Here is a 72,089-nt window from a genome sequence, read left to right as displayed (position 1 = left end):
AGTAGTGATCCCACTATTTTGGAGGATGTTGAATCTTATTGTGATGAACATGAAAGTGGATTTGGAAGAGTGTCAACTTTATTTAGTGATGATTCCACTATTTCGGAAGAGGTTCCAATTGATTATGAGAACAAAGTTGCTATCTATGATGATTATTGTGATGACTTGTATGCTATTAGGAATAATGATAACCATGAAACTTGTCATCATGATTTTAGTTTTTCAATTGGATTATGCCTCACATGATAATTATTTTGTTGAGTTTGCTCCCAGTATTATTCATGAGAAAATTTTAAATTTTCTGTGCTTGTAGATCATGAAAAGAATGTTTTAGGTGCTGGTTATATTGTTGAATTCATTCATGATGCTACTGAAAATTATTATGCGAGAGGAACATATGCTTGTAGGAGTTGCAATAATGTCAAGTTTCCTCTCTATGTGTTGAAAATTTTGAAGCTTTGCTTGTTTTACCTTCCTATGCTAGTTGATTATCGTTCCCATAAGTTGTTTGCTCACAAAATCCCTATGCATAGGAAGTGGGTTAGACTTAAATGTGCTAGTCATATGCTTCATGATGCTCCCGTTATGTATCAATTCTTATCTTTTATGTGAGCATCATTGCCAGCATCATGCCTAGCTAAGAAGGCATTAAAGAAAAGCGCTTGTTGGGAGACAACCCAATATTTATCATTACTGTTTTAGTGTGTCCACATTATTATGCTACTGTAGTAATCATGTTTTATAGCTTTTGTTTTAATAAAGTGCCAAGTAGAATCTTTGGGAAGACTTGGGTGAAGCTTATATGATCTTGCTGTAAAACAACAGAAATTTTTGTGCTCACGAGAATAGCTGCCATTTTTTACTGGAGAGTTCTTTTAGGTTGATTCTTTTTGAAGATGATTAATAGACAAATTAATCGGGTCCAGCAATTTATTTCATAATTTTTGGGGTTCCAGAGGTATATGTTTGATACAGATTACTTCAGACAATTCTGTTTTTGACAGATTCTGTTTTCATTGTGTTGTTTGCTTATTTTAATGCATCTATGGCTAGTATTAAGTGGTATGAACCATAGAGAAGTTAGAATACAGTATATATTACACCAATATGAATTTAGAATGAGTTCATTACAGTACCTAAGTGGTGTTTCTATTTTCTTATACTAACGGAGCTTATGAGTTTTGTGTGGTTGAAGTATTCAAGTTTTGGGTAAAGATTCGATGGACTATGGAATAAGGAGTGGCAAGAGACTAAGCTTGGGGATGACCAAGGCACCCCAAGGTAATATTCAAGGACAACCAAAAGCCTAAGCTTGGGGATGCCCCGGATGGCATCCCCTCTTTCGTCTTCGTTCATCGGTAACTTTACTTGGAGCTATATTTTTATTCGCCACATGATATGTGTTTTGCTTGGAGCATCATTTTCTTTTGTTAGTTTTTGCTTACTGTTAGTTAGAATAATGTTTTTCATCTCTAGTTTCAATAAAAAAGTCAAGGATAGCCTTTGCCTTGCTTATTTTGCTTGTATACATGTTGCTGTTTGAGAACAGAAAGTTTACCTATGTTGCAAAAATTCCCTAGAAAAGTCAGAGAATGTTATAACGTTGAATCTTTTTGCATATTAAGCTCTGATAAATTTATTACAGTGGGAGTTTTAGTTCATAATTTTTGGAGTCCGGGAAGTATTGATACTCTTGCATTCTTTACAGACTGTACTGTTTTGGCAGATTGCTGTTATGTTTGCATTGTTTGCGTATGTTTGCTTGTTTAATGATTCTATTTAAGGATAGGAGTATTAAATATGCAGAGACATTTGGTATTCAATGTTGAATAATAATGTTAGTGATTTGTTACAGTAGAAAATGATAAGGTTTTGCATTGGTTTATACTAACCTATCTCATGAGTTCTTGTTGAGTTTGTTGTGAATGAAGCTTTTGATAAAAAGAGAAACCATGATATGAGAGGAATTAAGGAGACATAAAAGTTCAAGCTTGGGGATGCCCAAGGCACCCCAAGATAATATTCCAAGAGGTCTCAAGCATCTAAGCTTGGGGATGCCCTGGTAGGCATCCCACCTTTCTTCTTCAACCACTATCGGTTAGTATCGGTTGAGCCTAAGTTTTTGCTTCTTCACATGAGTTGTGATATCCTTGCAATGTCATTTTGTTTTGCTTTGCTTGATGTTTGAATAAGATACCAAGATCTGAAATTATTTAATGAGAGAGAGTCTTTGCATAGTTGCATAATTATTTGACTACTCATTGAACTTCACTTATATCTTTCGGAGTAGTTTGTCATTTGCTCTAGTGCTTCACTTATATCTTTTAGAGCACGGCGGTGGTTATATTTTGAAGAAATTGCTAGTCTCTCATGCTTCACTTATATTATTTTGAGAGTCTTAAACAGCATGGTAATTTGAACGAAAACTATCATAGGAAGTGAATTGGATGCTATGATCAATTTGTTGCTTGATAATTGTTTTGAGATATAAAGGTAGTAATGTTAGGGTCATGCTAGTGGATAATTATGAAACTGAGAAATACTTTTGTTAAAGTTGGCAAGTCCCCTAGCATGCACGTATGGTAAAAGTTGTGTGACAAGTTTGTTGCATGAGGTGCTCTTTTGATTGTCTTCCTTATGAGTGGCAGTCGGGGACGAGCGATGGAATTTTTTCCTACCAATCTATCCCTCTTGGGGCATGTGTAGTAGTACTTTGCGTCGAGGGCTAAATATACTTTTGCAATAAGTATATGAGTTCTTTATGACTAATGTGAGTCCATGGATATACGCACACTCATCCTTCCACTTTGCTAGCCTCTTTTATACGACGCAACTTTCGCTAGTATCATGAACCCATTATTTACCTTCCTCAAAACAGCCACCATACCTACCTATTATGGCATTTCCATAGCCATTCTGAGATATATTGCCATGCAACTTTCCACCGTTCTGTTTATTATGACACGTTTCATCATTGTCATATTGCTCTTTGCATGATCATGTAGTTGACATCGTATTTGTGGCAAGGCCACCTTCATAATTTTCATACATGTCGCTCTTGATTCATTGCATATCCCGGCACACCGCCGGAGGCATTCATTTAGAGTCATATCTTGTTCTAGCTTTGAGTTGTAATTCTTGAGTTGTAAATCCATAAAAGTGTGATGATCTCCATTATTAGAGCATTGTCCCAGTGAGGAAAGAATGATGAAGACTATGATTCCCCCACAAGTCGGGATGAGACGTCGGACTTTATGAAAATAAAAGAGGCCAAAGAAGCCCACCAAAAAGAAAGAAAAAGGAGAAAAGAAAAAAAGGAGAGGAAAAGAAAAAAAAGAAAGAAAAAGAAAAAAAATAAAAAAGAAAATGAGAGAAAAAGAGAGAAGGGAGAATTGCTACTATCTCTTTTTCCACACTTGTGCTTCAAAATAGCACCATGATCTTCATGATAGAGAGTCTCATATGTTGTCACTTTCATATAGTAGTTGGAATTTTTCATTATAGAACTTGGCTTGTATATTCCAATGATGGGCTTCCTCAAAGTGCCCTAGGTCTTCGTGAGCAAGCAAGTTGGATGCACACCCACTTAGTCTCTTTTGTTGAGCTTTCATATATTTATAGCTCTAGTGCATCCATTGCATGGCAATCCCTACTCACTCACATTGATATCTATTGATGGGCATCTCCATAGCCCGTTGATACGCCTAGTTGATGTGAGACTATATTCCCACTTTTTGTCCTTACAACCACCACCATATACCACCATAGTGCTATGTCGATGGCTTGCGCTCATGTATTGCGTAAGAGTTGAAAAAGCTGAAGCGCGTTAAAAAGTATGAAACAATTGCTTGGCTCGTCATCGGGGTTGTGCATGATGGGAGTATTTTGTGTAATGAAAATGAAGCATGACCTAACTATATGATTTTTTAGGGATAAGCTTTCTTTGGCTATGCTATTTTGATAGGACATGATTATTTGTTAATATGCTTTGAAGCATTATTATTTTTATGTTTTATAAGCTTTTATCTTGAATCATTTGGATCTAAACATTCATGCCACAATAAAGAGAAATTACATTGAGAATCATGCTAGGTAGCATTCCACATCAAAAATTCTGTTTTTATCATTTACCTACTCGAGGATGAGCAGGAATTAAGCTTGGGGATGCTTGATACGTCTCCAACGTATCTATAATTTTTGATTGTTCCATGCTATTATATTATCTGCTTTGAATGATTATGGGCTTCATTATACACTTTTACATTACTTTTGGGACTAACCTATTAACCGGAGGCCCAACCCATATTGCTGTTTTATTGCCTGTTTCAGTATTTCGAAGAAAAGGAATATCAGACGGAGTCCAAACAGAATAAAACCTTCGGCATCGTGATTTTTTGGAAGAATATCATCTTGGAGGCTTGGAGATCAAGTCAGAAGACCCTCGAGGAGCCAACGAGATAGGAGGGCGTGCCCCCCCTACTGGGCGCGCCCCTGTCTCGTGGACCCCTCGAGCACCCCCCGACCGACTTCTTTCGCCTATATAGTCCCATGTACCCTAAAAACATCTAGGGAGAAGATAGATCGGGAGTTCCGCCGCCGCAAGCCTCTGTAGCCACCAAAAACCTCTCGGGAGCCCTTCCCGGCACCCTGCCGGAGGGGGAATCCATCACCGGTGGCCATCTTCATCATCCCAGCGCTCTCCATGACGAGGAGGGAGTAGTTCACCCTCGGGGCTGAGGGTATGTACCAGTAGCTATGTGTTTGATCTCTCTCTCTCTCTCTCTCTCTCGTGTTTTCTCTCGTGTTCCCTCTATGGCACGATCTTGATGTATCCCGAGCTCTGCTATTGTAGTTGGATCTTATGATGTTTCTCCCCCTCTACTCTCTTGTGATGAATTGAGTTTCCCCTTTGAAGTTATCTTATCGGATTGAGTCTTTTATGAGAACACTCTATGTATGTCTCACTGTGCTTATCTGTAGTGACAATGGGATATCATGTGCCTCTTGATGTATGTTTTGTTGACCAACTTGCGGGCTCCGCCCATGAACCTATGCATAGGGGTTGGCACACGTTCTTGACTCTCTGGTAGAAACTTTGGGGCACTCTTTGAAGTACTTTGTGTTGGTTGAATAGATGAATCTGAGATTGTATGATGCATATCGTATAATCATGCCCACGGATACTTGAGGTGACAATGGAGTATCTAGGTGACATTAGGGTTTTGGTTGATTTGTGTCTTAAGGTGTTATTCTAGTACGAACTCTTTTATAGATCGATCCGAAAGAATAACTTTGAGGTGGTTTCGTACCCTACCATAATCTCTTTGTTTGTTCTCCACTATTAGTGGCTTTCGAGCAAGGTTGTCGGAATCGCGATTCTATCATCCGATTCTACGACTTCACGATCCAAACTAACCCTTCGATTCTACGATTTTAGTTCTTAGAATCTACGTTTCTAAGATCCTGATAGTGAAGATTCTACGATTTGCGATCCTACCATTGAAGCTCCGATCCGATTCAAAATCGCGATTCTGACAACCTTGCTTTGGAGTGACTCTTTGTTGCATGTTGAGGGCATGTTATATGATCTATCTATGTTATTATTGTTGAGAGAACTTGCACTACTGAAAGTATGAACCCTAGGCCTTGTTTCCTATCATTGCAATACCGTTTACGCTCACTTTTATCTCTTGCTACCTTGCTGTTTTTGTAATTTCAGATTACAAACACCTTTATCTACTATCTATTTCGCACTTGTATCACCATCTCTTCGCCGAACTAGTGCACCTATACAATTTGCCATTGTATTGGGTGTGTTGGGGACACAAGAGGCTCTTTGTTATTTGGTTGCAGGGTTGCTTGAGAGAGACCATCTTCATCCTACGCCTCCTACGGATTGATAAACCTTAGGTCATCCACCTGAGGGAAATTGGTACTGTCCTACAAACCTGTGCACTTGCAGGACCAACAACGTCTACAAGAAGAAGGTTGTGTAGTAGACATAAAAAATTTACTGACAAGAGCAATGGGCTACACTTCTGCACTGGCATTGTCTGTGTATTCTACTTGTTGGTAAGATTAAATATAGATATGATCTTTTTTAGTAAATGGTGGGCGAGGGAGATAAGATGCAGAATGCTACAAAAGGAACCAATCCCTCTTCCCATAATACAAGAGTGTTTTGAACACTGGTGTACTATACAAAACGTTCTTATATTGTGGGACGGAGGGAATAGCTGTTAATGTAAGTACAATGATAGACCACGTTCAGTCCTTACAAGAGGATTGCAGAGCTAAACCTCTTCAAAAGCATTGGGTTGATTCTAAATTTGTGTAAGAGTCCATACGGATCTTATAATGTCCACCAAATGGACGATTACGAGGCTAACATGTGCAGTGATGGTACATAATCAAATAGCTATGAAAGTAAGTATGGTCATACAGGGCAAGAGGTACTCACAAGAGCAATGCAGTGTGCAATATAGTTGCGAGATTCTGTGGTCCCTTGAGAACGAATGTTCTTCTGCTAACAATTTTCGTACAAGTGAGACATTAAGGCAAATGCAGAAATATAGTTCAAATTGTGATGTGATATCATACACAGTACCTTACGCTGCAGCCGAGACCAATGTGTATCAAGATTATTCCAGTCACCGTCGGATAAATGTAGCACCGGAGACTTTACAGAATTTCGTTCAGAGGCTTGCCATCGAAGTGCGCTTGCCTCAGGTAGGAATGATACTTCATCAACGAGTGCTTGAAAAGTGCAACCAATTCTTGCTCGTCATCACAATCCAGTTTGCTCCTCGCCTATTTAAAAGAATGAAATCTTGTGTCTTCTGTCAGCAGAAACATATGCAGTAATGACCATGAATAACATTAGTACATTACTTACGCGTAAGTTGCGGAGGAAGACTGGAAATTGTTCCGTGTCTGCGGTATAATCTTTCCATGAAGGAAAGATGCGCACAAAGTTCCTGACAACAACATAAGCTCCGTCTTCTAAACTGGGAAGAAATGGAATAGGGGTCCTATTTGCTGCAATTGGGGCTCTCTCTGGTTCGAAAAGGGATTTGGCAACTGGATTCGGTGTACTCTTTGCTATAATGGGGGTTTTGCGTTGTATAGCTGGTGCTATGTCAACTGGCATAATCATACTGTTTGCTGCAGTTGGGGTCTGCTGAGTTGGGGCATCAGAAATGACCAGTGTAGTAGGGCTAGAGTCTGCTAGAGTTGGGGTATTTTGTGGGTCAGGTGATATTACAACTACACCTAATGGGCTATTTGATTTATCAGGTGCCACTACCTTTTCCAAATACTTTGCTTGTGCTCCTCCATGATCAGCAATCGCCCTCTTCCTTTTGAATGTCTGATACACAAGAACAACATTTGAATGGATAAATATGGTATGATGACAGATGGAATATGTACTGAAAATGGATAGGCAGGGCGTATTCACATACACGATGTGTAAACTAAGCTAATGGCAGTTCAACAAAGTAGAAGCAATGCAAAGCATCAGTTGCAAGATATGTGCGAGCAATGTAACCTTGGAAAGTTAGAGCAAGTACCTTGATGGGTGAATAAGATAGGGCATCTTCCTCTGACTCCTCCACTAGGGAGCTATATTGACTTAGGTCTCCCTCTAGCTCAGAATCATTGTTAGGATCATATTCTGAGCATGAATCTATAGGTGGAGAGTGTTTGCATTGCATTGCATCCAGACTTGATTTCAGTCCCTTAATGCCAAGTTTGACAGCCATGGCATTGTTCTGCTTTATTCTTTTCATGCGCGCAAGCTCATAATCATTATGATGCTGTTCAGAATCTGAGATTCATGAAAACATAAAAAGTAGTCAGATTATCTATGGAATGCATTGCAGATTCAACTCGGAGAGTGTCTCCCTATAAACCCCTGCATATGCAAAGTTCACCTCCCCAACCGTGCTGACCAGACCACACATAGAAATACAAACCCCTTATGTCTCTATAACAGGCAAGCACACATTTCAAAACTGAAGTAGGAACATTAGAATCATATGAAATTTGTATTTGAACAAATAAACTAAGCAATTATGAGTGGCGTAATGTTTAGCTTCAAGGGTGGAGTGTTGGTAGTGCGACACAAAGCAAGTAGGCAGATTGTATTCCATGTAAAAGATTGAAACCTATGTAAAAGCTGCAAATGACACTTTCTTTCTATATAATGCAGTGTTCGTTACCCACACATGATGGAAGAGATCACATAGAGAAATACTATTCACTCATGTCTACGGTTCCAGTATTTAGAAATAGGGTGGTCCACCCTAAAAGAATATTGAAAACAAATATGACAGGGCAAGCATAGATGTAGTGAATCAATCGTTTACTTGTGAGCTTATTAGGACAAGTATGCAGAATTGTAACTGAAGTAAGAGACCGTCCATAATCTGAATGAAGAAGTTTGTCTAGCACTTATTGTTTGCAACTAATCAATGTGAATAATTGGATATTATATCGAATGAGTAAGAAAGACAAGTAAAATTGTCAACAAGTAATCTGGGTCAATGTCACTACGACCAACAATCGAAAATGACTAGTTTCTGTTCCGAGGGCCGGAATTTTGAAAACCCTGTGAACTTTAGAGGTACTAAAGATTACCAGAATACATCTGAACCATTAAGTGTAGGTAGCACTGAGCACACAACAAACCCTAATGACAGTCCTGCCTAATGAGTAATGAATCAATTAGAAAATGGGTGATGAGGAGTGGCTGCTGAGTGTTGAGGACGTATCTCAGGATAAATCGGGTTGGCTTTGTGGGTGTTGCACGCCTGAGCCCTGAACGGACTGGGAAGGTAGGCACGATGGCATGCCCGGGCAGCGGTGACGTTGTTGGGCAAGCGGCTCCTGGCCTCCTGTTAGTCCGGCGTCTCCTCCTAGAGTCATGCCGTCCAGGGACGGCAAGTCGCCGGCGAGGCAGGTGGCTGGGGGCGAGTAGAGATTGGAAGCGCGCATCAGAACAGAGGGGAATCGGGGCCTGGGACGACCCAAAATCCCAGGGTGGGCCGGCCCACCGTGGGCACCCTGTAGAGATACACACCCGAGTGGCGAACATGCATTTTCGAAACTAATTTAGGAACATTTAGCCGACCAATTAAACAACTCTGTTTTAATAATATCAGATTCGTATTTAAACATCTAAGCTTGTTTAGCTTGATGGGTGGAGCAGTGTTATTATGACACGAAGCACGTATTCTGATCATATAGTGATCATAAAAGGGGGAATCTCTAAGCATATTTTTTTAGCAAAAGAGGGTTTCCCCTCCGATTTCTATTAAAGAAACCACCACGGAACCAACATGATCAATTAAACCCTAAGCATGATCAATTAAACCGTATTATGGCTGTGCCATGGCAGATTTGAAGCTGCAAACCAGAGAAATGATATTTAGCATCCATTGTTTGCTTCGAACTAAGAACTAAATTCTAAGAGCTAAAAAGAAAGTAGAGTAACCAAGTTAAGATCTATTTTCTGGTTTAGATCAAAAAGTTGAGGAGATATGAAGTACCACCTCTCTTGCGGCGCCGTGTAGGCATCAGGGGTGCGATGGCTGTCGGTGGTGTTGAAGCAGATCTGCGACGGTAGACGGGTGCATCGGGGGATAAGTCCCGTTGCGGTGGAAGAGAAGGTCGTGTGAGCGGCCCCGGCAAAGAGGACAACAACGCCGATGAAGCGAGAGGACGCGATGCAAGGCTATTGGTCCGTCGCTGTGGATGAGAAACGTCCATCTCTAGCAGTGGACGACGCGGTCTTGGTAGGCGCTCCGGCATGGTGGATGATGGTGGCGATGGATGTGGTGGAGGACGGTGGCGATGGATGGGGTGGCGGACGGAGGCTGGTGTGGGGATGGGGTGTTCTAGCGTGGACGGTATATGAATGGGAAAATGGAGGGAGAGGTACGGGAAACCACGTTTTTGGGACGCGCCTATATGAAATATGGGAAAGTTACGAACTTAGCCCCCGTTTAAAATTTGGACGTCTCGTCGGTTGGGGATAGGACGGTAATATCGCATCTCGCCAATATTTGCCCAGAGTGATTTCGGGCGAGGAGAGGGTGGTTGGCGCCCATGGTGTATGAACGGGGCTAACAGGTAGGGTGGTTGTGTCACGTCTGAGTGAAGTTACAAACCTGCCCCTATTGAAAATATTTGCCTACATCGATTTCGGCCGAGTCGAGTTTGTTTTGCCGCCCACCGTGTATGAATGGGGAATGGAGGGAAAAACAGAGGTCTTTCGGACGAGCTTGAATCAAATGTGTTTTGCCGCCCATGTTTGACGCCCACCGTGTCGGAATGGGCTCAGAGGTGGTCGTGTCACGTCTAATTGAAGTTACTAACCTACCCCTATTTAGAGCAGTGGAAATCGGGCCGATGGATTGTCCGTGTAATCGGTAGACAGTAATTTCCATCTCCCAAACACTTGGCTTCGGGCAGCCGACGTGGGAGTGGACATTTTGCTGCTTCTTTCGAATTTTGGGACAATAAGCATCCACGTTTACCCTGGCAACTAAATTCAAATCCACTTTGTATTCCTATATGAATCTTTATAAATCATTCTATGTGTTGTTATATATCTTCAAAAGGACGACAAAGATGTATTCCACTGTCATATATGAATATGGTTTACAAATGCTGATACTCAAATTCAGAAACTAGAATCCAGTTTAAGGTGAATTCGAATATTTGGAACACTTCATGTCCAACTCAAATGTCACACGCAGCATAATGTGTACTCCCATTTAGATATGTACACAAGCGATGTATCAAGATTCAAATACCGAGTCAATCAACCAAGAATGTACAGAACTAACAAACATATAAACACTTATAGAGTATATGGATCAATAATATCAACTAACATACATAAGTCAGGCCGCTGTACTTTTTTTTGGCTACAACAACATCCTTTTTTAGCCAGCATCTTGGCCCTTTCCGATGCGTGCCACTTATGGTCCATCTATACTACTACTATTGCTGAATGCACAGCAATCCAAATGAAATGTCTCCGAGTCTTATCAATTAATACAGACTTGTGCTCAAATAAAATTACAAACCAAAAAACAAACAAAAAACAATTATTATATGATCTCTAAAACAAATGGTTTGATTGATTACATGAACATACAACACAAAGGTTATTCAACTATGGAAAGAATATTTCACCTATGATTACCAAGTAGGAATTTAATTTCCTTTTTTACTTCAGGACCTTAAGAATCTGGCCAGTCTCAGCTTGCTTCATTTTGAAATCCACCAAATATTTAATGGTTGTCTTGAGTACTGCTTGTGATTGTGCTGTTTGCTTCCTCAACATGTCAACTTCATCTCTAAGTGCAGAAGCAGAATCTTTTCTACCACTAGTTTAGCCTCTAGAGCATCAGCAGTTGGCAATTCATAATGCACGATTGGGGCCGGTGCCACTGCTGTGGATGATGCAACGTCCATGGGGACCTCGCTCTTTGATCTTGGGCTAACCTGTTTTGCCATTAAAGTTCCGATTGGATTCAGAAAAGTTGAAGTTAGCAAAACATCTCAACTGGGAGTTATAACAGCAAACCAGTTAAACAAACAAGGAATTAAAGAGTTTCAATTGGATGCTGAAAAGTACAGTAGTTATTAACATCATTGTAACCCGCTGTTGCAGCAGCAAAGCAGTTAAACAAACAAGTAGATATTTAAGTTAAGGCAAACAGGTAATTCTTAACAGTAAGTATCAAACACATAGATAGGCGCAGTCTACAATATGATTAACAGGCTGTGCCATTATGTAATCAGTAGCAAACTAAATTAAGCCAAGCAACGTAATTGAACAATTTTGCAATAAGTGGCTAACTAAAATTCCGAGAAGCAGGTAACTGAACTTACGCTAGTTCTTTGTACAGGCACACTGCAACTTCTTTTTCGCTTACAAGGTTGTACAAAGGAGTCCATGGCATCAATTGCTTGGATACGCAGTCCCAATACTTCTTTCTTCCCACACTGCATGGGTAAGTCGAATGGTTAATCTGGTAAGATGGTGCGTCCTTGATATGTTATATGAGGACGTGTAGTCAGACTAGTTGTAGCCAAACACATCACACTGGCTTTTACTGTATATTTCATGCGATTACTTTTGGCATATCGAGATCTAAGCAATCTACAATAGGATGAAAAGACTGGCATCCTTCACATTATTGGCGAACTCAGTTCATAGAAACAAGCAATTCAACCATTCTGTGGGTAAATCAAAAGCGCCACTGGAATATTTTTCACTATCCAATCATACACGCAAAAAGGGGCGACGCCACCATAGGGGCTGGTATGGGCGGCCGCCTCAGGTGGCTGGAAAGTGTGCACCTAGTTTGAGTCGTCCAGGTTGGCCCACGCTAGTTTTGTTCGTCCCAACGCACGAGCAGGCAATGTAAAAAATGAAGAAAAATGTTTCAATTTGGATGGGCCAATAACATAAGTGCAAGGCAGGCCCTATAGCAGGCTCGCGGCCCATACGAGCGCCTCCCATATCGATCGACAGCAGGAAAAATCCCAATTCATTCGCTCCAGCCTCCAGTCTGGTTCGCTCCTAACCTAGCCGCCGCTGGACAGACCGACACAGCACTTCCTCGCGCCCTCGTTGGAGGGCGGTCGCCGGGCTTCAAGCGAACGGAAGGACAAGAAGATGAAGATCCAACCCTGGGTGTAGCCTGCGTGGGAGGCAGCGGCGGCAGCACGGGCATGGCATCGAGCTTGCGCAAACGGACAGTCGCAGCTTGCAAGAGTAGCATGCGCAACGAGCAGGTACATCACATCCCTGATTATATCTAATTCAACTCTTCAATTTCTGGCCAATAGTTAAACCTGACGGTGTTGTAAAACTGCTTGTATGTAGGGAATCTATGAGAAAATGAAACCAATTTCTACTTATTTTATAACTCCCCCAATCAATACTGAACTGACTGAATCTGATGTATCTAATCAAGTTTCCGGTGCAAACATACAAGCTCATGTTGTTCTTGAGCCTGAAGTGTCTAATGAACAGACTGCTAATGAAGGATTTGATGCAAACATTTTACATGCTCCTGGTGATGAACATATAGTGTCTAATGAGGGATCTAATGCAAGCATTTTGCAAGCTCATTGAAGGATTTAGTGTCTAATGATGATCTACTATGTTGAGAGAGACAGAGATTTGCAGGCATTGATGACAAGCAAATTATAGTGCATTTTCATAGCTTGAGGAAACGTCGAGGCCATCTACCAGAAAGTCCCCGTATCATGACAACATAGCATAAATACTTTTCTAATCTGTTGTTTGAAACTATTGGCATACTTGTGCAGGATAGATATATTGATATGCAGTTTGCGCACTGGTTATACGTGCAATTACACTTCGATATTTTCAGCCAGAGAACGAATAATTCAAGCAGGTACAGACCATGTTTGTAGTCCTTGTACACCATGTTGCATTTTGTGTTTTTTGGTGCTTGCATCATTTAGTGTTTATAATCTGAACTACTTTGGATCATTAGCTGGTTTTCAAAGTGCATGTAGCTTCACATTTCTCAAGTTATGTTGATTTCCGGAGTGCAAGTGCCTTCGTATTTTTTAAGTTAAATGTTCGCCCCTGGTAACTTGAATTCGTGGATCAGCCACTGCACACAAATCATACACGAATGCCAGTACGAATTAAATGAAATGCAGGGACTTACGCTAGCTCGTTGTACAGGCTCACTGCAGCTCTGCTTGCGCTTGGGATGTTCCATGTACAAGTCCATGTTACCACTTGCTTGGATGTGCAGGCCTTGTGCTCCTTGCATCCCCCTCTGCATTTTTGACACGACGAATGGTTGATCAAATAAGAGGAATCGACCTTGATGTTGTACCGGAGGACAAATACTTGCAAGGTTATACGGGTGTGCAGGATGTGTACCAGATCCCGTAGCGCCGTCATGCTTCGCTAAGAAATGGATTTGCTTGTTTCAGATGATATCTCCAGAAGAAATAAGAGTTAAAGTCAGAGTTGCATAGGTGTGTAAGCTAAGAGAGCTGCGAAAGGATATCCAAACATCGTTGGAACAGTGCACAAGGGAGTGATGTGTGGATACCTAGTTCGAGCCGACGTTTGGGCATGCTCGCCTAGCTAGAGTGCGAGTCACTTCAGAGCCGTTGAGGGTGATGCGCTGGCGTTGGCTGGCCGTGCACGGATGCAGATCTTGAGTGCCAACGAAGCGCTAAGATGCGGTGGACGAGACTGTTGGTGAAGCCCCAACGGCCTCGGGGGGCGGAGGTGCGACGATGTGCTCTGTGAAGTAGCCCCGGTGAGCTGGGAGACAACGTCGGTGAAGCGCACCTGATGCGGTGGAACTCGGTGTCTGTGAGGCACGTCTGTTGCGACGGCGGACATTGTCGGTGGACCACCCGGTGCGGTGGACGAGGGCGTATATGAGGTAGCTCCGGTGCGGTGGTGAAGCGCGACCGTCGTCTTCATCGTCGTCGTCTGACACAGAGGTGGGGAATGGTGGGGAAAGAGACTAGACGAGGGGCGATTCGAGGGATGGCGGCGAATTAGGGATTTGAGCAATCTGGGCGTGGAAGGGGACGGTGGAGAAGAGAGATTTTGCAGGGCTGGAATTGGGGCCGCCGGATATTTCAATCCGAAATGTGGAAGCAGGAACTTATATTGTCGTCGTCCTTGTGGGTGGGTGGCTGGGTGTTACGCGTCCGTCCGACACACGCGACCACCCCGACAGGACTATGCTTTGGTGCCTTAAGTCACCTGCCTTTTGTGTCCATGACATGTGGGCCCAACAGGTGGCTGGCCCACATGTCAGTCACCCAAGGGCAGTTGCCTTTAAGGCACCGAAGCAGCGTCCACCCCGACATGACCCTGGTCTGCCTAGTGCGCCTACATTTGAGAATGCAAACGAAACAAATCTTCTTTCATTTGCAAACAAATCTGTATGTATTACCATGCCCGTGTTTTCCTTGCAATAATTAGTCATTCGAAACGAGATACTCCATCCGTTCACTTTTGTAAGTCGTTTCAGACAACTTAAAATGAACTGTTTTACACATTGTCTGAAATGTCTTCAAGGTCTTATAAAAGTGAACAGAGGGAGTACTATAAATAAATTAATGAGGAGTTATTTGAAAAAAATTGAAACGGTACCCACGCTAACGTGGATTAGAGTGTGTCACATAATTCGTTATTTGAATTAGAGTGTGTGTCACGTAGTTAGTTATTTGAATTAGTGTGTGTCTCACGTAGCGATCTCCAATTCTAACGTGGATTTCGCATTTCACTGTATCCATGCTACTTTTTTAATACAAATTCATATGTATATGATGAACACCATGGTAGTGAGAAAACTTTTGGATGGATTCAAACATATGACCTACAAAATAGCACAACAAATTGAGTCAATGTCAACTTTTCGAAACTTAGTATGGCACGAATTCGAAATAATTACCCGTATGCCTGGTCCTCGGTTCAAATCTTACAATGTACACCGAATTGAAACATCGATATTAAGTCTCGTACTATGTACATTCAAATGTTGTTTTTAGCCCCCCCCCCCCCCGCGCACAAACGCTACATACTTCCTGTATCGGTCAATCTTCCTCTCCTAACCACCTTAGCAAGCTATCGGTTTCCAACACATGTTCATTCTTTCTCTCCATGTTTCGATCTCTAAGTCTCTCAACTACACAACCCCTTTTCCCACTCCTGTTACCAAATGTATTTACCTCACACACCCGCCATTGCACCCCATGCCGAGCTCTCTCTCTCCCCCCTCTCCCTCTCACCCTCTCGCGCTAAATACATGCATTGCCTATCTAGCCCCCCCAACCTCTCGTGCGCACGCACGCACGTTGTATATCTAGGTCACTCCCTCGAGACTGTCTCACTCTTTCTTCCGCACGGCGGGCCACACTCGCTCAATCTCGCTCTCTTTATCTGAGTCTCGTTTAACCTTGTTTTCTTTCACACACAAATGATATATCTCCCTGTTCGGGCCTCGATCGACACACTCTATACTCTCTCATGCAGATTGTCTATCTAGGTCAGTCCATCCAAGCCGCCGCCACTCTTTCGACCTCATGGTGGGCCACGCTCACTCAATCTCTCTCTCTCTCTCTCTCTCTCTATATATATATATATATATATATATATATATATCGTATGTCTCGATTGACCTCGCTCTTTCTCGGACAAAAACGATATATCACCATGTTTGAGCCCAATTCGACCTATTCACATTGTATACTCTCTCACGCACATCGTCTATCTAGGTCACTCTCTCCAACCCGTCTCACTCTTTCGATCGCACGGCCCCTATGTGATCGGTTGACCTTGCTTCCTCCCACGCACAAAATATATCTACACGTCTGTGACTGGATCATCTCTCAAGCTCTATCTTACAGCCCTCACCCTTACCAAAAGCTCAATCGGACAATATCTCTCCGGAGCATATATATTTGTTCAATGAATGTCGGACCACACTCACTTTGTCTCTCTATCTATATGTCTCTCGATTGACCTCGCTTTCTCACACCGTATCTTCCACGCGTTGAAGCTACTACCTCTCCATCCCTCGCAAAGCCGGAGCTATTTACATTGCGAGGGGCACTCCAACCTTGGATTAATTTGTGTAGGCATTTATTCCGGTCGGTTTAGATTATATTTTCGTAGCATTCGGCCCACAACTACTCCAAACACCGTTGCAACCCACGCAACTCCCCTAGTTGATTTCCCTCTGGCTCGGTCATCGCTCTCTCGCACGTCCTTTCTCGCCTTCAACGTCGCACCATGGTATTATTGAAAAAACTATGTTGTTCTCTTTAATTATTATAAATAAGCTACAAAACTACACACCGATAGTCCACTTGGAATGGAACAAATTTCGACCCACAAATTAAAGTGCTACAAACTACACACCGAGGGGCCCACATGTCATGAAACAAATTTGGACCCATATACAAATTAAAAAATAAAGGACGAGGATCGAACATGCGACCGGGCCTTCAAGCCGCACGTCAATAGGCAACATACGTAGAATAGCAATGTTTGTTGTACCCCCTTTGTTCACATAATGTTTTTATATTACCACAGCCTAATTAATGGATAACATGTAATATTATTTTTAGTACTATTCGCCTTCACTTACTGGTGGGTTCCATGTGTGCTCTCTCTCTCTCTCCTCCCCTTCTGCGTTTAGACGCACGGGCAAACAGGAAGAACTCGCGGGCGATGTTGCCGTTGACCATATCTGGACGCGTTCACAAGTCACGGCACCAGTTTCACGTACTAGCAGCACTAGTCAGTGTGTACGTGCAATGCACGTTAATTTGGAAGTATATTAAGTGCATGCGGATATTAACTACTAGGATATTATTTGCGTGTTGTCATGTGATTAGCACTATTTTTGGCATGAAATTAACTACACGTTAAACGTGTTGAGCGCTCGACATTGAAGTTGTCTAGGTCGTTGGATGACAAGGAATACATGTGGCTTGATGACATTTTATATTTAATTTGATACGGCTCTAGCAGAACATTCAATCGATCAAACCATACATTTTGTTCAGTCTGACTCCGACTTTAAATTATACGACGATCGATATAAAACAAACGGAAATGATAAACATTCGGATTTTAAGCATGGAAATCCGAATGTTTTTCATGGCAAATTTAGATTAAGCGGCGGCGGCGTCTCGTGGTGGGAAGCGGCTCCTCTGCCGTGCTCTGTGTGTCGTCGGGCCACTGACCGACGGCGACGGCGGCGTCTTGCGCCATTGTTGGCATACTCCTAGACGTTGGCCTAGCTTCAAGGAAGGCCAAAATGTTCTGGTCTTCGGAGCGAGTCAACTGGCGGGAGGAGGCGACTGGCGTTGGTGCAAGGAAGCGGTCGACGACGGCCATCCATGTCGCTGAGGGAGGCACTGGCACCCGCGCGGGGACAGGCGCTGTCAACAGCGCAGCGGAGACATTCGTGTGCACGTGCACCGGCACGGGCGCGCACGTGAGTGCACGCACAGGCGCATGCGCTGGCAGGTGCACAGGCACCGGCACGGGCATGCGCGTCAGTGCACGCGCAGGCTCATGCGCTGGCAGGTTCACGGGCGCGTGAAAGTCGGCGGGGACCTCGTGGAACCCCGTGGCATCAAGCTCGGCGACAATGTGCGGCTCCGAGCCGATCAATGCCACGGGGATGGGCGCTGGCGCAGTCGGGGCGACGGGAGCCGGAACGGGAGTGGGGACAGGCACGTCGTCTTCCCGCAAGGCCAGTTCAAGCTCGTCCCAAAGCGCCTTATGTTCTTGAGACTCCGGCTGGGTGTCTTCCTCATGAAACTGGAACACTAAGGGCAGACCATCGTGATGCGGCATGGCGTACGTTTAGGTCAGGCTAGTTGGAGGTAGACGACAGGAGAATCGGAGAGGAAGAGAGAGGATTGTAGCGATACCGGTAGTGTGGGGTTGATTTTAAACTACGGCGCTGGCGACATTAAAAGTGGGAGCAGTTGGGATGACGGTGGGCGGCGGAGCCTAGTCAAAGGTCGCCTCCCGCTGAGTCTGCACAGCGGTCTTCTCGCACGCCTCTCTGACAGCAGGCGCAACGGTCTGCTCGCACGCCTCCCGTCGACTCACACGCTTGCTGGGACGGCACCTACCGATGAGAAGCGGGGACTCGTGGCGGCACGTAAAAGCCCATGGTTTCAATAGTGAAAGTGTTCGCCTTAACATGACATGTCTTTGTTCCAAAATACCTTGGCTCTTCATTTCTGCAAATTGTCATAAGCAGCTTGTCTCGAATTGAAGAAAAAACTTACGAAGTAATATTTGTGCCATATCACGTGACCATGCTCAGTTTCAAGAATTTATTCTCACTTTTGGATTTTCTAAAATTTAAGATCTAGGATTCCAAACAATATCATAACCTGCATCATGCAATAAATTTTCAAGCCGTACATCTGTCCTATTGTATTTCTTAAGAATGGATTTGGTCAAACATTTTGCTTAGTTAAACCTCCTTTTCGGTTTATAGGGCTCAATTCAAAAATCTCACCAACCAAGGTAGATGGTGAGTGGTGGAACAATTGTTGTAGTTTGCAAAACCACTCAATTAATGCGCTTGTTTTCCTCAAAAATTGTGTTTACGAATGCATTAATTGCAATGCATGCATGCATAAAGTACATGCATTGGTCAATTTTCTCTTAACTCTTGCATGTAATGATTTATTGCACCTTGGAATCTGAACATGTGACGGGGAACAACCAAATTGAGACTTATAAAATGGGAAAACTAAAATTTTGAGATAAGCCCTATAAACCGTAAAAGGATAATCCCTGCGTACCAGTGCATTGCCTGATATATTAACTCAAGTACTAGTCACGAACAAATGGGCTCAATTCTGTGCTCATCCTGGTGTAGTAGTAGTAGTACTAGGCAATGCAGTTGACGGGTGACCATGACGAGCGGCGACCGAGGGAATTGAACTGTGCTCGGCACGGTAGGTAACGTTGTCTAGTTACTAAAGCATCCCTCCGTTGTTCATCGGTAGTCATTATGGACCGGGGACATGAGGGGAATTTCCTAGGGCTGGAATTCTGGCCGCCAGATATTTCGACTTGAAACGCTGAGGCTCGACTGGTTGGGGTTGCCTAATGTGCGTACCACGCACGCCACCGAAGGACACGAGCCCGTTTTTTTAGGATCAACACGAGCCAAGGTCTGGCTGGTACGCCGTTGGGTCCTACCATTCGAGAATACGAAAGGAACCTTTTAAATTGCCGAACGAATCTATGTGTATTACAATACCCATATTTTCCTTGCAAATACTAATCTCAACGTGGTAATTGATTTATGACAAGTTGTTGAATTAGAGTGAGTTTGTGATATAGTGATCTCAACGTGGATTTCACATTTCATGGTATCCCTAGTAAGTTTTCCAATGCAAATTCAAATTTAAAAGATGAACAATATGGAGGTGAGAAAACTTTGTATGTATCAAGCATATGACCACACACACACACACACACACACACACACACACACACACACACAGAGACACACACGCACGAACACAACAACAATCCAATAAGTATAGTGCATCTATTTTTCCAACCCATGCATGTATGACACGAATTCAAAAATACTCCTTCTATTCCTAAATATTAGTATTTTAGAGAGTTCAACAAGTGACTACATAAAATGAGTGAATCTAGACTCTAAAATATGTCTATATACATCCGTATGTGCCAGTCCATTTGAAGCCTCTAAAAAGAATAATATTTAGGAACGAAGGGAGTAAAATGTAAGACATCCATGGTCCTCAGTTCAATATTTAAAATGAACATGAAACTGAAACATGAATATTAAGTCTAGTACTATAGTGCATGCAAATGTTGTGTTTAGGCGGAGCTATGATTGTCGGGGGTCAACCCCTCGACCTTAGATAAAATTGTGGAGCTCTGTTTAGGGTTGTTTAGATTATATTTGTCCCCACCCTCCCAACCACCGATTGGTTGTGCACGCCCCACCCCTCCTCCCTGGGAGAATATCATGTGCCCCCATACCTTAGATGCTATATGCCGATACGAGTTGCTTGGAGCTTCTAGATCTGAGATATAGCAGCTCACATGATGTGTCTTAATTTTTTTGCAGGAAACCTTGATGAGTTTGAGAATTGCACACAATTTGTACAAAAACTACTTAGATGCCTTTCCATCCCATATCCAACAACCTCGAAGCTCGTATCACCTTAGCATCAAAGATGAAGGAGGACATCATATTCTCCTGTATGTAAGAATTTCATGTGCTACCACACCTTAGATGCTTTGGTGATACAAGCTCTTCGGAGGCGTTGGATTTGTGACCCAACACCTCCTCGGTGGTTCGAATGGTTTTTTGTAGAAAAGCCCCAAAAGAGTTCGGCCACTGCTTACAAGCACAAAGACTGCTCAGATGCCATTGGATCTCAGATCAAACGACCTCCAAGCTCGTATCACCATAGCATCCAAGCCGTGATAGCACCTTATGTTTTCTCGTACGGGAGAGTATGAGGTGCTCCCGCACCATAGATTCTATGGTGATACGAGTTCACTGAGATCTAACGTCCCACAGTAGGAGGTTTGAATGTTTTTGCAATATACGGCTGATAGAGTTTGGGAAATGCGCAGAAAGTACATGTACTATGCATGTGCCATCTGATCACTGATCATACGACCTAGATGCTCATATCACCGTAGCGGGTAATTAAGCTACAGGGAGCACCTAATATGAGCACCGGGGAGCCGTTGGATCAAAGATGCAGCGGCACACATGAGGCCTGAATGTTTTATTTGCAAAAAAAACCTTTGGAGAGTTTGGAAATTGCGCATAATCACAAAGACTACTCCCAAGCCATTGGATCTCACTTACAACGGTGTAAAAACTCGTATCACCATAATATCTAAGCTGCGGGGTGGATGTGATATTCTATGCCGCTATCATTCTTGTTCGTAAACTTGCAAAATACATGTAACTCGTGCCGTTACTTGTCTAACCACGCAAAGTGTTTGTTCAAAAAAACCATCCTACACTGAAATATCGGAACAACACACGGGGGTCCCACTTGTCATTAATCAAATTAGGACCTAAAACTAACAAATCTAAAAGGCAAGATTCGAACTGGCAACCTGGACTACAAAGCGTAAGTCGATAGCCTGAAAAAACGAACGGTTGTTGGCTTTGTCCCATAACTTGATTTTATACAGTACTTGCGTTGAGTAGAGTAGAGGGAGTGCCTCGTCAACACGTGCATGACCGTTGTCTCACTTACTGGTGGGTCCCAGGTCTGCAATCTCAATCTCTCTTCTCTCCATGTCTAACCTTTGCACGGGCTCACACGAAGAGCGGCGCTAGCTTGCCGTGGTGTTATTACAACTAAAAAAGCTTGGAAAATAGAAGAATCGCCTAGAACAAGAGACGTTGTGGCTGGTCGAGATAGAGCTAACCATGCCACGTTTGCATGATGAAGCTGTGTGGCTAGTGGGGTGTTTTCGACCGACTGGCTGGGTCCCGAGGTCGAACCGTAGGTACTACGTCTGATATAGTATATTTTTACACGCACATTTTTCCTCCGTGCCGAGACGTGGCACACCCTACCGCACGGTTTCCGGGTCCTCCCGGGTGGTGCACGCATATATTCTTCCTGACGTGGGACGCCCTACCGCGTGTTTTCTGGGTCCTCCTCGGTCGTAGCGCCGAAGCAAGTAAATGAGTCGTCAAATCACGAAAGACCACCTTTCCCGCCGAGTACATCAGTGAAGCACGGTGGCTAGCTAGTTGGGCTAGTTCGACCGATTAGCTAGGCTGCCACCACATTTGTTTTTTCACCCCTTTTTTTATCTACTTGCCGGCAGGTAAATTTAAATATCCACCACGGCGTTGCTCTGGTGTTTGGGTGCGGCAGGATTTTTAATTTTTTGATTGACGGGAGCAGGCGCGGCAGGATTTTTAATTTTTTGATTGACGGGAGCAGGCGCGACAACAATTAGTCACGATGACTCCGCCTGTAAAAACCCACTGCTCCCTGATGTGAGAAGTCGTTGACTGGTGTTTTACCGTGGTGAAAACCAAAAGATTCCCCGCTCCTCGGCTGGCTCTCTCCGCCTTCCCATAGATTGCATTGCCTTTCAGCCGTTTCGCCCCCTTTGCTTCCTCTCCCCATTGCTTCTACCTAGTGCCATGGCGGCGTAGTAGATCACGGAGTCCGAGGTGAGGCGCCTGACACAGGAGCTCCATGCCAAGGATGCGGAGCTCAGGGCCAAGGACGTGGAGCTCCGTGAGCTCAAGGAGGATAGGAGTGCCATGCTCCTCCGTTATGTGCGGGAGTTCACGGAGCTTCAAAAGCGGCAGGCGTCCACCACAAAGATGCTCTGGGCATCGGCGGTGTTGCTGCAGAAAGCGGGAGATACGATAGGCCGTCAGGGGAGCCGGCTAGAGCGTGAGCAGGCCGATCGTGACGAGGTCCAGGATCGCCTCAGGCACTTGGTGAACTAGGTTGCCATGCACGTGTTGCGGCTGCGCGATGCCTACCGTCGTGCTAGCGCGACGATGCCGGCCGGCGGGCTAAACCCGTTCGACCACCCGGTCGACTTCAACAAGCTGCGGCTTCCTGACCTGGTCTCCTTCTTCACCTATATCTTCGAGGAGCTAAGACGTCTCCGCGCGATGGTGGGGGATGAGCTGGACAAGGAGGGGTTGCGGGCTGCCGTCACCATTGTCGGTCGAATCCTTTCAGGGCTCCGTCATCGAAATCCATTCGTGCCATTGGACGCCGTCTTTGACGAGCTGGCTCCCGTCGACCGGGAGCGGGCTCTGTGGGCCGTTGCACCCTGCATCACCAACGTCGTGCGCCTCGAGAAGCAGAGTGACTTCGGTGGTGTTTAGGCACCCTCTGCATGGGCATGTCTGTGACGCCCCCGATTCAATCGTACACTAATCATGCACGCAAACGTGTACGATCAAGATCAGGGACTCACGAGAAGATATCACAACACAACTCTAAAAACATAAATAAGTCATACAAGCAACATATTACAAGCCAGGGGCCTCGAGGGCTCGAATACAAGTGCTCGATCATAGACGAGTTAGCGGAAGCAACAATATCTGAGTACAGACATAAGTTAAACAAGTTTGCCTTAAGAAGGCTTGCACAAACTGGGATACAGATCGAAAGAGGCGTAGGCCTCCTGCCTGGGATCCTCCTAACTACTCCTGGTCATCGTCAGCGGGCTGCACATAGTAGTAGGCACCTCCGGTGTAGTAGGAGTCGTCATCGATGGTGGCGTCTGGCTCCTGGACTCCAGCATCTGGTTGCGACAACCAGAAAGAAAGGAAAGGGGGAAAAAGGGAGGGAGAAAGCAACCGTGAGTACTCATCCAAAGTACTCGCAAGCAAGGAACTACACTACATATGCATGGGTATATGTGTAAGGAGGCCATATCAGTGGACTGAACTGCAGAATGCCAGAATAAGAGGGGGACTTCTGGCAGCCTCCGTCTTGCAGCATGTAGAAGAGAGTAGATTGAAGTCCTCCAAGTAGCATCTCCAAGTAGCATCTCCAAGTAGCATCTCCAGTAGCATCGCATAGCATAATCCTACCCGGCGATCCTCTCCTCGTCGCCCTGTTAGAGAGCGATCACCGGGTTGTATCTGGCACTTGGAAGGGTGTGTTTTATTAAGTATCCGGTTCTAGTTGTCATAAGGTCAAGGTACAACTCCAAGTCATCCTGTTACCGAAGATCACGGCTATTCGAATAGATTAACTTCCCTGCAGGGGTGCACCACATAACCCAACACGCTCGATCCCATTTGGCCGGAAACACTTTCCTGGGTCATGCCCGGCCTCGGAAGATCAACACGTCGCAGCTCCACCTAGGCACAACAGAGAGGTCAGCCCGCCGATCTAAATCCTATGCGTGCAGGGGTCTGGGCCCATCGCCCATTGCACACCTGCACGTTGCGAGGGCGGCCGGAAGCAGACCTAGCAACCTCCATTACAAAGGAAGTCACGTTACGCGGTCCAATCCGGCGCGTGCCGCTCCGTCGCTGACGTCAAAAAGGCTTCGGCTGATACCACGACGCCGGAATACCCATAACTACTCCCGCATAGATGGTTAGTGCGTATAGACCAAATGGCCAGACTCAGATCAAATACCAAGATCTCGTTAAGCGTGTTAAGTATCCGCGAACGCCGAACAGGGCCAGGCCCACCTCTCTCCTAGGCGGTCTCAACCTGCCATGTCGCTCCGCCACAAAGTAACAGTCGGGGGCCGTCGGGAACCCAGGCCCACCTCTACCGGGATGGAGCCACCTGTCCTTTCAGCCCCCTCATCAGAATCACTTGCGGGTACTCATCGAGCTGACCCGACTTTAGTCACCATCTGTATAGTATGTATGTATGTATAGTATATACCCGTGATCACCTCCCGAGTGATCACGGCCCAATAGTATAGTGAGGCAGACTGACAAGAATGTAGGGCCAATGATGATAAACTAGCATCCTATACTAAGCATTTAGGATTGCGGGTAAGGTATCAATGACTGTAGCAACAATGACAGGCTATGCAACAGAATAGGAGTAACCGAACAGTAACATGCTACACTACTCTAATGCAAGCAGTATAGAGAAGAATAGGCGATATCTAGTGATCAAAGGGGGGGCTTGCCTGGTTGCTCTGGCAAGAGAGAGTGGTCGTCAACTCCGTAGTCGAACTGGGCAGCAGCAGCGTCGGTCTCGTAGTCTACTAGAGAGAAGAGGGGGAAGAAACAATGAATACCATGCAAACAGATGCATATCAGGACAACAAGCAGAGCTAGACGTGTTCTAACGCGGTCTGAGGTGATACCGGTGAAGGGGGGAAACATCCGGGAAAGTATCCCCGGTGTTCCGTGTTTTCGGACAGATGAACCTGAGGTGAAATGTTGCAGGTTCACTATGCTAGGGACGCATGGCGGACGAACGGGCTGCGTATCCAGATTCGTCTCGTTGTTTAGAGAAACTTTCATATATAAAACTTTTTCATCCGAGATACGGTTTATTTTATATTAATTTTTGAAGTTTTATTAATATTCTGCAATTCCTGGAATTCTTTTTAATTTAAAAATATTAAATACATAACTGCTATGGGTACACATAAGTGTACCCAGCAGTGTGTGGGTGTCTATGATCGGTGGGACCTGTTGACTGCCGAGTCAACAGTCAACAGTCCCAGTTGACTGGCCAAAGCGGGCCAGTGGGGCCCAGGTGTCGTACTTACAGTTTTAACACATTCTTAAAAAAAGATATTTAGAGGTGGTGGCTACCTGTCATTGGGTCACATTATTTTAACAGATGGATTTAATTAGTTTTTTATTAGTGGTGGGTCTCGGTAGTTAGCAACAGATTAGTGGGGAAGGGGGATTAAGCCCTAAACTAATCAGGGGCTGGCCCGACTCGGTGGTGGCTCTTGCCAGCCGCGGCTGGACTTGGCCAGCGCCGCCACCGGCGAGCAGGGCAGGCGGCATGGAGGCCTGAGGCGGGCGCGTCAGACGGAGCTGGGGCGGGCGCGCCGGACGGAGCCGGGGCGGACGACGTGCGGCAGCGGGGCCATAGCAGAGACGGCAGCACGCAGAGCAGAAGTAGCGCGCGGAAGCAGAGGTGAAGGTAGCAGGCGGCTAGAGGGCTTGCCGGCGCGCGGGGAATCGATGGTCAGCGAGAATTGCGACCAGAGGCGAGGCATGGCCTGGCGACAGCAGCAGCAACATCGCGCGGGCGCACACAGGAGCTTCGCTCCCGTCCATGGCGGCCTCGGGCGGGGACGGTTCGACGGCGAGGAATGTGATAGCGGAAAAGGGAGGGGAAGGACGGTGGGGCTCACATCGGACTCGGAGAGAAGCCAGGTGTGCTCGGGGAGGGCTCGGTGACGACGAATCCGACGGAGGTCGCCGGCGGGTGCAAGGTTGAAGACGACGGCGAACAGCTCGATACAGGGGCGAGGAGCTCGAGCTAGTCCTTGTAGACGATGCGGTAGACGACGGCGCTTCTCGGGGTCAACCCCTCATGGCACGGGGGCGAGGGTGGCCACATGATCTCGGGGTGCATGGCGACTGCAGCGTTCGGGGAGGAGCGAGCGCGCGAGCGAGAGGGGAACGAGCGAGGGGGAGGGAAAATATCTGAGATGCTGACGAGGCTGAGAGACGGGGGGGTTGGCCTTATCCCCTCAATTGCGTGGGTTGGCTCGGGTGGGCCGAGGCCCACGGGAACAGGGAAAGGGGGGTTTTCTTTTATTTATTTACTTTATTTTTTGGCATTTCCTTTTTCTTCTTTTAACTTTTTCTAGTGTATGTTTTGCACTTAATCCAATGAGCAAATTTGTTTTGTAAAATGTGGAGATGGACACCTAATTAGTATTGCAATAATAGGTGCTGTCACAAAAAGGTTGACACTCCAAATATTAGTTTATATTTTTATAACTTTATAAAAGGCATTTAATTAATTGTTTTTGCTGTTGTTTTATTTATTTTAGAGCATTTAGGCATTTTATAAAAATGTGGTTTCTCCACCATTATTACCTATGAATTACTTGTCATATCCAGAACATTTTAGTTTTGATATTGGCAAATTTTTATTGTTTGAACTGATTATTGATTTGAATTTGCTTTGGTTTTGAATCAACGCGAGTTTATCAACGGTAACCGAGGTGACGTGGCATCGTTAGTAGAGGTTCACTGTAGCTTAAGTACCCGGGCGTCACAATGTCCATGTCTCGGTGCAACATGACCGTTGGATCAAACTCAGACGGTGCAGATCAGACACTGTAGCACAAAGCGTGTGGGTGTGTTTGGTTGCATTCTCATCTCAATATAGTTGTTTCCTCTTCGTGTATTTTTGTCAACCTACTAGTGTGGACTCATGCACCCTTCATGGTTCATGCACTCTGCCAAACACCCAAAAGTGGGTCGAGAAGGGAACTTTTGCTCCCATCCCATGCACCCTTCATACACCCTGTCTAACACTATAGGATGTGCTTCATATGGTTCATGTTTCATGGAGTACTGTAGCACCGTACTCTCCGTGCGCTGTGGACCTAGTTCTGTTAAAATTGATCTCACCATTCATTCTCGATTGGACGGTCGAAAAAGCGGTACTATGTTACATATAGGAGTAGTTGACATGCGCACAACATCATTTGTTATCGTCATATCTTACTACACTAGCAACAAGATTGTGTAGTACTGACGTATGAACCACTGCACATGCCTAGTAGTAGGAGCATTGTGTATGTTCAAGCGGCTACCGTGTTTCGCACTCCTCCGTCGTAAGAGTGGAAACGCTTGCTGTAATCATTTTTTCTTCAGAATGAAAAACAGTGGACACGCTCTACCGTGCGGATCCTCCTCCAGCCATGCACTAAATTACTCACTTTCGCCGATGTGTGGAACAGCCAGCACCTGGGCCCACCAGCCATGCACTAAATTACTCCGTAGTAGAGTGATGGTAGACTACCCCGATCGAACCACCGCAGTAATGCCCAATGAGCCGTCAAATCACAAAACCCCCTCCTTTCCAGCAGTAAGTTGGACGGACGAAGCAACCATCATTTCACTCTTCTCTCTCAGCTTCCTCTCTTGAAGAAAACCCCCACTCGCTTCGCTTCTCCCTCATCTCGTTCCTCCTTTCACTCTTCTCTCTCAGCTTCCTCTCTTGGATGGACGCCAGAGCAACGGCCGACGTGATGTCTATGGCTCTGGCCAAAACCGTCGAGGCTCATGGTACGAAGAAGCGCAAGCACCCCGCCGAGAATACCGCAGACAAGCTCAAAGCCATCGCCCTGTCCAAGCCCCCCTCTCCGGGATCCCTCATTAAGCAAGTCCAGGTAATGTCTCTTTTTGACGATCTTTTTCTCGATCTTGATCGTGTTTTTTCATCTAACACGCAGTACTAGTACTGGTAGTACAACTTTCTGGGTGATCTTGCATCTGATTTTAGTGTGCCAAATGACAGTTCTAAATTCCTCTTTTGACCAAAACATGCGAGAGGTTGACACTGATGTCTTATAGATTACTTTCAACTACTCCCTCTGTCCCAAATTTCTTGTCTTAGATTTGTCTAGATACGGATGTATCTAATACTAAAATGTGACTTGATACATCCGTATCTAGACAAATCTAAGACAAGAATTTTGGGACGGAGGGAGTAATTTATGAACATCAATGCTACCTTTTAAGAGGGTACATTTGCCTCAGTAACTTGTGTTATGGATATTGCATGTAATCCCTCTGCTCTCATGCCTTTGAAGACATGTTCTAGTGTCTTTGTTCAGTCATTTCTGTGCGTATATGTAGTCATATATGGAGTATAATATCGAAAATCATCTTATATTTCTGAATGGAGGTAGTAATAAAATATGGTTTCTATTTGAATTAGAACCAGGTCCGCAGTGGAGATGAAGTTCTCAAAGTCATGTCGTGTGAACTGGAAGACCTGATGACGAGTTCTACTACTGAACTATCCAGCTGCTGTGTCCTTGTCGCCACGTGTCCTGAACTAGGGTTTTCCTGTAGCATTGTTGTCAGGCGTGTTCTCGAGGTTGTACTTGACCACAACAATTTCCTGGTTGTGCCTTCGATTACGAAGGGTGTGGTTCTTGTAAAGCTTCCCAACAAATTTGATGCGGCCTATCTTCATCATCATGTTTATGAGTGGAAAGACCACTCTGTTAGGTTCTCCAAGGTTGACAAGATGGTGATGGTGCATGTAGACATCTCACACGAAGTCCATGGCCTAGTCAGTTATGCGGGGTTCATCCCGTAGGTCGGTGGCAAGAAATAGTCTGCAGAGTTTAGTTAGTGCAACTTTGCTTGTCTATAGTAAGTACTATTGTTCAGTACTTGATTTGTGTTGGTGAACCCTGTATTGTTTATTAGTACTGCTGCTTTTGGTGTATGGTCAGTCCTGAGAACGGTCTATGTTAATGTATGTCCACTCAATTCAGTCTGTACATTTTGAAGTATCCAGATCATATTTTTTGTGAGGACGGTTTATCAATTATGGTTACACTCCAATATCTGTATGCATTGCAGGGTCTATCGCACCCACCAGGATTTCCAGTCCCATGGATGTTCGGTCCATACGATTTGTCACGACCTTTGGACTATCCTACTTGTGGGAGTAGGCAGGGCCCCTACATGCCACGCGTAGTTGGACGATCAATCTTCTGTTTAGTACTTCAACATAGTGATTTCCTGGTAAGGATTCACTCGTGTCACATCAAGTAAATCTTATTGATTTACTGTCTAAATCTTATTGATTTAATGTCATGTTTTCTTTCTTTTCCTATAATTTTATGATACATATTTTGCCATGTGACATTCATCACAGAATAAACTATTTGGTTTGCTCTACGATGGCTATTTTTGCAGGTTTCACTTCTTATGCCGTGTCAGTAATGAAGGCACTGTCCATCACTTATATTACTGGAAAAAATTGGATCAGTCTGTTGTCTGAGCACAAGCTGAATCCCTATGATGAACTGCAGTTTGGTTTAACAAAAACGCCACAATTAGTCCTTCTAGCGTTTAAATGAAATGAAGAAAAAACTAGATCACGGCCACGGATCCTAGTCAAGTTAGAAAGCTGATCATAGCAGACCAGACACGATCACCGCTATCTCGCACAGATCGAGCACCGGCAGTTGCTCTAGCACTGACAGTGGCAACAGCTTAGTCTGGTCCAGCTGAGGATTGGGCATCGACCGCGTCAGCGGATTATTCTGATCTACTGGAGGATCGGGCATCGACACCGGCACCAGCACTACAAAGAGCACCATCTCCGGCAGCAGCAGCGGCTTCGGCACCTGCACCAACACTTGCACTTGCATTTGGTCCGGCCCGTGCAGTTGCACCGACAATAGAATGGGCTGCAGTTCGCACTTCATATACGAAAGTCCTTACAAAAACCGACATGTCCACCTTCTTGGTAAGCATTGGCCGCCCAAGTGCTCCGTTCATTTTTCTTTCCATGTTGTTTCACATGATTCACTGTGTTGATCTAACTGTTTGGGTATGTCTTCTTGTTTGCAAACAGAGAATTCCTAGAGCAACGAGGGAGTCGTTCAACAATCTGGGCGACCACGGCCAAGTTTCTCTTACCATGCGCAGCCTTGGTGTGAATGAACCTGCTCAATATACCGTAAGTACAAAGGATGGTCGCATGATGATTGATGCTAAAGGATGGTCAAGGTTCAAATATAAATCATATCTTGCGGTAGCGGATGATGTCAAAATCAAACTTTCTCGGCAAAGAGAGCTGGTCCAAATCAACTTTGAAATTCTTCAGTAGCAGCACGCAATTGCGGAACTGATCTATCCTCCGAGAGATTTTGATGTAATAATCTGGCATCGTGAAACAAGTGTCCTGTGTGTACAAGTAGTACGACAGTATTATTTATCACATGGTATATCGTTGATAGAATTGCAACTCTGATTGCTGGTTAGGAACTATCGTTCGATTTCATTCCAACAGCTGTCGTGCTTTATTCAATTTTGTGTATTCGCCTTGCGACAGCATCTAAAACCAGCGCAGTACTGATCGCTTGCAATATTGATCATTTGAAAGTATAGCGGGATATTTCACCCGAACTACGAGTGTCGTGTTCTCCACAGGGACTAGGCAACGGTAACTATATTCGGCTAAAGCTAGGTAACAAAATTCATATAATGGTTGCAAGAAAATAAACCTAAACTAAACAAGGTTGTTCCCGAAGGTCTATCACAAAGAAAATGCAAATAGCACAGAGAGATTAAGATTCGAACTCACGTTCTTTTTGGTATTTTCATATTATTTTAGAAACTAAATGCTGACATAGGACATCATCATCGACGAAAAGAAAGGAACAACAGATGATCACAAATATATCTAGCAGACATATATAAGAGAAGAAAGAGGCATTTATATCACAGGTACCTAGCTAATATATTAACTAGAGATCAAACACAATCTCATATCTGACTTCACAAAGATCAATCTCAACAGAAAATAAAATCACAAGTAGTAACATGAATTTGTTACAGTGAACTAGCTGACATGGTTTACATCACAAAACACACATGTATTTATATAGTACATGTACTGGAGCTAAACCATGGAAAACTGAATCAATTTCTGCAGTAAGGAACAAACACATAAGGGATCTCACACATATAGTAGCAGAATACTAATTAACAGATGACAAGTACGAACAGAACATATAGCAGGTTACAGGCACTTAGATAATCTGAATATTACAAAGCTTCTTACTACTCCTATTACAGAAAATTCAGAGAATATAGAGAGGGGGGAAGAGATATAGCAGCAGAGGGGGTAAGGAAGAAGAGTAGCAGTGAGGGAAAGGGAGTAGTAGTGGCAGCTGAAAGCAGAAGCCGCAGGGCGCAGCAAGGAAGGAGCAGCAGCTGGACTTGGAGAAGAGGAGGCAGAAGCAGGAGGTCGAGGAGAAGAAGGAATATGCAGGAGGTTCGTGGGGAAGAAGAAGAAACAAGAGTAGCAGCAGAGGTAAGGGAAGAGAAGAAGAGAAGCAGCAGCGTGGGGATCAGCAACAGGTTCAGAGAAGCAGTGGGTGAAGAGAGAAGAAGAGCAGCAGCAGCGAGATTCAGAGAAGAAGAAGGGGAGCAGAGGAAGTGGAGTAGCAGCAGTAGGGACGAGGAGGAAAGCAGCAGCAGTTGGAGGCGCGCGGGGGATCAGACGCCGGCGACCCCAATGGCTGGTCTAGGGCGTGAGTAGCAAGGGGAAGCAGTAGGAGAGGTGGATGGGAGGGGTGAAGGGGAGAGATGAAGATTTGGCCAGGCCCGATGGGGAATGGAGCCGATCTAGGGATTTTGATCCCCTCCCTGATCTGCAAACTTTACACATTAGCCCTCCTCCTTCTCTTCTTTCTTCACAAGAAGGTCCTCTCACTTCTTTAGCAAGCCCCCTGGTTACTTATTTTCATCTCACTCAAGTATCTTCTCCCTTCTCTTCTTTTCTTCACTCTTCTCGATAACCACCTAGACAGAATCTTGACGATTATTGGTGCCTTTGTGCACATTTCTGCAAGATAGACCAAAGACTAGTAAATGATCTTTTTTATGATTATCAAGCAATATTCAATCAATCATGGCAAGAATGGACGAATATATCATGATAGATGCTACATTTGAGTACCAAAATTATATACGTGAAATATACTTATCAAGTTCCCCCACACTTAAATCTTTGCTTGTCCTCAAGCAAAGGCATATGACAAGAGTAAGAACATGAACAGTGAACTGACTAGAGAATACCAAGTGAAGTAGATGTCTAAACAGTGCATGCTTTGGACTTAGCTAGTGAAAATTAATGGTTAGGAGTGCTTCAAAGCGGTAAGATACTAGTAAGCATGACCATTTTAAACTTTTACAATGATAAAAGAGGATCAACAAGTTTAAATGATGACTGCGCCAAATGGTTCCCAAAGAGAGCATGATCCCGAGAGCAAAAAGAACTGGAATTAAATCTCTTATTTGCAGAAATATGACTTTGTGGTTGAACCACTTATTGAATTTGAAAGAAACACACATATTATTTCGTTAGTCTCACCGAAGGAACATACCACCGATCCCGAGAACATGGTATACACCTGGCTAAACCAATTTTTATTAAAAAAATTGTTTGTCTCCCCAAAGGAACATACCACCGATCCCGAGAACATGGTATACACCTGGTTCAACAATTACATTTTTTTATTAATAATTACTGCCCAAGCTAACCCGATTTCACATGCCACCGATCCCGGGAACATGACATGCTACTGTAGGTAGTCAGACTTATTTATTCATTATTACTTATCTTAAATGAACAACGCTTAAGCACAAAAATAGGAATCATCACTTCTCCATGTCTGGTTCACATGCTACCGATCCAGGGAACATAGCATGCTAATCCATAGTGGTTAGGTGATTGCTCTCAATGGGAACACATTAGGCACAAATTCAGCATCTAGACGTGGTCATCTAGGTGTATCGAGGTAAAAGCAGAAAATGATTAAGTTTTCTAGTGTACTAGGTATTTGAGCACTCAAAACTAATAACTTTCACTAATTTCAGCAAAGCAAGCAACATGTAGATCACTAGTTTACATGGCATTCAACAATCAGTTCGCATATTCTCATCAAGCACCATATGTCAAATAAAATTCAGTGGGACGGTATTTAAGAAATGACTCAAGCAACCCAAATATCAAATGATTTCAGCTTGTATCAATGGATGATATACTCGGAATGGGTCATGAAACAGCTCACCGGGCTTTGATGATGTAGCACTCGCTCGATCACCTCACCAACTGCAGCTCCTCTCCTTTTGCTTCTCTATCCTCATGCCTGCTCCAGCTTCTCTCTTCATGTGTGCTCCTTGCTTCTCCTCATCCCCATGCCATGGGTCCACCGGGGTCCCAGGGAATGTCATCTCGAACTTAGTCAACATGATCATGCACAAGCAACAACCTGAAAGAGCACTCAACCAAGGAAACAATACAAGTGACAAGGGTAATGCCCTCTAAATCATCTATAGAGTACCCAATTACATAAGCATAGCTATAAAGCACATGTTTAGGATGGTACAAATCAGTAAGCTCAATGCTAACATGAGGATGATATTTATCATTAAGCTCAAGACTAACATGGGAATGATATGTTTCATTAAGCATAGAACTAGCACGAGGAAAGTAACTGTGATCATCACAAATGAGAGTAATGCCACTAATAGGGTATATATGATCATATCCAAGAAAATAGTTTTTCAAATCTACCTTAAGTAATGGCATCATGCAATGCAAGTTAGAAGCAAAGAAATCACAAGGGAGCATGTCATCAAGAGGATTGGGTAAACCTGACACATCACGCTCATGTATGACAATAGGCCAATGAATCTCAGGTTCTTCATCTTCATCTACAACACCTTCTTGTACTTCTTCAGGAGTAGTAGATGACGAGTCTTCAAATTGATCACTTGGGAATTGCAGCTCTTGATCATATTGTTCCTTGTCTTCTAGTTCATCTTCTTCAATCTGAGGTATCTCATGCTCAAGGCACTTGCTATCTTGCTCAGCTGGATGTGACGGTATTGGAACCTCACATGTATCAAGGGGAATCCCAGAATTACTCAGCTCAAGCTGCGAAGAAATAGTACTGCCAGCGTTGATGTTCTTCTCAATCTTCTTTACTTCTTCCACTAGCTCCTTTCCACTCTTAATCTTCTTCATTTCCTCTAGTATCACCGGCCTAATTGGATCATCTTCGGCACTCCAAGTGAACTCTAGACCAAGCAATGTGAGCTTGTCTATATCATCAAAGTCATCTTGTGTGGGCACTTGTGTTGAAGATGTTGGTTGACCAAATGGAGGACCATTTAACTCCATTGGCAACATGTCCTGGTGTTGAGGTATATGAGTAGGAGCTGAATAAATCTGTTGTGGAGCATAGTTGTGGCTCTCCTCTTCATACCTAAATCCCTGCATTGGATAACTAGAGGCAAACGATGAGATCTCGGGGTTATTGCTCCTATATGACATATTCTGGTTTTCAGGCCACCCATGTGTGTAATTGTTTTGGTATGATCTAGGCTGTGGGGTGAAGCTCGCGCCATAACAATCGGGAGGGTGAGAGTAACCACGCTGACATTCAGCGGGTGAATGGCCCTAAGATCCACAAATATGGCATGTAGGAGCAACATAAGGATGACCTCTAGAATAAGGATCATAAGAGCTAGGCCTATCCTCAAAAACTACCTCTCGCTGCCGAGCTAAATCATCTAATCGATGGGAAATCTTACTTATCAGTTCTTGAATACTTTCCGTGCTGTTTGTAGTGTTGCTCGCATAAGCATGATGATCTGAATAGAATGCCATTTCCGAGAGGATAATCCAACCTACAAAAAGGAAAAGAAGACAAAAAGATAATAACTAGAACAGGGGTTAGTGGCTAGAGATATATCACAAATATATGGCACAAGATGAAAACAAGAAAAACCTAGTCTATAGCCTAGCACAATCGCTCGACGCTAGTCCCCGGCAACGACGCCAAAATGATCTTTGAAAGTATAGCGGGATATTTCGCCCGAACTGCGAGTGTCGTGTTCTCCACAGGGACTAGGCGACGGCAAATATATTCGGCTAAAGCTAGGTAAAAAAATTCATATAATGGTTGCAAGAAAATAAACCTAAACTAAACAAGGTTGTTCCCGAAGGTCTATCACAAAGAAAATGCAAATAGCACAGAGAGATTAAGATTCGAACTCACGTTCTTTTTGGTATTTTCATATTATTTTAGAAACTAAATGCTGACATAGGACAACATCATCGACAAAAAGAAAGAAACAACAGATGATCACAAATATATCTAGCAGACATATATAAGAGAAGAAAGAGGCATTTATATCACAGGTACCTAGCTAATATATTAACTAGAGATCAAATACAATCTCACATCTGAGTTCACAAAGATCAATTTCAACAGAAAATAAAATCACAAGTAGTAACATGAATTTGTTACAGTGAACTAGCTGACATGGTTTACATCACAAAACACACATGTATTTATATAGTACATGTACTGGAGCTAAAACATGGAAAACTGAATCAATTTCTGCAGAAAGGAACAAACACATAAGGGATCTCACACATACAGTAGCAGAATACTAATTAACAGATGACAAGTACGAACTGAACATATAGCAGGTTACAGGCACTTAGATAATCTGAATATTACAAAGCTTCTTACTACTCCTATTACAGAAAATTCAGAGAATATAGAGAGGGGGGAAGAGATATAGCAGCAGAGGAGGTAAGGAAGAAGAGTAGCAGTGAGGGAAAGGGAGTAGTAGTGGCAGTTGAAAGAAGAAGCCGCAGGGCGCAGCAAGGAAGGAGCAGCAGCTGGACTTGGAGAAGAGGAGGCAGCAGCAGGGGGTCGAGGAGAAGAAGGAAGATGCAGGAGGTTCGTGGGGAAGAAGAAGAAGCAAGAGCAGCAGCAGAGGTAAGGGAAGAGAAGAAGAGAAGCAGCGGCGTGGGGATCAGCAACAGGTTCAGAGCAGCAGCGGGTGAAGAGAGAAGAAGAGCAGCAGCAGCGAGATTCAGAGAAGAAGAAGGAGAGCAGAGGAAGTGGAGTAGCAGCAGTAGGGACGAGGAGGAAAGCAGCAACAGTTGGAGGCGCGTGGGGGATCAGACGCCGGCGACCCCAATGGCTGGTCCAGGGTGTGAGTAGCAAGGGGAAGCAGCAGGGAGAGGTGGATGGGAGGGGTGAAGGGGAGAGAGATGAAGATTTGGCCAGGCCCGATGGGGAATGGAGCCGATCTAGGGATTTTGATCCCCTCCCTGATCTGCAAACTTTACACATTAGCCCTCCTCCTTCTCTTCTTTCTTCACAAGAAGGTCCTCTCACTTCTTTAGCAAGCCCCCTGGTTACTTCTTTTCATCTCACTCAAGTATCTTCTCCCTTCTCTTCTTTTCTTCACTCTTCTCGATAACCACCTAGACAAAATCTTGACGATTATTGGTGCATTTGCGCACATTTCTGCAAGATAGACCAAAGACTAGTAAATTATCTTTTTTTATGATTATCAAGCAATATTCAATCAATCATGGCAAGAATGGGTGACCCGGGTTCGATCCCCGGCAACGGCGCCAAAATGATCATTTGAAAGTATAGCGGGATATTTCGCCCGAACTGCGAGTGTTGCATTCTCCACAGGGACTAGGCGACGACAACTATATTCGGCTAAAGCTAGGTAACAAAATTCATATAATGGTTGCAAGAAAATAAACCTAAACTAAACAAGGTTGTTCCCGAAGGTCTATCACAAAGAAAATGCAAATAGCACAGAGAGATTAAGATTCGAACTCACATTCTTTTTGGTATTTTCATATTATTTTAGAAACTAAATGCTGACATAGGACATCATCATCGACAAAAAGAAAGAAACAACAGATGATCACAAATATATCTAGCAGACATATATAAGAGAAGAAAGAGGCATTTATATCACAGGTACCTAGCTAATATATTAACTAGAGATCAAACACAATCTCACATCTGACTTCACAAAGATCAATCTCAACAGAAAATAAAATCACAAGTAGTAACATGAATTTGTTATAGTGAACTAGCTGACATGGTTTACATCACAAAACACACATGTATTTATATAGTACATGTACTGGAGCTAAAACATGGAAAACTGAATCAATTTCTGCAGAAAGGAACAAACACATAAGGGATCTCACACATACAGTAGCAGAATACTAATTAACAGATGACAAGTACGAACTGAACATATAGCAGGTTACAGGCACTTAGATAATCTGAATATTACAAAGCTTCTTACTACTCCTATTACAGAAAATTCAGAGAATATAGAGAGGGGGGAAGAGATATAGCAGCAGAGGAGGTAAGGAAGAAGAGTAGCAGTGAGGGAAAGGGAGTAGTAGTGGCAGTTGAAAGAAGAAGCCGCAGGGCGCAGCAAGGAAGGAGCAGCAGCTGGACTTGGAGAAGAGGAGGCAGCAGCAGGGGGTCGAGGAGAAGAAGGAAGATGCAGGAGGTTCATGGGGAAGAAGAAGAAGCAAGAGCAGCAGCAGAGGTAAGGGAAGAGAAGAAGAGAAGCAACGGCGTGGGGATCAGCAACAGGTTCAGAGAAGCAGCGGGTGAAGAGACAAGAAGAGCAGCAGGAGCGAGATTCAGAGAAGAAGAAGGGGAGCAGAGGAAGTGGAGTAGCAGCAGTAGGGACGAGGAGGAAAGCAGCAGCAGTTGGAGGCACGCGGGGGATCAGACGCCGGCGACCCCAATGGCTGGTCCAGGGCGTGAGTAGCAAGGGGAAGCAGCAGGAGAGGTGGATGGGAGGGGTGAAGGGGAGAGAGATGAAGATTTGGCCAGGCCCGATGGGGAATGGAGCCGATCTAGGGATTTTGATTCCATCCCTGATCTGCAAACTTTACACATTAGCCCTCCTCCTTCTCTTCTTTCTTCACAAGAAGGTCCTCTCACTTCTTTAGCAAGCCCCCTGGTTACTTCTTTTCATCTCACTCAAGTATCTTTGTCAGGACCCCGACTCAATGCCACATCGATCTAGCATGTAACACCTCATATCACTTTGCGGCCTCACGCATGGTATCCCCACGGGTGTTGCCTTACCTTTGCCCGGGACCGTTTGTGCCTTTTGGCACACGTATATGATAGTGTCGCTAGCATCCATATGATAAGGAGCCCGGGCTGACATGGCTAGTCGTAAACCCAAAGTGGCACAAACTTATAGGGACAGGCATCCATGACCCAGCATCGAACGTGTCGGTCATCAGCGAGTGAATCCAGGTTGTAGCACTGGGCTAGCAGGACTCCGGTGAACCGGGCTGTAGCGGGCTAACAGGACTCCGGAATTCATCGCGTGACATTTCCCCGAGGGGACAGACACAGGAATGAAGAAGGACACATGCCGGCCAGCCTAAGTGTTCCGGAGCAGTAGCAAGCTACCCTGGCTCAGTGGAAACACTAGGAGACATTTCCCGATAAGAGAGGCTACTAAGGATAAACAACTAGATAGTCAGATCCCACACATACCAAGCATTTCAATATCATACACACAATATGCTCGATATGTGCAAATACAACATGGCATCACAGCATGACTCTACAACTCAAGTATTTATTCAATAGGCTCCGAGAAGCGAGATATTACAAACATGGGTCTCATGACCCAGCATTCAGAGCACACAAGTCAAGCACAAGCGGAAGCTTAACATGTCTGAGTACAGACATCTACAAATGAAAAAGGCAGAGAAGCCTGACTGTCTATCAGATCCTGCCGAGGGCACAAGATCGTAGCTGAGGTAACAAGCTAAACGTCGAAGTCCACGCGGTACTACTAGCGAGACTGAAGTCTCTCTGCAAAACATAGATTAAGCAACGTGAGTACAAATGTACCCAGCAAGACTTACATCAGAACTAACTACATATGCATCATTATCAACAAAGGGGGTGGTGGAGTTTGACTGCAGCAAGCCAGCTTTGACTCGGTGGCTATCCTGAACTACGACTGGAAGTAACTCTTTTGAGGTGGCGCACACGAGTCCACATATTCACCATATCAATACACCACTATGGATCCGCTCCCGTCTCCCTACGAGAACGCCATCCATAGCACTCACGCTTATCTTGCGCATTTTAGAGTATCCACTTTCACTTGTCTATGAACTGTACCGGCAACCCAGAAGTCCTTTACCGCGGACACGGCTATTCGAATAGATCATATAACCCTGCAGGGGTGTACTTCTTCACACACGCTCTCACCACTTACCGCCGTTTACACGACATGTACTCGGCAACCTTCAAGCGGAAGCCCAGCGAGGGTGTCGGCCACGACCTGACTAACCACACAAGTCTCTCGTCCAGGTTTATCGCCTATTCGGGTTCCATCCGCAAGGAGATCCGGCCGGGGTGTCACTCACGGCCCCAAACGATGTGTGCAGGGTTCCCAAGCCCACCATCCGGGTGCCACTTGGTACACCAGGCCACTGTGCCTAGTCTGTCCCAAGCCCACCTGTACCGGGTGCCACTTGGTAGACTACTAACACTACCTACAAACACCAGAAACTAGTTGCAACTCCTGGACAGAGATCAAGTTGATTAATAAGTCGAGAGAGCTTGGAGTGCCCGGAGCCCAATGTGTGGTAGTAACTGTTCATGGATCACAAACACAGAACTCAGTTCCTAAGGACGGCTTCAATGAGACAACCCACCATGTACTCCTACATGGCCTCTCACCGCTACCTTTACCAAATCGTGTTCACACACTTAGCTCACACACAGTAGGACATGTTTACACACCTCCAATTCATCCCCGATGAATCAGACCTGACTCAACTCTAAGCAGTAGCAGGCATGACAAACAAGCACGAATGAGTAGGCACATCAGGGCTCAAACAACTCCTACTCATACTAGTGGGTTTCATCTATTTACTGTGGCAATGACAGGTCATGCAAAGGATAAAGGGGTTCAGCTACCGCAACATGTAACAGATATGTCGTTGTTGTCCTAATGCAGTAAAAGAGAGCAGAAGCGAGAGAGTGGGACTGTATCGGAATGAACAAGGGGGTTTTTCTTGCCTGGCACTTCTGAAGATAATATAGTTCTTCATTGGTGTCATCGAACTCATCGTCGGAACCACGTCTATCGAGAGGGGACAAACACCGACAAACAAGGAAGAAACACAATCAATGCAATGCACAATATGATGCATGATCATGACATGGCAATATGCTATGATTTGAGCTAATGCATCTAGCAGTAGGTTAAATGGAGTTGGTTTGAATCCAAGATTCAAATTCAAACTCCACATGTGGTTATTTAAATGCCATTTAATTGAGTTGTCCTAAACAGTAATCATAAGTTGTTCTAACATGCATGAAAATGGTACAGATGGATAGTTTGGATTTTTATGATCATTTTTCATATATAAATTATTTAATTTGGAGTTACGGTTGAATTCCTATGATTTTTACAAGTTTTAAACATTTTTTGGAATTTATAAATCATTTCTGATTTATTTAAATCCCAGAAAATATTTACTGCGTCAGCCTGACATCAGTGTGATGTCACAGGGTCAACAGGGTCAACCTGATCCGGCCAAACCTGACCAGTGGGTCCCACTGGTCAGTGTCATAGTGCTGGCTTGGGTCACTGACGGGTGGGCCTAGTCAAAGGCCATGTCAGCATGGTCAAAGCTGACACGTGGGCCCACAGGTTTTAACTAAATCTAGTTAAGAAAATAACCCGAGGTTATTTAGCTGGTGGGGCCCAGATGTCAGTGGCTAGTGTGATTAAACTAAATGCAATTAAGCCCTAATGATGGTGCCACGTCATCACCACCGGCGTGTAAACGCCGGCGACCAAATCCGCAGCGGAGGCCGTCGGACTTTCGCTACGGGGCCCGGTTTGAAGAGCCACTTGCACCTACGTGCTCCGGGAAGTGACGCGGATCCGATGGAGCAAACAACGGAGGCGGGGTTGGCCGGAGTTGAGCACGGCGTCCAGTGATGCGGTGCCCGGAGTTCGGGCATGGGCGGCCGCTTGGTTCCAGTGCATGGGGGAGCTAGCTAGGGGCTGCGTTGGACTCGTCATTGCTTCAGGATCACGACGAAGGCTCAAGCTCGAGCGGAGATGCACGGTGGCTGCGAGAGCAACGACCATGGCGGACGGCGGCACTCGGGTACGGCGGCGGGCATAGCTAGAGGACAGGAACGAGATCAGGGAGGAGGGGGAAAGGCGTAGAATCTCACAGCGCATCAGAAGGGGTCATAGACGAGCTCGGGGGCGCACGGGTGACGGAGAATCGACGGCGACCATCGGCGGCGGTCGAGGACGAAGTCGAGCCTGTTGTCGGCGGAGCGGGGCATCCAGCGCTGCTCGGATCCATGCAGAGGACGAGGACGATGTCTCGGGGCTCTTGGGCACGTCAGAGGGGAGAGGGGGTGGTTGTGGCCGCGGTAACAGCGTCGGTGGCGACGAGCTCCGCTCGGGCAGAGAGGGAGAGAGAGCAGAGGAGAGGATGGGGTCCAGGGGGAGAAGGGAGAGGTGCAGGGGGGGCGAGGGGGAGTGCGTGGCACTCGGGGCTGGCTCCAGAAGCGGCGGAAGCAGGAGGTGGCTCGGGCGCGTGCCGGCGCGCGGTGGCCACACGCCCTCCTGCCCGGTGGAGGCTGCGGTGGGCAGGGCCGCTGGAGTTGGGCCAGGTGGGCTGCGAGGTAAGTTCTTCTGCTCTGTTTTATATTTTTTTGTTTTGTTTTCTTTAATATTTCTTTTGCCACTGAATTCAAATTTAAACAACTTGAAAACAGTGCCAAAATTCCCTTGGATATTTTTATGTCACATAATGGACTTCTCCACATATACATAAAATATCACAGGCTTTTTGAAACTATAATCATTATATATTATGAATATAACTTCAAATCCAAATACAATATGATTTAAATTCAATGTTCCAAAATATTCCATAAAAATGTTCCAGAATTTTGGTCTGGTATATATCTCTTGCCAAAATTACCAGAATGATTTTTAGGGAATTTTGGAATCACTGAATTTAATTTAAAGGGTTCTTGCCCTTCTTTTAAAAAGTTTTGAGGCTTTCTAATTTCCTCAGTTCAAATTCCTTGAATTTAAACATGATGCAACACCAGATACTAGCACTTGGCATTATCAAAACTAGGGATGTGACAACTCACCCCCACTAAACAAAAATCTCGTCCCGAGATTGTAGCGACCCGACCTCAGACGGTCAAGCCTCTGTGTTACTGTGCCATCCCTGGATCAGTATGCTGGCACACACAGTACATCAATGTATATATCAAAGTGCAATCACATGTATAAATAACGTAAAATGATATATACCTCATAATACTCAGCGGAAACAATCAAACGGGTGTGGAGTCCCATCAACGCCATCGGCAGGTTGAGTGTAGACCGTAACCCTGTATCGAAATTCTTACTTGTCGAGGAAATATCTGCAACATGATACGTTGCAGCCGTGTAGGTCAGTACATTGAATGTACCGGCAAGATCACAATAAAAAGAACAAATGATAAACTATACTATATGCATTATGGCTTTGTGGCTCTGTATCTGAATTTTGTTTGCGTAAAAGCTGATTTGTTTTCCCTACATCAAAGGAATAAATGAAGTCTGTACTATGGAGTTTTCTATCATGACATGGTTCCGCCAACCGATGTCTCATAGCCCAAAATCATCATAAGTTGCCCACAATTAAGTTATCAGTCCGGTGTTGAGAGTTCCGAGATAGATCCAAGTCCAGAGGCTCAAATTGTCCGTAACCGGGGACACGGCTAATCGATTAGGTTATAACCCTCTGCAGAGGTTTGTACACTTTACCCGCAAGATTCGATCCCTCTCTTTACGTTCTCGCACTTCAGGGTGTTTGAGAACAAGATGACCGAAACATGGTCTTCCAAAGAGTTCCTCTGACCACTGTCCGGTACCCATCCGTCCTACCGTAGTTCTACATCTGCTAGTACCGTCCCAGCCAGAGTCACAACTAAGGTCAACCAAGCCAGAGCCCATAATGACTTGCGGTTGCACAGGTAAGCTTCCGGGCGTGAAGTATTCTTCCGTCTCTTTGAGTCTGGGTGAAGCTTTCCGCAAGATGTCATGGCGCTTCTCCATGCATCCCGGCCAACCACTGGGTTCTCCAGGGTGCCCGTCAACCGTCCTTCACCCAGTAGTGTGTATTGAAATCCTGTCTCGAGTCTTGAAGTCTTGAGGTCTTGAAGAGGCAGTCCTTGCAGATTCCATCATGGAGTTGTCGTCATTGACGTAGAATCCTCCCTTCTCACATCACTCCCGAGCACTCATACCAAACCCCGTCTACTATAGCGTAGCATTAAAATAAATAACGTCCCGGGCTTGGTAACAGGGTGATGGGTTCCTACCTCATGCATACTACTCAACTACAAGAATTTCAATAACACTACTGAGGGGTGGTTGCAATGGTGCCACTAAATGCAATAAAACATAGGTAAGAAAAGCATGGTCAAAGTGAACTTGCCTGGTTGACGATCTTCGAAAAAAACTAGGGTTTCGTAGTAGCAATCTTCGCACTCCGGAAATTCTACCGAGGCAAACAATAACTATAATAAGCACATAGCAATAGGATCACATAACACAACATAACAAAAGAAACATAACACAACAAACAACCAAAACTCAAATCCAAAAGAAAAACTCAAATAAAGGCCACTCAAAGTTTTCCCTACTTCAAACAATAACAAAAATAGTTTTATATAATAAAAATTTCTTAATATAACCTAATCATGGTTTTAGGTTAACTTAACAGAAAAGGTTTCACTAAGCAACTAGGAGCAAAAAGAATTAATTAAAAGCTATTATAAAACTCATTTTAGGCCTAATCCAATTTCTATTAAGAAAAAAAAATTTAAAACTTTTATTAGTTATAAATAAAAGTTCATCTACTAGAATGACAGAAACTAACCTAGAATAACTAATCACAAGTTAAAAATAAATTAATTTACTAATTAATTAATTAGGAAAACAGGAACTAGTTAATTAATTAGGATTAATAGGATTCTGTCTAAAACTAATTATTTATTAATCCTAAAATACCCAAGTTAATTTCTAGGGTTTGGCAATGTCAAAATAAAGTGATGACAAAAAGAATCATGCAAAAATAATTTTTTTGTTAACTAAAGTTATAGCAGATTTACTATTCTGACTAAAACTAAAATAAAGCAATTTTAATTATTTTTGACATAGCTAAATATATATTTTACAGAAACTACATAAAATTTGCAATCCAACAAAAAAAGAATCACTCAAAAATATTAAACAGAATAAAAGATATACATTTTTGAAAACAGAAACTATTCGGCTAAAACAGAAAATCAAAATAAAAAGAAAAAGGCCTAATGGGCCTATACTGTGCCCTGTGCGTTAGATAGCCTAAACGGGCCCTAGGTTTAAACTAAACGAACCGGGCCTAAAATAAAAACCTAAACAAAAAAAACTAAACCGATCGGAACCGGCCGGTTTTCTAAATAAAACCTAACCCTTCGGGGTTCTAATCCTAGCCCTAGATCTAGGATCGGACGGTGGGGGGGTGATGCCGGTGACTTACCGGACTCCGGCGACGGCGGCGGCGGCGGCGAAAGTGCGTCGGGGCGTCTGGGCGTCGGGGAGCTCCGGCGACTCGTCGGGAAGATGCGCACGAGGTCGGGGAGGGGTTCGGTGGTGTTGGGGGGGTCGGGGTGGACCAGGGGGTCGACGGCAGCAACAATGGCGGCGGGGAGGGCTCGGGTCTCCGGCGACATCGAGCAGGAGAAAGAGGGGGTGCGGCGAGCTCTCGGGGGGGGGGAATGGGGTGCGGGGGCTCGGCTCTTTATAGCCAGGGCCTCGGCTTCGCTTCGGAAGGGCATCGGGGGCGGTCGGGGGATCCCGGATCCTTTGGGATCCGGTCGATCTCCGGCGAGGTCGGTGGCGTGGGCGAGGGGGGAAGGAGAGGGGCGGGGCCCACGGGTCAGCGAGAGGGAGAGAGGGGCGAGGGGGTCGGGTGGAGCTGGGCTGGCCTGGCTCGGCTGCCCTGTTGGCCGAGTGGGCCGGCTGGCTTGGGCCAGGCGGGGAGGGGAGGGGTGCGGCGCTGGCTGGGCCTGGGGTGGCCTGGCTGGCGCCCCTGGGGGTTTTTTTTTTTTTATATAAAACTAAAACAAAAATAACACCAAATCTATAAATATTTTATATAGGGTATATATATACCCAAATGATCAGGGGAAAAATTCCCTTTCATTTGAACATTTTTCCAAAGGCAAAATCCAAACTTCATAAAAATCTATTTTTTTTCAAATTCAAATAAATTTCAGATTTGAATCCAAATCTTTTGGCATTGTTTCCTCTGATATTTTTGGAGTGTCATGTTTGCTCCTCTCATACTTTTGATCAAGTATTTATCAGGCATAGTTTTTTTTTGAAATGTTTCCCACATGCCAAAGTTTGAAATTCAAATTCAAAACTCAAAATTTGAAAGAGGGTTTCAAAGCACTTTCAAATGATTTTCAACTTGATTCATTATAACTTCCAACTCCTATTTCACATAATTGAAGAAGTCATCTTATCTTCCCTCATGAATATCATTGAGTTGCATAAAGCTTTGAATTTGAAATCTTCCCAAATGAAATTCAAATCTTTTTTCCAAAACCCTATTCATTTAAAAATGAAGGAAGTCATGTCATCCTCACTCTAGGCTTTGGTGTTGGTATGAATTTGAATCCATTGGGATCAAAAGGCAAAAGGGGAAAGTTTTGGGAAAGTCATTTCATTCCCTCTCATTCAACTTTCAAAAGTTTCAAATTTCACTCAGTTTCACTCAATCCATCAAACCAACAATCAGACAATCAAGCATAGTTATTTATTTAATATAACATTCCAAAATTTAGAATTTTGGGATGTTACAAACCTACCACACTTAAAATGAATCTCGTCCTCGAGATTCGAAGAGGCTAGCAAGAAAAGGGTAGGGGTTGGGGGTCTTCTAGCAAGAGTTTTGGTCAGAAAGGTCAGGGGTGCTACCACACTTAAAAACAAGGTCATGGTTCCAATAAACTCAGATATTTCCTCTGGAGGGCTGACAATGTATGTCTCTTCACATATCTTACAATAGCTCCTTCATTAAAGCTCTTCTGTCAGAAGCATAGAGTTTTCCTCAAAAGCTTGGGTCGGTTCGTCAAAGTTGAAGTTCGTCCGAGACTGGATCTTCTTAGCTGATAGGTCTGTGTCCACCCTAAACAACTATCGAAACACTCATGGTGGTATTCCATTAATGGTTTCTCCTGCAGAAAACGGGTCTGGGTTGAACTTCACCGTTTATCCTACGATTTGCAACGGTTGCCTGTAAAGGGTTCCATCGTCCTACCATTTTATGGTTTAAGCAAGACTTCAACGAGCGTCGTCACTTTACTATGGGTAAGTCACTCATATTTTACCATCCCATATAGCAAAGCGAACAATAAGGGTAAGTCGGTATGGTGATCAATCCATCCCGCACCCAAATCATTACCTTGTACATGGTTTAGCGAATCTCGCATTCTAACACTCGGTCATCCTCACAAGCATTGCAGAATTTCTCTTGTCGACGAACCAAGTTCGAAAAAAAATCCATTGATTCTGCAGGCCAAAACAAACATCTATTGTTCCTTATCAACTCTCAGGTTTTGCGTAAACTCCTACGAAACGTATGCTGATTGGATCACTGATTCTTCCAAATGTACTCCTTTATCAAGGGTACATCTGTTCCTTCTCAAAATCCTGGGCCTGTGGTTTATGGCCCACTTCAGCACTAGTGCAGCTTTAACTCATCCTTGGAGTAACTCTCATGTTACACCTCCTTTGAATCCAGTAGTATTCTGTTTTCTTCATACCATCATATCAAAACAAATCTCCAACTCATTTTGTTCAGCTTCCTTCTATGGACCGTCATGAATAACACATTTCTTTCTTCATTGATCTTGTGGCTTTACAGAGTACTATGACCAAAATAAAGTGCACATAAAATCTCATTAATCTCATATCAAATTTTCGTAAATCCAAATTCCAAAAAGTACTTGTTACAAATGCTGCCACCCACATGATTTGGTATGGTCAGACATTACTTCCACTTTATTTATTTATCCTCCTCGAGGATTCTTCAGTCCCACTGGAATTGTGCGACATGAGCCTTGAAATCTTCAATCTTCTGTTTCATCATGGTGGCCTTGAGCTTCACCTCCATCATCTCCGTATGCACTTCGCTTAGGTATTCCTGAGTATGACGGAGTCTTGCTTCTAGTATTTCTCCGATCTGACGTATGGCTTCCATGGCTGCTTCACGAACAGCATCGAAGAAAGTTGCTTGTGGCACACGTGAAATGAAGAAGTAATGCCCCATCCTCTTTGGGCAAACTCCTTTCAAACGGTGGAGGTGTACCTCCACATACCAAAGTTCCACTCCCTTTTGCAGGAAGGGGTAGCCTTTGTAGACTGCATCTCCTTCAAGGTGAATATGCTTCATCATGTCCTTCAAGATCTTCGGGTAATCATGATCACTTGTCAGGGTCATGATCGTTTCAGGACCCTTAAGGAAAGACTCGTAAAGTGTCGTCATCTGCAGTTTGTGAAACAAAAATGATGCTCAGAGTAAGGTACTTATCTCCTGGGCACTCATTCATATCATCCAAACAAAACGTCAATCTTAATTCCAATTTCCTGTTTATGCATCACAACTCACTTTCTTCCATGTTCATCTCGAATATTAATTTCCAAGATAAAATATGACAACTCCTTGAAGTTTTTCAGCATGTGACATTACAACTTTATTGAGTCATGAACTATTACAATCTCAGGGTAATCTATTACATAACTCAACTTATTGAGCTCATGAAAATGAAATTGCTTTCTACTACTCTTATTATCCATAATCAAAATTCCAACTACTCAACTCCAGCTTTCGTCTTGTCGTAACATTTAGTAGCATAATGTCCTGCTGCCTTGCAGCGAAAACAAATGACTTTCGATAAGTCTTTGGGCGTCTTGGAGGTGGTGCCTGCTCCTTGAGTTCCTTGCTTCCTTTCGGGACAATGATTGGCATAATGCCCTACGTCCTTACATTCAAAACAGGTGATATGGCTCTGGTCCCTATTTGCAGAAATTGGATTGTTCTGAGGGTGTCTTTGTTTTCTCTTCCTGGTTTTCTTCGTTCTGATCAAACCTTCTATTCCTTGTGGGTCAAACTCTATTGCTTCTGTCGGGAAGTATCCCGGATACTCTTTTCTTTCCTTGGTGCAATACTGTGAAAAATGTCCTTCTTCTCCACATGAATAGCAGGCATTGGAGTAAAATCTGTTGAGAACTTCTCCATCCAGGTCTTCAACACTTTCATTCATTACTGGTTCTTCTAGGTCTTCCTTGAGGGCTTCTTTCATTCCATCTTCCTGCTTCGGAATAGTTCGTTGCACCGTGGAGTAAAAGTGACACTGCACCGGGTAGTGGGTGGTTCCTTCACACAGGAAGCAAGTCACCTGGCTAGTTGGGCATTCCTCAGCTGGGTGTTTCTCCTCACAATGAGGGCATCCATCCTTGTGTTCCTCCTGGGTGTGTCCTATTTCTCCGCAAATCCTGCAGGCACAAGGTTTATTTCCTGGTGTATCATGGTGCTTCCGGATAAGACGTGATCTCAACAGGGTCTTCTTGAAATCCTCCCAAGTTCTTGCTCCATTAAATCCCTGTATGGCTTGATGCATGTTCCACCAGGTTGCAGCACTTTCTGTAAAGTACTGAAGAGCATATTGAACCTCATACTTCCTTGAAACCAAATTGCTCCCGAAGTGATTTTCCAGGTTCTGCATCCATAGCTCTGCCTCGGGCTGAGTCTTCGGTCCAGAGAATATCAGTCCAACTTCATTCATCATCTATGGGGTTCAAGGGTTTTAGGGTGAGATGAGAGAGAGGTGGGGAGGGATATACACACAATACAAACAATAATTTTTGAAGAAATAAGTTTTATTTTGGGGCTGTCGGAAAACATCAAACAAGTGACAGCTCACAAATCATCGCTTCCAACGTAGGTGTATAACAGGGGTTTGGTCTTCTAAAGGTCTAATAATTCTTCAGATCCTTTCAAGTCTTCGGAGTCTTCAATTGTTCTAGCTTCTAATACATGGTGAATTACTCTGAAGAGGTCATCAGTTCTCCGATATCAAATCCCTCTTGGAGCGTCTTCAGTTGATCTTCCGTGTGGTCAAAAGGGAAAGGTGTATATTCTAACTATCTGAGGTCAGAGGGACTATTTGATAAAATCAGAAAAGACGAGAAGTAAAGGATCCTTTTGAAAATAAAGTTTTAGAGATTTCCTGTCCTAGGGCTTTTCCGGTTTCTAGGGTCACGTCCTACAGTCAACATGTGCTCTGATACCATATCTGTAGCGACCCGACCTCAGACGGTCAAGCCTCTGTGTTACTGTGCCATCCCTGGATCAGTATGCTGGCACACACAGTACATCAATGTATATATCAAAGTGCAATCACATGTATAAATAACGTAAAATGATATATACCTCATAATACTCAGCGGAAACAATCAAACGGGTGTGGAGTCCCATCAACGCCATCGGCAGGTTGAGTGTAGACCGTAACCCTGTATCGTAATTCTTACTCGTCGAGGAAATATCTGCAACATGATACGTTGCAGCCGTGTAGGTCAGTACATTGAATGTACCGGCAAGATCACAATAAAAAGAACAGATGATAAACTATACTATATGCATTATGGCTTTGTGGCTCTGTATCTGAATTTTGTTTGCGTAAAAGCTGATTTGTTTTCCCTACATCAAAGGAATAAATGAAGTCTGTACTATGGAGTTTTCTATCATGACATGGTTCCGCCAACCGATGTCTCATAGCCCAAAATCATCATAAGTTGCCCACAATTAAGTTATCAGTCCGGTGTTGAGAGTTCCGAGATAGATCCAAGTCCAGAGGCTCAAATTGTCCGTAACCGGGGACACGGCTAATCGATTAGGTTATAACCCTCTGCAGAGGTTTGTACACTTTACCCGCAAGATTCGATCCCTCTCTTTACGTTCTCGCACTTCAGGGTGTTTGAGAACAAGATGACCGAAACATGGTCTTCCAAAGAGTTCCTCTGACCACTGTCCGGTACCCATCCGTCCTACCGTAGTTCTACATCTGCTAGTACCGTCCCAGCCAGAGTCACAACTAAGGTCAACCAAGCCAGAGCCCATAATGACTTGCGGTTGCACAGGTAAGCTTCCGGGCGTGAAGTATTCTTCCGTCTCTTTGAGTCTGGGTGAAGCTTTCCGCAAGATGTCATGGCGCTTCTCCATGCATCCCGGCCAACCACTGGGTTCTCCAGGGTGCCCGTCAACCGTCCTTCACCCAGTAGTGTGTATTGAAATCCTGTCTCGAGTCTTGAAGTCTTGAGGTCTTGAAGAGGCAGTCCTTGCAGATTCCATCATGGAGTTGTCGTCATTGACGTAGAATCCTCCCTTCTCACATCACTCCCGAGCACTCATACCAAACCCCGTCTACTATAGCGTAGCATTAAAATAAATAACGTCCCGGGCTTGGTAACAGGGTGATGGGTTCCTACCTCATGCATACTACTCAACTACAAGAATTTCAATAACACTACTGAGGGGTGGTTGCAATGGTGCCACTAAATGCAATAAAACATAGGTAAGAAAAGCATGGTCAAAGTGAACTTGCCTGGTTGACGATCTTCGAAAAAAAAACTAGGGTTTCGTAGTAGCAATCTTCGCACTCCGGAAATTCTACCGAGGCAAACAATAACTATAATAAGCACATAGCAATAGGATCACATAACACAACATAACAAAAGAAACATAACACAACAAACAACCAAAACTCAAATCCAAAAGAAAAACTCAAATAAAGGCCACTCAAAGTTTTCCCTACTTCAAACAATAACAAAAATAGTTTTATATAATAAAAATTTCTTAATATAACCTAATCATGGTTTTAGGTTAACTTAACAGAAAAGGTTTCACTAAGCAACTAGGAGCAAAAAGAATTAATTAAAAGCTATTATAAAACTCATTTTAGGCCTAATCCAATTTCTATTAAGAAAAAAAATTTAAAACTTTTATTAGTTATAAATAAAAGTTCATCTACTAGAATGACAGAAACTAACCTAGAATAACTAATCACAAGTTAAAAATAAATTAATTTACTAATTAATTAATTAGGAAAACAGGAACTAGTTAATTAATTAGGATTAATAGGATTCTGTCTAAAACTAATTATTTATTAATCCTAAAATACCCAAGTTAATTTCTAGGGTTTGGCAATGTCAAAATAAAGTGATGACAAAAAGAATCATGCAAAAATAATTTTTTTGTTAACTAAAGTTATAGCAGATTTACTATTCTGACTAAAACTAAAATAAAGCAATTTTAATTATTTTTGACATAGCTAAATATATATTTTACAGAAACTACATAAAATTTGCAATCCAACAAAAAAAGAATCACTCAAAAATATTAAACAGAATAAAAGATATACATTTTTGAAAACAGAAACTATTCGGCTAAAACAGAAAATCAAAATAAAAAGAAAAAGGCCTAATGGGCCTATACTGTGCCCTGTGCGTTAGATAGCCTAAACGGGCCCTAGGTTTAAACTAAACGAACCGGGCCTAAAATAAAAACCTAAACAAAAAAAAACTAAACCGATCGGAACCGGCCGGTTTTCTAAATAAAAGCTAACCCTTCGGGGTTCTAATCCTAGCCCTAGATCTAGGATCGGACGGTGGGGGGGGGGGGTGATGCCGGTGACTTACCGGACTCCGGCGACGGCGGCGGCGGCGGCGAAAGTGCGTCGGGGCGTCTGGGCGTCGGGGAGCTCCGGCGACTCGTCGGGAAGATGCGCACGAGGTCGGGGAGGGGTTCGGTGGTGTTGGGGGGGGGGGTCGGGGTGGACCAGGGGGTCGACGGCGGCAACAATGGCGGCGGGGAGGGCTCGGGTCTCCGGCGACGTCGAGCGGGAGAAAGAGGGGGTGCGGCGAGCTCTCGGGGGGGGGGGGGAAATGGGGTGCGGGGGCTCGGCTCTTTATAGCCAGGGCCTCGGCTTCACTTCGGAAGGGCATCGGGGGCGGTCGGGGGATCCCGGATCCTTTGGGATCCGGTCGATCTCCGGCGAGGTCGGTGGCGTGGGCGAGGGGGGAAGGAGAGGGGCGGGGCCCACGGGTCAGCGAGAGGGAGAGAGGGGCGAGGGGGTCGGGTGGAGCTGGGCTGGCCTGGCTCGGCTGACCTGTTGGCCGAGTGGGCCGGCTGGCTTGGGCCAGGCGGGGAGGGGAGGGGTGCGGCGCTGGCTGGGCCTGGGGTGGCCTGGCTGGCGCCCCTGGGGGTTTTCTTTTATTTTTTTTATAAAACTAAAACAAAAATAACACCAAATCTATAAATATTTTATATAGGGTATATATATACCCAAATGATCAGGGGAAAAATTCCCTTTCATTTGAACATTTTTCCAAAGGCAAAATCCAAACTTCATAAAAATCTATTTTTTTTCAAATTCAAATAAATTTCAGATTTGAATCCAAATCTTTTGGCATTGTTTCCTCTGATATTTTTGGAGTGTCATGTTTGCTCCTCTCATACTTTTGATCAAGTATTTATCAGGCATAGTTTTTTTTTGAAATGTTTCCCACATGCCAAAGTTTGAAATTCAAATTCAAAACTCAAAATTTGAAAGAGGGTTTCAAAGCACTTTCAAATGATTTTCAACTTGATTCTTTATAACTTCCAACTCCTATTTCACATAATTGAAGAAGTCATCTTATCTTCCCTCATGAATATCATTGAGTTGCATAAAGCTTTGAATTTGAAATCTTCCCAAATGAAATTCAAATCTTTTTTTTCCAAAACCCTATTCATTTAAAAATGAAGGAAGTCATGTCATCCTCACTCTAGGCTTTGGTGTTGGTATGAATTTGAATCCATTGAGATCAAAAGGCAAAAGGGGAAAGTTTTGGGAAAGTCATTTCATTCCCTCTCATTCAACTTTCAAAAGTTTCAAATTTCACTCAGTTTCACTCAATCCATCAAACCAACAATCAGACAATCAAGCATAGTTATTTATTTAATATAACATTCCAAAATTTAGAATTTTGGGATGTTACAGAGATTCAAGCGTAGGGTAAGATGAAGGGGGAACACAAACTAGTATAATCTTCACGATCCAGGGTGCACTTCATAAGAACCTTGATTCGATCATCATCTCTGTATTGCCGTCTTGTTCTGAGAACTCCAGCTGACATGACAAGAAGAGAAGAAGGAGACTCTAGAAGGATCGATCTTCTCGAAGATCGAACAACTCAAGATTAACTCACGGAATGAGCCATAGAACCATCTCTCAGATTGAGACACGAAGCACACATCTAGAGGGATGGAGTGGAACAGATGATGAGGGTTCACTAGGTAGACAACAACTCCACACCTAAGAGGGTGGTGAACGGTTGTCAACATAGCAAGGAGTTGAATTGCCATGATACCATAACGGGGCATCTTAGGGATGGTGACTCGTAGATATAACCCCTTAGGTGGCAAAAAGAACTACCTTTGAGTCAAGGATCATTGAAACTCTTTATACCATCTTAAGGCAAATCACAATCGATTATTTGGAGGGGTTCGGTAGAATGGCAAACCCGGGTTAGAATGGATGATGTGGATTACCTTATTGGAGACAACGCAAGGGATGATTTTGCTTGCGCGTGCTCTCCAGAACTTGAGCATTTCCATATTCATCAAGGTTTTATCAACATCCGTGTCAAGGATCCTGGCAACACAACATACTACCATGAAGAATAGTGATGGATGATGCAGATGCAAAGGAAGATAACACTTTCTCAGATTTCACCTTAGCGAGAACAAGGGGACAAAATCTGGACGATCGACCGAGAGACATTTAGCACTCCGCTTCTAATGTTCTCCTTGATGTGCTAGTGTAACCCATTCATAGATATGATTTGATATCTAGAACATCAAGTAAAAGGTCGGTCTTCGGGAACACAAAAATCCATAAGGAACAACTAGAGAGTAAATCCTACGAAATCCTTATGGGGAGATGGCCAACTTCTTCAATCAAGATACTACAATAATAGGTCTTTCGGCTGGGTGGTGCTGGCCACGACATCCACTTTACCGGTTATCGAGGGACCAATATTATAGTTCTTGGGAAATGTTCCAACCATCATATCTGCCTGAGATTCAGATCTGGTTGGTGTCAGGATATTCCAGACTCATCGAGTCTAGGAAGAAAAATGAAAGTTTGCAACACAATTCGACGAGATGACGTTGCGAGATTCTCGGGAAATGAACTACGATAGCAAGCTCCAAGACATGAGCTGGTTCTGCTACACACATGTGAACACGCTGTCCCAGACAAGCATGACCACGCAGTAGTCTTATAATAAAACACTACCGAGTTCAGGTTGGGAACCATCATCGAGGATCTCGAAGTCCCTACATAAGTCCGGGTTAGCTCTTATGAAGGAACTTCTTCTCCTTGAACAAATCAGTCAGTGGCTTGGTGTGCTCGGGACACATATGGAATGAAGGTTGCAAGTCTCCAGACCACAGAATACTTCACACGTATGCATGACTGACTTGGGATGATTCCACAGGAAGCAACATTGACTTTCTCGAATCCACGGCGCAACTTGCTCCAAATGCACATAAATTGGAGGAAGTCACTTCTTTGATCCAAACATATGCTTCATGAATGGATCACGAAGATAATGCTTACAAAAGTTTCCAATGCTAACTTAGATGTTCAACATGAATCATGGAGAAGACAAAATACTGCAGATGGGCTCAACAACAATCCATCCAGATGACCATATAAATGGAATTCCATAATTATGTGAGCAAGGACATAGCATTGGTCAGACCCAAAGGATGTAATGGTGTATGCTCGAGGAATAACCGCGAGTAAGACAACATTACAAACATCGTTGGTTCTAAATTGATTTGACGATAGCCCATACTCAAATCAAAGTTTTTATAAGACAATAGGTCCAACAACTGATCACAGGGACCAATCAATGAAGATATCACCTTTCTTCAACTAACACACCAACACCAGGATATCCCTTTGAAACGAACTAGGTTAGGTAAGCTTTTATCTTCCAACTCTCCAAGTTGTCGTTTAGCTTAACCAACTAGCTCAGGGGTATCCAACACGGATTCTTGGAGAAGGGGTGGTTTACAAGAAACCAACTTGATCATGAGCTCAGCATGGCGGTCAGGTGACAACCTGGTAATACTTCCGATAAGATATATGGAAAATCATGAACCACCGATATGTCACTAAGCTCGAGAACAATCTTGCTTTTCAGGGCAAGATGATATGGTGAAATAAGCAAGGGATTGGATAATCCTAACTCATTGATCAGGAGTGCACCAGAGATAAGGACTAGGCAGCATGATCAATCTTAGAATGATGATTCAAAAATCAACACGCTATGAATGAGGTTGTTGTCCATTTAACTACCAAGCAACGGAGTTGCTAGGAGTACTGATTTCACACATCACGATTCACTTGTCGACATTCCGGTTGCAACAACACAGGAACCGAGAAATGAATAATGATGGAGAGAGTATCACTGCATCAAGAGTTCATAGGATGGTGTGCAATTCCCATGATATTCTTGGTATAAGATGGTAATACTCCAAGGTGGAGCAGAATTCAAAAGCTGGGCTGGCATTTTGATCTGCGGAATACAACTGCTTTGACCAAATACTAGATAAGGATGAGGTACTGGAGTTTGTTTCTCCTAGTCATTCCAGAATAGAATGGCTTGACGGACCACAAGAGTAATAGGCATCGATGAACAAATGCACGCATACTCTTGACTATCAATTGATAGACGGGGGTCAGGATACAACTACGGAGGGACAACTCAAAAGAACATACAATTTTCTGAGTTGTGGACGCATGGATTAGAATGTCGAACGAGTTCAACAAGTTTCTTCCGGGTAATCCATGCAGAGAGGTAGAACTGGAAGATTCACAATATAGAATGGAGAACTCATCAAGAGCACTCTGGTTGTGATCTTTTGGTTCAAAAGAACTCCTGCCAAGAATGGTTCATAGTATTTGGAAGAAGGAAAATACCATGGACCTCGAGGACTAATGCAAAGGTTGCTAATTTCCTAAAGGAACTAGCAAACACTATCAACATGAGGTAAATGGGGTGAATCTCGGGTTCAAAACCCAGAAGTGGAATACCTACTACTAAGTGGCATCACAGGATGCTTTCGAGAATGATGGCCAGAGTCATCACACTGGGACCACAAAACATGGCTAGACTACTAGATGATCCCCTAAGACATCTAAGGTCATAATAATAGCTCGGACATATATGTTAAGGCAACAGAGTACCTCAACTCACCAATTAGTGTGGTTAATCTGGCCCAAAGGACATCGGAACAGGAGGAAGGGATTTTGCAAATGCTTCAGACTATTTAGAAACCTGGGATGACTCGGACAGCATAACGGCTGTAAATGCTCAAAATGTTTGATACATGCTACAAAAATGGTGGCATAGCCACTCAGAAGCACAATATCAAGATTTCGAGATCAACAGTTAACATACAGAAGATAGAAACTGAACTGAGGCTTAAACCCAACAATCTTACAAGTCTACAGATTAGTAACACGTGATCCTGATAGAAAGAAGAGATAGCCTAGTTCCTTAACCCCGTAGAAAAGTTATGATGACTCGGATCAGAAGGCATAGGGTATAAGGAGTAAAAAGAGCCTTACGTTCCATCCCACAATCAATTCCCTTATATAACTAAAGAATTTCTAGACTCAACTTCGACCAGTTTCGCTTGGTAATCCTACAGGCAGTCAAGCTCTGATACCAAAGCTGTCAGGACCCTGACTCAATGCCACATCAATCTAGCATGTAACACCTCATATCACTTTGCGGCCTCACGCACGGTATCCCCACGGGTGTCGCCTTACCTTTGCCCGGGACCGTTTGCGCCTTTTGGCACACGTATATGATAGTGTCGCTAGCATCCATATGATAAGGAGCCCGGGCTGACATGGCTAGTCGTAAACCCAAAGTGGCACAAACTTACAGGGACAGGCATCCATGACCCAGCATCGAACGTGTCGGTCATCAGCGAGTGAATCCAGGCTGTAGCACTAGGCTAGCAGGACTCCGGTGAACCGTGCTGTAGCGGGCTAACAGGACTCCGGAATTCATCGCGTGACATTTCCCCGAGGGGACAGACACAGGAACGAAGAAGGACACATGCCGGCCAGCCTAAGTGTTCCGGAGCAGTAGCAAGCTACCCTGGCTCAGTGGAAACACTAGGAGACATTTCCCGGTAAGAGAGGCTACTCAGGATAAACAACTAGATAGTCAGATCCCACACATACCAAGCATTTCAATATCATACACACAATATGCTCGATATGTGCAAATACAACATGGCATCACAACATGACTCTACAACTCAAGTATTTATTCAATAGGCTCCGAGGAGCGAGATATTACAAACATGGGTCTCATGACCCAGCATTCAGAGCACACAAGTCAAGCACAAGCGGAAGCTTAACATGTCTGAGTACAGACATCTACAAATGAAAAAGGCTAAGAAGCCTGACTGTCTATCAGATCCTGCCGAGGGCACAAGATCGTAGCTGAGGTAACAAGCTAAACGTCGAAGTCCACGCGGTACTACTAGCGAGACTGAAGTCTCTCTGCAAAAACATAAATTAAGCAATGTGAGTACAAATTTACCCAGCAAGACTTACATCAGAACTAACTACATATGCATCATTGTCAACAAAGGGGGTGGTGGAGTTTGACTGCAGCAAGCCAGCTTTGACTCGGTGGCTATCCTGAACTACGACTGCAAGTAACTCTTTTGAGGTGGCGCAAACGAGTCCACATATTCACCATATCAATACACCACTATGGATCTGCTCCCGTCTCCCTACGAGAACGCCATCCATAGCACTCACGCTTATCTTGCGCATTTTAGAGTATCCACTTTCACTTGTCTATGAACTGTACAGGCAACCCAGAAGTCCTTTACCGCGGACACGGCTATTCGAATAGATCATATAACCCTGCAGGGGTGTACTTCTTCACACACGCTCTCACCACTTACCGTCGTTTACACGACATGTACTCGGCAACCTTCAAGCGGAAGCCCAGCGAGGGTGTCGGCCACGACCTGACTAACCACATAAGTCTCTCGTCCAGGTTTATCGCCTATTCGGGTTCCATCCGCAAGGAGATCCGTCCGGGGTGTCGCTCACGGCCCCAAATGATGTGTGCAGGGTTCCCAAGCCCACCATCCGGGTGCCACTTGGTACACCAGGCCACTGTACCTAGTCTGTCCCAAGCCCACCTGTACCGGGTGCCACTTGGTAGACTACTAACACTACCTACAAACACCAGAAACTAGTTGCAACTCCTGGACAGAGATCAAGTTGATTAATAAGTCGAGAGAGCTTGGAGTGACTAGAGCCCAATGTGTGGTAGTAACTGTTCATGGATCACAAACACAGAACTCAGTTCCTAAGGACGGCTTCAATGAGACAACCCACCATGTACTCCTACATGGCCTCTCACCGCTACCTTTACCAAATCGTGTTCACACACTTAGCTCACACACAGTAGGACATGTTTACACACCTCCAATTCATCCCCGATGAATCAGACCTGACTCAACTCTAAGCAGTAGCAGGCATGAAAAACAAGCATGAATGAGTAGGCACATCAGGGCTCAAACAACTCCTACTCATACTAGTGGGTTTCATCTATTTACTGTGGCAATGACAGGTCATGCAAAGGATAAAGGGGTTCAGCTACCGCAACATGTAACAGATATGTCGTTGTTGTCCTAATGCAGTAAAAGAGAGCAGGAGCGAGAGAGTGGGACTGTATCGGAATGAACAAGGGGGTTTTTCTTGCCTGGCACTTCTAAAGATAATATAGTTCTTCATTGGTGTCATCGAACTCATCGTCGGAACCACGTCTATCGAGAGGGGACAAACACCAACAAACAAGGAAGAAACACAATCAATGCAATGCACAATATGATGCATGATCATGACATGGCAATATGCTATGATTTGAGCTAATGCATCTAGCAGTAGGTTAAATGGAGTTGGTTTGAATCCAAGATTCAAATTCAAACTCCACATGTGGTTATTTAAATGCCATTTAATTGAATTGTCCTAAACAGTAATCATAAGTTGTTCTAACATGCATGAAAATGGTACAGATGGATAGTTTGGATTTTTCTGATCATTTTTCATATATAAATTATTTAATTTGGAGTTACGGTTGAATTCCTATGATTTTTACAAGTTTTAAACATTTTCTGGAATTTATAAATCATTTCTGATTTATTTAAATCCCAGAAAATATTTACTGCGTCAGCCTGACGTCAGTGTGATGTCACAGGGTCAACAGGGTCAACCTGATCCGGCCAAACCTGACCAGTGGGTCCCACTGGTCAGTGTCATAGTGCTGGCTTGGGTCACTGACGGGTGGGCCTAGTCAAAGGCCATGTCAGCATGGTCAAAGCTGACACGTGGGCCCACAGGTTTTAACTAAATCTAGTTAAGAAAATAACCCGAGGTTATTTAGCTGGTGGGGCCTAGATGTCAGTGGCTAGTGTGATTAAACTAAATGCAATTAAGCCCTAATGATGGTGCCACGTCATCACCACCGGCGTGTAAACGCCGGCGACCAAATCCGCAGCGGAGGCCGTCGGACTTTCGCTACGGGGCCCGGTTTGAAGAGCCACTTGCACCTACGTGCTCCGGGAAGTGACGCGGATCCGATGGAGCAAACAACGGAGGCGGGGTGGCCGGAGTTGAGCACGGCGTCCAGTGATGCGGTGGCCGGAGTTCGGGCATGGGCAGCCGCTTGGTTCCAGTGCATGGGGGAGCTAGCTAGGGGCTGCGTTGGACTCGTCGTTGCTTCAGGAGCACGACGAAGGCTTAAGCTCGAGCGGAGATGTACGGTGGCTGCGAGAGCAACGACCATGGCGGACGGCGGCGCTCGGGTACGGCGGCGGGCATAGCTAGAGGACAGGAACGAGCTCGGGGAGGAGGGGGAAAGGCGTAGAATCTCACAGCGCATTAGAAGGGGTCATAGACGAGCTCGGGGGCGCACGGGTGACGGAGAATCGACGGCGACCATCGGCGGCGGTCGAGGACGAAGTCGAGCCTGTTGTCGGCGGAGCGGGGCATCCCGCGCTGCTCGGATCCGTGCAGAGGACGAGGACGATGTCTCGGGGCTCTTGGGCACGTCAGAGGGGCGAGGGGGTGGTTGTGGCCGCAGTAACGGCGTCGGTGGCGACGAGCTCCGCTCGGGCAGAGAGGGAGAGAGAGCAGAGGAGAGGATGGGGTCCAGGGGGAGAAGGGAGAGGTGCAGGGGGGCGAGGGGGAGTGCGTGGCACTCGGGGCTGGCTCCAGAAGCGGCGGAAGCAGGAGGTGGCTCGGGCGCGTGCCGGCGCGCGGTGGCCAAACGCCCTCCTGCCTACTGGCAGGAGGTTGAAGACGGTGGAGGCTGCGGTGGGCTGGGTCGCTGGAATTGGGCCAGGTGGGCTGCGAGGTAAGTTCTTCTGCTCTATTTTATATTTTTTGTTTTGTTTTCTTTAATATTTCTTTTGCCACTGAATTCAAATTTAAACAACTTGAAAACAGTGCCAAAGTTCCCTTGGATATTTTTATGTCACATAATGGACTTCTCCACATATACATAAAATATCACAGGCTTTTTGAAACTATAATCATTATATATTATGAATATAACTTCAAATCCAAATACAATATGATTTAAATTCAATGTTCCAAAATATTCCATAAAAATGTTCCAGAATTTTGGTTTGGTATATATCTCTTGCCAAAATTACCAGAATGATTTTTAGGGAATTTTGGAATCACTGAATGCAATTTAAAGGGTTCTTGCCCTTCTTTTAAAAAGTTTTGAGGCTTTCTAATTTCCTCAGTTCAAATTCCTTGAATTTAAACATGATGCAACACCAGATACTAGCACTTGGCATTATCAAAACTAGGGATGTGACAATCTTCTCCCTTCTCTTCTTTTCTTCACTCTTCTTGATAACCACCTAGACAGAATCTTGACGATTATTGGTGCCTTTGCGCACATTTCTACAAGATAGACCAAAGACTAGTAAATGATCTTTTTTTATGATTATCAAGCAATATTCAATCAATCATGGCAAGAATGGACGGATATATCATGATAGATGCTACATTTGAGTACCAAAATTATATATGTGAAATATACTTATCAAATATGAAAAGTGCTGAGGTAGAACACATGGGCCCCCAAACATGCAGGGTCGGCCTGCGGCCCAAAGTCCAGAACCGTGAGCCTATCTGAGTATTATATTCTCAGCTAAACCCCCATAAAAAAAGCTTAACCCCCATAATGCCCGTGCGTTGCAGAGGGAGTATATTTCTCGGCAAGGTGAGCCTGTGATATAAAAGATTTGTATATTTCTTTACAGAGGGAGTATTTCTCTGTCAAAATATATATTTATGTGTAACTAGTTACTCCTGTCTTTCTACTTCCTTTCACTGATATGTGGGGCAACCTGCAACGGGGACCACGTGCCATATGCACAAATTAGAGTGCACAACTTCACGGTAGACACACCCCGGTCGTAGCACCGCAGTAATGCCAAATGAGCCATAAAATCACAACCCCCCCCTTCTAGCTTTAGCAGTAAGCTGGACGGACGAAGCGGCAATATTTCACTGGGCCTGAATCCCCTTCTCCCTCGTCTGCTTGTTTAGAGAAAACCCCCGCTCGGTGATTGCATAGGGTTTTCTCATGGAGAACCAGGTACGAATTCGTCATCCATCCCCGATAAATCCAAGTCCCTTGGTCGCAGGTAATCCTAGGATGGCAGCCACCGCCGTTGATGCATTTTTCTTCGTACTGAATCTAGTGTGTTTCTGTTGCAGTGTCCAAAGTGCGAGTACCCTACAGATTTCTGCGCCCTCGGTGAGACGCCACACTTGTTCCTTCTCATCCTACCATAGCATTTTGAAACGTGCACAATATGTTCCTAGAATTCTCTTCTCTATCTGGGAGGGTGGTTTTTTTTGAACATGTTGTGTTCTCATATTATTTTTCATGCAGTGTATTATTTGCTCTGCCAGAACACATGTACTCAAGATGCTCGGCCTTGTCATAACTTAATATACTAGTTTAATGGTCACAGTGAAGACAATCCATGGATATTACTTCCGAGTTGGGTTCATGAACCAAGAAGATCGCTGCTTTTTTGATGGCCGAACTTGGATAAACTTTCTCAAGTGTTATGGACTGAAAGTTGGCGCACGAATGTTGATGGAAATAGAAGAACCTGGTCTCATCTTCACTGCGATCTTCCACCCCGACGCCATTCCAATTGTTCATCCATGTTAGTTTTGTATCTGGTTCTTGCTTGTTGCCTCGATTACTTCTTAATCCACTTATTCTGTCTAACTAATCACAATTTAACTTTAGAAGTAGCAACAAATCTCTCACGAAGATGCTATTTCTAACTAATATTTTCTTATAATTGGTGGCACATGTAGGTTTTTTCAGAGTTAAGCAGTCTGCACATTTGTTACTCTGTAATAACTCGGCTGTTACTAATGGCACTGAAGTTGACTGGATCGACATCCATAAGTTCCTACACTTTATTGATCGTCTTGAGGTCCTTGTGGGGCGTTTCAATGGTGGAAGGCCACGTGGGATATGTGTGCCACTGCTGCACTCGTTGAACATGTCCAACTGTGTCGAGAAACTTATGGTACGAGCTATTTTCTATTATATATGTTGTTCATAAACTATTGCTTATACACAGTTTTACAGTTGTGATCTTCTTGAAACAGGAATTGCCGAGTTCTATTGTTCCTATACAGATGCCTGACCATGGTCGGGTCAGACTTGCGGTTGGTCACAACATGATGTTTATGTCGACCTACTCAATTCCCCTTGGAGGTGAAAAGATACTTATTCGTGGGTAGTCTGAAATAATGAAGGCCCGTCCATCTTGGAGAATAGGACAGAAGATTATGTTCATGCTTTTCCATGGCTCTAAAGCTAATATCCTGTTTATTGACCACGTTGCAAGATGAAGCCGCTTTCAGAAGGTTGTGGATGCACGGGGTGGCGCCTGGGCCTTGTGCTGGGGCTTGGCGGCCTCACCCTTGGTTAACTGTAGGCAAAGTAGCACTGTTCGAGGCGTGCTTTGTACGGTTGAACCTGTATAAGTACTCATACTGCTTGCAGCTTTGGTTGTTAAGTGCCCCTGTTGGTTTCAGTTAAGGTTGTTAAGTACTCCTGCTGCTTTTTACAATCTGTCGTGTTTCTTCAGTCCTATCTTCCTCCAACCGCCAAAACCAAACCAGCGCCAGCGAGGCCGCCTGCTTCTGCCTCCCACGGCTGGTTGCGCCTCAGTGCATGCATCGCCGCCCCACCGTCTCCTAAATCGTTAACGCCGACGTCCTCCGCGCGGTTTGGGGTGCTCGCCGCAGCGCCGCCCTCTCGTGTTGTCAACATGGTCAACAAACAATAGGAATCAGCAGAAGTACGTGGAGAGGATGACAGTAGGGGCCCACCACGTCAGCGTATGGAAAAATAAAATGCTTCCTCCTAGTGTTTTCCTGACATCTGGGACCCACGACATTGTGAGCGTATATAGTCAATAGACAAGAGAACAGCACAAGATCGGCTGACACCTAGGACGTCGCTACTCGAGCAGTATTTTTTTTGTTTGGTATTGTTGAGACGGAGCAGGGTTTGAACTGGGCTGTGGCCCGTCTTGCCCAGACTTATATTTTATGTTCACCATGTGACCAGCCCAGCTATTTTTTCTTTGTGAAAATGAGCCCAGTTTATTTTTTCTGAAGAATACCCAATCCAGGCCTACTTATTTTTCTACGCCCTGATGGGTTGCAACTCTTTCAAGACGCCTGCAAATCTTGAAAGTAATATGAAATGGGTTGTAAATATAAAAACAGATGACAAATTAGCAATTACTTTATAATTTCTGATTTTTTTCACATTTTCATATTCCTATTTCACTGGCCATTAACCTAATTTAAATATATCTTCAAAGTACTTTAAATCTGGCTCGACATTTCGGTATTAAAAATAGTTTAGAACCCACAGAAGTATGCAAAATTGGCCCTGGCCAACCAAAAAAACGACTGCAATAAATTCCATAAGAAGTTGCCATGAGCTATATATAAATTATTAAAAAAAAGAGGGAGTGGTCTGACTTGTGGGCCTGTTTAGTTGACGCGTATGCAAGATTTTTTTAGTTATTATATACTACGTCAACAAATGATTCTAGCAGACGTAACCGTTGGTTGTCAATCCAACGGCCGTCGTGTTTCTTCAATCTCTGATATTCTTGCTCCAGCCGCCAAAGTAGCACCGGCGGGACCGCCTCCCGCCTCCCTTGGTCGGCTGTGCTGCCGGCCTTAGTGCCCCCTACTACTCCTACCGCTGGCCAGGGCATCCCTCTACTCACCCACACCCCCTGTTATTCTGCGGCGACGGCAGCCTCACACCGCAGCCGAACCGGTGAACCCTCGTACTCCTCTCCGCGCGGGCTTCCACTACTGCGTCTTCCCCGGCTTCACGTCATCCCCTTCCTAGGCCTCGCCATCGTCCACCGCCGTGGTGCTCTCGGTGCGGCATGGTCAATGTGGTCAATGACCGACTTCCATCCGAAGAGTACTGTACATGGAGAGGCTGATAGCTAGGTCCACGGCAGCCACAAGGAAGTGCCTCCTTATTACGAGGAAAATAATTATTCCTCCACTTGACTGCAGGGACCCACCGGATGGGCCACCAGTATTTCGCGAAAAAAAAGTTTCCCCCTGACTGCTGGGACCCACAGGACGGGCCACCATATTTCGCAAAAAAAACATTCCCCCCGCTGCCAACTCAGACCCACCGGAAGTGCCTCCTTATTACGCACAAAAAAATGAATACCCCCTGCTAGCTGGGACCAACCTTGGTGGGAGGCTGACTTGTGGGCCTACTAAGTTGACTGGGACGGAGGCCTTTGTCAACTTTAGTCAATATATGAACGATTCTAGCTCCAGTGACTGTACGATGTCAATCCAACGACCGTAGTGCTTCTTCAACCTCTGGTCTTCTTGCTCCAGCCGCCCAAAGCAGCGCCGCTCGTGCCGCCTGCTCCTGCCGCCCGTGGCCGGCTGTGATGCCGCGGAGGCCTCACTGCCCCCTACTACTCCCACCGCTGGCCAGGCCATCCCTCTACGCACCCACACCCCCTGTTATTCTGCGGCGACGGCAGCCTCACACCGCAACCGAACGAGTGAACCCTCATACTCCTCTACGCGTGGGCATCCACTACCGCGTCTTCCCGGCTCCGCGTCGTCCCCTTCCTAGGCCTCGCCGTCGTCCACCGCCCTGGTGCTCTCGGCGCGGCGTGGTCACCGTGGTCCAGGAATGGCTTCCATCATACGTGGACTGTACGTGGAGAGGCTGATAGCTGGGTCCATGGCCGCAGCAAGGAAGTGCCTCCTTATTACGTGCAAAATAATTATTCCTCCACATGACAGCGGGGACCCACCGGACGGGCCACCGTATTTCGAGAAAAAAACATTCCCCCTGTCTGCTGGGACCCACCAGCTACATCTTCGCACACAAGGAACTACGTCCGAAAAAAACGATTCGCCCCCCTGACTGCTGGGACCCACCAGCTACATCTTCGCACGCAAGGAAGTGTGTCCGGGCAAAAAAAACGATTCGCCCCCCTGACTGCTGGGACCCACCAGCTAAATCTTCGCACGCAAGGAAGTGCGTCCGGGCAAAAAAACCGATTCGCCCCCTGATTGCGGGGACCCACCAGCTACATCTTCGCAGGCAAGGAAGTGCCTGACAGTCGAGACCCACCTGGTCAAAGTGTACGTAGCGTTGTCATTCTGGTTGCGAATGTGTACGTACATACTGGTCGATATAGAGGCGCGCATGTGTCATAGTAGAGGCGCACACGTAGCATGCACATGTACGTACAGCGGCGAGGGTGCAAGAAAGAAAATACGGCCACGTACGTACATACGGGCAGGGTCTCGAACGCCTACTCGCGCATACGTACATGGCTGGGTCGGAACGGAGAAGCAGCGTTGTCGTCGTGTTCATGGGGAGCCAATCGGCTGGGTCGGAACGGAATGCGTGGTCGTGTTCATCGGGAGGGCTTGGATGGAACAGGCAATGGAAATGAGGCCTCGCGTATCGCACAAGGGAGGAAACGGACTCCACGGGATACTGTTCATCTCCACCGTCGACCTCCTCCAGCCTCCACAGGCTATTGTCAACCTCCTCCAGCCTCCACGGGCTCCTGTTCATCCAGCCTCCACCGCGCGCTACTCCACCGGCTACTGTTCAACCACCCATCCACCGTCTACTATTCATCCAGCCCTCCACCGTCTACTGTTCATCCAGCCCTCCACACCATGGGGTCCTGTTCAACCACCCCTTCACGGCCACCCCTCCACCGTCTACTGTTCATCCAGCCCTCCACACCACGGGGTCCTGTTCATCTAGAGGCAACGCCACTGCTCACTGTTCATCCACCCCCCCCCCCCCCGCAACACTCACTGTTCATCCAATCGATCGACTTCAGTTAGCAGCAGTAGCGAAGGAATTGCTCCATCGGGTTCAGTTAACAGCCATCGATCGATCGATCGCTCGGGTTCAGTAACGCGTAGCCTGCAGTGCAATCGCTCGGGTCCAGTTAGAGCCCAACGCCTCGCTCGGGTTCAGTTAGAGACAACGCCTCGCACACACGTGCGTACGTGTACGAGAGAAACGCGCATCGCTCGGCCCCCGACCTCCCACCGTAACCGGCAACTCCCCGAAATTTTCCTCCCCCTCGCTTCTACCACGGTTTTTTCCGTCATGGACGGCCCAAAGAATGTCATGCGGCTGCGTCTCCGGCCCGCCCAGGATGAAAAGCCCATTTTCTGTCATGATTTTTTGTTATAGAAGTAGGAGCCCACCACATCTATGATGATACCAGGTTTTGTCACAATTATCGTCATAGAAGTGTCATATGTATGACAGAAAAAAATTGTTCGGCCCAAAATGTCACGGATGTGTCTTTTTTTTGTAGTTTTAGGTGGGTTCTTCTACTACAAGAATTTGATTTGCATATCACTGATAGAAAAGGAGCAGAGAACCCCGTAGCTGATAACTTGTCTAGGCTTGAAAATATTCTTGATGACCCACAACCTATTAATGATAGCTTTCTTGATGAACAGTTAGTTGAAATAAATGTCTCTAATGGTACACCTTGGTATGCTGACTATGCTAATTATATTGTTGCTAAATACATACCACCTAGCTTCACTTACCAACAAAAGGAAAAAAATTCTTCTATGATTTAAGACATTACTTTTGGGATGACCCACATCTTTATAAAGAAGGAGTAGATAGTATTATTAGACGTTGTGTACCTGAGCATGAACAGGAACAAATCCTATAGAAATGTCACTTCGAAGCTTATGGAGGACATCATGCGGGAGACAAAACTACTCATAAGGTATTGCAATCTGGTTTTTATTGGTCTACTCTCTTCAAGGATGATCGTAAGTTCGTCTTATCTTGTGATGAATGTCAAAGAATACGTAACATCGGTAAGCGTCAAGAAATGCCTATGGATTATTCACTTGTTGTTGAACCATTTGATGTTTGAGGATTTGATTTCATGGGACCTTTTCCTTCCTCTAATGGGTATACTCATATTTTGGTTGCTGTTGATTATGTTACTATGTGGGTAGAAGCTATTCCAACTAGTAGTGCTAATCACAACACCTCTATTAAAATGCTTAAGGAAGTTATTTTCCAAGGTTTGGAGTCCCTAGATATTTGATGATTGATGGTGGTTCACACTTTATTCATGGTGCTTTCCGTAAAATGCTTGCCAAGTATGATGTTAACCATAGAATTGCATCACCCTATCATCCTCAGTCTAGTGGTTAAGTTGAACTTAGAAATATAGAAATAAAACTAATTTTACAAAATACTGTCAATAGGTCCCGGAAGAATTGGTCTAAGAAACTAGATGATGCACTTTGGGCTTATGGAACAACATATAAAAATCCTATGGGTATGTCTCCTTATAAAATGGTTTATGGAAAAGCTTGTCATTTGCCTCTTGAGTTAGAACATAAAGCATATTGGGCAATTAAAGAACTCAACTATGATTTCAAACTTGCTGGTTAAAAGAGGTTATTTGATATTAGCTCATTAGATGAATGGAGAACCCAAGCTTATGAAAATGCAAAGTTATTCAAAGAAAAAGTCAAGAGATGGCATGATAAAAGAATCCAAAAGCGTGAGTTGAAGGTTGGAGAATATGTTCTTTTGTACAACTCTCATTTTATATTCTTTGCAGGAAAACTCCTCTCCAAATGGGAAGGACCCTATGTTATCGAGGAGGTTACTGATCTAGAGCTATCAAGATAAATAATGCCGAAGGTACTAACCCGAAGGTTGTTAATGGGCAACGAATAAAACATTATATCTCGGGTACGCCCATTAATGTTGAAAGCAATATTATCCAAACTATGACACCGGAAGAACACATAAAAGAAACCTTCTGGAACACTCCAGAATCGTGAAAAAGAGGAGGTACGTCATACGATAAATAAGCGGACTCCGAAAATTCCGCAAAAATATTTTTGTCAGTTTTGGAATATTTAGAAAATTAGGAAAATAAGAAACTACCAGGAAGGTGACCCTGGAGGGCACAAGACATCCAGGCGCGCCCAGGTGGGTTGTGCCCACCTCGGGTACCTTCCGGACTCCGTTTTTCTTCCGTTTGCTTGTTTCCCAAGATAAAAAATCTTTATATACTCCCCGAACCTGTTGACCCCCGTATCACGGAGAAATCTCCTGTTTTCTATTCCTTGTTGTTTTCTGTCAGATTTGTCAAGTCGGGCATCATGTCTTCTCCCTCCTCTAATGCTGAAGAAGGCGATGCTTGGTTGCTTCAGGTGGAGTCCAGGGGAGAGGGATTTGAAGAGGGCGCTATGGAGGAAGATGAGGGAGACTCGCTTGGAGTTCACCCTCTGGCCTCTAAGAGGCGCACTCTGGACGACATCTCCACTCATCCTAACCCCCACCAAGCCATGAGACCAACAAACAATCAAGAGGGCCCTAGAGATCAGGAAGACCTCCCTACAAGGAGACCTCTACACAGGTTACATCAAAACAATTTTCACAATTTGACTCATAATTATGGGTTCTAAAACACTCCTCGTGTGCATATACCGTCCAATTGGGACATATCTCGTCCAAGAGAAAGTGATGCAGGGACAAACTCTTGGGGTCCGGAAAATAAGCATATCATGGCGAAAGTAGACAAGAACACTGAGTTGCTTCACCAAGCTCTTTGGGAGATTCAAAGTTTAAGAGAGGCACTCAGAGATATATTGGACAGGATCACCACTACTTCATCACCACCACCTCCTTCTTCATCACCAAAAGAATATTGAGTATCGGGTATGGGCACTCCCCTTGGCTTTCACCAAGCTTGGGGGGGTTATCGGTGTCAAAATTGGCAGATCTCTGGTAGGGGGGCCCAAGCTGTGCGTCTAAGGATCGATGGTAATAGGAAGCCAGGGGACACATTGTTTACTCAGGTTCGGGCCCTCTTAAGGGAGGTAAAACGCTACTCATGCTTGATTGTATTCGACGAGTATGAAGATTACAAGAGTTGATCTACCTCGAGATCATAATGGCTAGCCCTAGATGTCTAGCCTATGAGGATTTCAATGATGGTGAAGAAGGTGTCTCTACGGACTAACCCCTCCAGTTTATATGTACACCTGAGGGGTCTAGGGTTTGTACAAGGTCAGTTTATGAGGGAAGGAATCTTCCGGACTCTATTCTTGCTGTCCACGTATTGAGAAGTCCCATCCGGACACGGTGAACAATCTTCAGCTTGATCTTGTATGGCCCATCCAACCCGACCCGTACCCCTAGGCAGGCCTCCTCAGGACCCCCGGATCTAGGACTCCCTCAGTAGTCCCCAAACTTGCCTTCAATGATGATGTAGTGTGCGGACACAACTCTTCGGCTTTGCAAGGTGAGTTCTCCGTCATATTCCGGATTGATGATAGTCCGGCATCGCGTTTTTTGTCCAGTCTTTATGATTCCTCCAAGTCATCGCCTCGATTTCCATGTGTCTTAAGGGATGCAAATGGTCTGTTACCCTTGTATTTTCATATTTCTGACAGGCACGGTTTGTGCCTATATAATGAGGTTAGATCTTCAAAACGCCATCTCGCACCACTTCAAGAGCAACAGAACAAACCACGGAAAAATTCAGACCATGGCCGGTGTCCCTGGATCCTCCTCGCATCCCCATGGCCCTCAGGAGGGGGATTGGCAAAGTTGCTCCATATCCCATCTCCAGCTCAGTCGACTCCAGACGCAAGGATATCTCCCTCCCTCGGATCTAGTCTCCGTACGGGCAGGGTTAACTTCTATGGGCATTGATGCTTTGGCAGAGAATTTCCCCAATCCCAACCAGGGGGAGAGGGTGTGCTTCATCTCTTTCCTTTTGAGGGGCGTGGGATTCCCAATCCACCCCTTCCTTAGGGGCCTACTGGAACACTACGGGATCCAACTGCACAACCTCACACCAGGTTCTATTTTACATATATCTAGTTTCATCGCTCTTTGCAAATTATTTTTGGGCTGCGAAGCTCACCTTGAACTATGGAAAAAGTTCTTCTGCCTCTTCCCCCACCATCAGGGCGGTCGGTCTATTTTTGAAGTGGGCGGCGCCGAAGTATGGCGCATAGCCATATGCGACTACCCAGTCGGGACTCCGAAGAAGGGATCCACCGAATGGTCTTCGGAATGGTTCTATATCGAGGATGTTCCTCTTCCAGACCCTGTTCGGCGCGGACTGCCAGAATTCTCCGTGGCCCCCTTGAAGAAGCTATATAGCTGGCGTCCCAAGTCCCCTAATCAGGAAGACAGTGCGGAAGTAATGAGATTGGTAAACAAGGTCAGACTACTGACCCATTCCGAACTCTCCATAGTTTAAGTTATGGCCATTGCGATAAAGCAATTCATCTAGCCACTTCAATCCAAGGTAACCCCTTATGGAACTACAACGGGGAGGATGACGAATCCCGCTACAGGTGAGAGGGTCCAGATAGCTAAGCCGCATTGGCCGCCATGCTGACCGACCTTTATAAAGGAGAAGAAGAAGACTTCCTTCGTTTAAATTATGGAGAGGGCTTCTCCATGTACAGTCCCATTGAATGGGTAAGTTTTCTAACCGTTTTCAGTACTTTTTTACTCATTGAGATGCATTAACTGAATACCCTGGTTGCTTTT

Source organism: Triticum aestivum, chromosome 4B, assembly GCF_018294505.1.
Source record: "Triticum aestivum cultivar Chinese Spring chromosome 4B, IWGSC CS RefSeq v2.1, whole genome shotgun sequence".
Lineage (NCBI taxonomy): Eukaryota > Viridiplantae > Streptophyta > Magnoliopsida > Poales > Poaceae > Triticum > Triticum aestivum.
The sequence above is the reverse complement of the archived record's forward strand: the minus strand, read 5'-3'. Positions refer to the sequence as shown.